This window comes from Pelodiscus sinensis, chromosome 26 (assembly GCF_052426305.1).
Source record: "Pelodiscus sinensis isolate ZL-2025 chromosome 26, ASM5242630v1, whole genome shotgun sequence".
Classification (NCBI taxonomy): domain Eukaryota; kingdom Metazoa; phylum Chordata; order Testudines; family Trionychidae; genus Pelodiscus; species Pelodiscus sinensis.
In genome coordinates, this window is record NC_143077.1 from 5,036,345 (window position 1) to 5,106,957 (window position 70,613).

Genomic DNA, 70,613 nt, shown 5'->3' on the forward strand with positions numbered 1-70,613 from the left:
GAGGCAGAGCGGGCACGAGGGCATCAGCAGGGCAGACTTTCTACACCCCTACTGGCTCAGCAGCTCCCGGGCTGAGCCGGGGGCGGGCAATCAATTTTGCATGGGGGCCACTTCATGAAATTTGGTCCCTAGTCCCAGGCTGGTTCCACCCTGGAAGGGGCGGAGCCACAGATGGAAGGGGCGGGGCTTGTGGGGAAGGGGCGGGGCTTGTGGGGAGGAGACGTTGCGTGCTCCGCCCCACCCAGGCCAATCGGCTGTTCAAAGCAGCTGGCAGCTCCCTCCTGGCCCGTCCTGACACTCCTCTGGGTCTCGGTTGGCCTGGGGGCGGGGGAGCGTCAGAGTGGGCCGCAGGCCGGGTCAAAGGGCTTGGCAGGCCAAATCTGGCCGTAGCTCGTCCACCCCGGGCTAAGCTGATGGTCTCTCTCTCTTCTGAGAGCATGGGCCCACGCCTACTACCAGTCTTTGCAGCTTCAAAGGGCGAGGCCAGCCCTGGTGGGGGCGGTGCCTCCTGGCGACGGAGCAGCCCGGCAGACCCTGCGAGCACCGGCTACGTCAGTCGGCTGCCATCTCCCTGTTACCTCGGCCCTCTGGCTTTTTCCATCAGCGGTCCGAGGACAGAGAGCCGCCAACCCTGCAGCGGGAGGAACGTCCCCCTGTCTCCAGGGGGCTGCATGGGACGTCGGCTTTTCCCCCACCTTCACTCTGCCCCTTCTTGCCTGCAGACCTGGACGGGCGTGTGATCGATGGCAGCGCTGCCGCTGTCAGGAGCTGTGCGCTTCGGCTGAGTAACGCTGGTCCCTGCTGATCTCCGGAGACCTGGGCCAGGAGCAGTGATGAGGAAGCAGGGAGTTCGGCCTGGGTAGTTCCAGCCAAGGAGCCATCTGGCTCCCGGCCTGCTGTAAGACACTCACCAGATCCCAGGCTGGCAGGCATTCTGGAGCGAGAGTTGCGCTGGAGGTTCCTGGGACAGTGTCAGGCAGGGCTCCGTGGCCATGCTGAGGGATGCCCCCAGGGACGTGGTCTGTTGTTCCACATAGCTGCTGCTACAGCTGGATCGAGCCTGCGTGGAACCAGCCCAGCTCCTTGGCCCCGTAAGGTGGGTGATGAGTTTAGGGCCTGAGTCTCCACTTCTTTGCGCCCCACGGAGCCACTGACCGCTGGGGCCGAGCGCAGGCACAATTCACGTGCGCACAAGGGCGAGGCCCCTCTGGCACCCTGGTTGGGTCCCAGTGTCGGTCCTCAGGAAACGCGCTGCTTGTCGTTACAGCCGCACCCAGACTCTCTGTGACGGGGCGTCACTTGCATCACATGAGCGCCCCCCCTTTATTGGCCGAGTGCCTGCGCCTACACTCCCTGCTCGGGCAGCCCTCCTGCCAGCCAGCTCTCCAGGCTGGTCTGAGCCTCTTCAGCTCCAAGGGGAAACTGCCTCACTCTGGCCCAACAGCTTCCTTTTAACTGGCTTGCTGAGCCCTGATTGGGCACATCCTTTGCGCCACTCTGTCTTTCCTGGAGGACTTCTCTATGGTTTTCTGGGCAGGGTGTGGCAAGGCTGCAAGCTTCCAACAGGGGGCTTTGGGGCATGGTCCACCCCATCATGCACTCACACCAAGATTGGGGTCCATTGTGCTAGGTGCTGTCCGGACAACCCCTGCCCCCCAGAACGTTTACTGGTGAGACGGGCCCGGTAGATGCAGACTGGGGTGTGTCCTGACTCCCAGTTCACTGTTCAGGCCACTGGGTCACACTGCCCCCTTGTTAGGCTGCCTTTGGACTACATCAGGGATGGGGAATCTTTTTGGTGAGGGGCTATTGACCTGCAATAAAATCAGTCGGGGACCACACACAAGCCAAACAAGAAAAAAAGAAACCTCGCTCAACACCTGTAGTCAGGGCTGGATTAAGTCTTCTGGGGACCGAGGGCTTTGAGATTTTTGTGGGCCCCCCTGTGCTCTGGGGTGGGGCCAAAACGGAGGGGTTCAGATAGCAGGAGGGAGCTGCAGGTTGAGGCAGGAGGGTGGGAGCGGAAGGGCTCTGACTGGGGAGTGTGGGCTCTGGGGTGGAGTAGGGGATTAGGGGGTTGAGGTGCAGGAGGGAGCTTCAGGCTGGGGCCAAGGAGTCTGGAGTATGGGAGGGGGCTCAGGGCAGAAAGCTGGGGTGGGAGGCAGAGTCTGGGTGGGAGTTTGGATGCAGGAGGGGACTCAAGGCTGTGGGAGGCGGTTGGGGTGTGGGGCATTTGGGGCAGCTCCCCTTTTGGTGTGTGTGTGGGGGGAAGCAGGTGACTCAGTGCAGCCTCTGCTGGCCCCACCCTCGCAGTTCCCATTGGCGACAATTCCTGGCCAATGGAGCTGTGGGGGCGGAGCCTGCAGGTGAGGGCGGAGCTTGCAGGCAAGCTTCTGGCACTTTCCTCCTCCGCCAGGCAGGGCTGAATAACACACAGGGATTCTAGTGGCTGCAGTCCGGGGCCTTGCAAAAATACCTGCACTTTTGGCAACCTGGAGATCTTTATGCGGGCTCCCTTAGCCTGAGGCCCTGGGGTGCAACTTTTTAATCTGATCCTGTCTATAATGGGAGCAGGCTTGGGGCACTCACACTCCAGCCCCAAGCAGGCATGCCGAGGCTCAGAGCTTCTGGCCTGCGGCACGGACCCTTGCAATGGGCCTGATCAAACGAAGCAGGAGGCCAGACCTGGCCTGCAGGCCGGAGGTTCCCTGCTCTTGGACTACATGGGACAGACTGTGTCATCTTCTGCATTGGAGACACCTTTTTATTTCAGAAGGTTGAAAAAGCTACCAGAGAGAAAGCTGTTCTAGATTTGATCCTAACAAATAGGGAGGAACTGGTTGAGAATTTGAAAGTGGAAGGCAGCTTGGGTGAAAGTGATCATGAAATCATAGAGTTCACAATTCTAAGGAAGGGTAGAAGGGAGAACAGCAAAATAGAGACAATGGATTTCGGGAAGGCGGATTTTGGTAAGCTCAGAGAGCTGATAGGTAAGGTCCCATGGGAATCGAGACTGGGAGGAAAAACAACTGAGGAGAGTTGGCAGTTTTTCAAAGGGACATTGTTAAGGGCCCAAAAGCAAGCTATTCCGATGTGTCGGAAAGATAGAAAATACGGCAAAAGACCGCCTTGGCTTAACCACGAGATCTTGAATGATCTAAAAATAAAAAAGGAGTCATATAAAAAATGGAAAGTAGGACAAATTACAAAGGATGAATACAGGCAAACAGCACAGGAATGCAGGGGCAAGATTAGAAAGGCACAGAATGAGCTCAAACTAGCTTCGGGAATAAAAGGAAACAAGAAGACATTTTATAAATACATTAGAAGCAAGAGGAAGACCAAGGAGAGGGTAGGTCCACTGGTCAGTGAAGAGGGAGAAACAGTAACAGGAAACTTGGAAATGGCAGAGATGCTCAATGACTTCTTTGTTTCGGTCTTCACCGAGAAGTCTGTTAGGAATGCCTAACATAGTGAATGCTAGTGAAAAGGGGTAATTTTAGAAGGTAAAATAAAAAAAGAACAAGTTAAAAATCACCTAGAAAAGTTAGATGCCTGCAAGTCACCAGGGCCTGATGAAATGCATCCTAGAATACTCAAGGAGCTGATAGAGGAGGTATCTGAGCCTCTAGCGATCATCTTTGGAAAATCATGGGAGACAGGAGAGATTCCAGAGGACTGGAAAAGGGCAAATATAGTGCCCATCTATAAAAAGGGAAATAAGAACAACCCAGGAAACTCCAGACCAGTTAGTTTAACTTCTGTGCCAGGGAAGATAATGGAGCAAGTAATTAAGGAAATCATCTGTAAACGCTTGGAAAGTGGCAAGGTGATAGGGAACAGCCAGCATGGATTTGTAAAGAACAAATCATGTCAAACCAATCTGATAGCTTTCTTTAATAGGATAACGAGTCTTGTGGATGTGGTATACCTAGACTTTAGTAAGGCGTTTGATACGGTCTCGCATGATATTCTTATCAATAAACTAGGTAAAAACAACTTAGATGGGGCTACTATAAGGTGGGTGCATAACCGGCTGGATAACCGTACTCAGAGAGTAATTATTAATGGTTCACAATCCTGCTGGAAAGGCATAACAAGTGGGGTTCTGCAGGGGTCTGTTTTGGGACTGGGTCTGTTCAATATCTTCATCAACGATTTAGATATTGGCATAGAGAGTACGCTTATTACGTTTGCAGATGATACCAAGCTGGGAGAGGCTGCGACTAATCTGGAGGATAGGGTCATAATTCAAAATGACCTCGACAAATAGGAGAAATGGTCTGAGATAAATAGGATGAAGTTTAATAAAGACAAATGCAAAGTGCTCCACTTAGGAAGGAACAGTTTCACACATACAGAATGGGAAGCGATGGTCTGGGAAGGAGCACGGCAGAAAGGGATCTAGGGGTTATAGTGGACCACAACTTGAATATGAGTCAGCAGTGTGATGCTGTTGCAAAGAAAGCAAGCATGATTCTGGGATGTATTAACAGGTGTGTTGTGAGCAAGACACGAGGAGTCATTCTTCCGCTCTACTCTGCGCTGGTTGGGCCTCAATTGGAGTATTGTGTCCAGTTCTGGGCACCGCATTTCAAGAAAGATGTGGAGAAATTGGAGAGGGTCCAGAGAAGAGCAACAAGAATGATTAAAGATCTGGAGAACATGAGCTATGAAGAAAGGCTGAAGGAATTGGGTTTGTTTAGTTTAGAAAAGAGAAGATTGAGGGGGGACACGAGAGCAGTTTTCAGGTATCTACATGGGTGTCATAAGGAGGAGGGAGAAAACTTGTTCATCTTGGCCTCTGAGGATAGAACAAGAAGCAATGGGCTCAAACTGCAGCAAGGGAGGTTTAGGTTGGACATTAGGAAAAAGTTCCTACCTGTCAGGGTGGTGAAACACTGGAATAAGTTGCCCAGGGAGGTTGTGGAATCCCCATCACTGGAGATATTTAAGAGCAGGTGAGATAAATGTCTATCAGGGATGGTCTAGACAGGATTTGGTCCTGCCATGAGGGCAGGGGACTGGACTCGATGACTCTCGAGGTCCTTCCAGTCCTAGTATTCTATGATTCTATGATTTGTGCAGTGTTTGGCTGGGTTCCCTGGGAGCTCCCACAATGCAAACAAATAGCAACAGTCACAAGAAGAATCAACAGACCCGAAAAGTGATCCCAGGTGGCAGAGACTCCATCCCGCCCCCTTGCGGGAGGAGTGAGATTTCGGGCGTGCATCTCCACCACCGACTGAAACATCATTAACAAAAATTCATCGTCCTTAAACATGCAAATAAAATGGGAGGCTGAGCGTCTGTAATTGCAAAATTCCTAGACTCAATCAGCCAGAGATAAACGGTGTTATTTAGGAACAATTTGAAAGCCAGCAAATTGAAAACAATGACCGGATTCTGCTCTCGGGGGCATGAGTCTGAATCCACAATTACTTCACCAAATCCGCGCGGCTGCTCTGGGTAGTCACTTGCCACACGGCATCCGGATCAGGCCTGGTTGATTTTTCAAATGCACAGCATGCAAGATGTCCGGTCTCTCCTTGCTGATGCCTGCCAGCCCTTCTGTTTGCTCAGAGCCTGGCTCCTGTTTACACCATCAGTCCCTCTGTTCACTACAGGGGAGTTACTCCTGATTCACAACTGGTGTAACTGGGCAGAGTCAGTCCCGGCGAGCCCTTTTTTTCCTGAATGCTTTCAGAAGCCAGAAGTTCAGAGAATTTCCCCTTCGTGCGCTGGTTAAAACGGTGAATCCTCCCAAGTGCTATAAGAATCACCCCACCGTTAGGTGTTCGGCAGGGCCAAATGCCCGGAACTAGTCGCTAAACACGGTTACAGAGCTGGCGTTCTCGGCGGAGCCTGCGCGGCCCATTCTGTGCTGAGCCACTAGGGGGCGCTGCATGGGACGGGGAGCAAATGCAGCTTCGCACCTTCCTTGCGTCTCCTGGGCTGGACCAGCCCTCAGGGTACCTCAGAGCACGCTGCCCAGGGGCTCTCATTTGCAGTAGGCGGGCTGTGGGCTGTGAGCCTGCCTGGTGCACCTCTGACCCTGGGACGTCCCTGGGCGTTGCTGGAGTGGAGAACCAGTAGCCCCAGCTCTTGTACTTGCCCTGTGAAACTGCTGGGACCCAAAAGGTTCCCTCTAAGCTGCCTGTTGCCTAATAAGCCCTTCACCCAGGGGGGGTCAGGGCTGCCGCAGCCACGGGAGAGGCAGCCCCCCCTTAGCCCAGGGTCCCAGTCGACAAAGAAAGCCTTTTCCGACCGATCCGTTATGCCTCGTGCAACAAGGTTTACAGGATCAGTCGGAAAAGGCTTTCCTTGTCGACCGATCCCCGTCTAGACTGCCGCTTTTTGCCGGCAAAGTGCCGCGTTGTCAAAAAGTGGTAGCCATTTTTATTCTAATGAAGCGCGGGATATTTAAATCCCCGCTTCATTAGCAATTTCGGTATGTCTAATTTACATCCCTCTGGCGACAGGGGGTGTGTCTAGACTACATGCCTCCTTCGACGGAGGCATGTAGATTAGCCAGATCGGAAGAGGGAAATGAAGCCGCGATTAAAATAATCGCGGCTTCATTTAAATTTAAATGGCTGCCCCGATCTGCCGATCAGCTGTTTGTCGGCAGATCGGGGGAGTCTGGACGCGATGCCCCGACAAAGAAGCCTTTCTTCATCGACACAGGTAAGCCTCGTGAAACCAGGCTTACCTGTGTCGATGAAGAAAGGCTTCTTTGTCGGGGCATCGCGTCCAGACTCCCCCGATCTGCCGACAAACAGCTGATCGGCAGATCGGGGCAGCCATTTAAATTTAAATGAAGCCGCGATTATTTTAATCGCGGCTTCATTTCCCTCTTCCGATCTGGCTAATCTACATGCCTCCGTCGACATGTAGTCTAGACACACCCAGAGGGATGTAGTCTAGACATACCCTCAGACGCTGGATTGAAAAGGAAAAGCTTTGGTCCTAGACGCAACCATCTTTTCCTGGCCTTCTCAGGAGCCCCCTTTTGGCTCCTTCCAGGAAGCAGGATTGAGCCGGAGCCTGGTTAATTAAAATCCAGAAGGCGCCCGCGCTTGACGTGACAGGAACGGGAGCTGCTGGAACTCGGCCGGAGCGCCTTCGCATTACCCGGCAGGGTCTAATTGGCAATCGGTGTGTGTCTGTGCTCACTGCAGGCCGCAGAACCTCCACGCCGCGGCTCTCCTCAGCATGCCGGCCGCGTCCTGTGGAGAGGTGAGGGCAGGCTTCTCCGTCCTATTCCTGTCCAAAAGGCGCAGGGAAAGTGGGGGAGGGAGGGACTGAGGAACCAGCAGGAGAAAACACTGAAGAAAAGCTCCAGAGAGGGAGATGAGCGTGACTAGCAGAATGCAGAAAAGGGGTGTTGCCTCCCCAAAACAGCAAGCCTCGGGCAGGCGCTGAATTTGCTCCCGCAGGCCTATGAACCTGACTGGAGCTGCCCCCCCAGATATAGAAATCACACTACGCCTATCACTGGAAGAGAGCGCCTCTCCTTCCCTCTAGTGGTGGGTCCATTGGAGGATAACAGACTACTACTGCTACCAGCTAATAGATTGTTCTTTTAGCCCGTGTGGCAGGGATCTAGCCGGTACTCTGCAGGGTCTTGGGTTCCGATAGTTGAATCATTATAAATACCCAGAGATTTTAGTCTTCAAAGAGCGCTGCAAGTGCCAACCAATCAACCCCTTTTAAGGGGAAAGTCCTGATCTCTCCCCCCTGCATTTGCAGGTGGCGTTGGGGACGCTCAGAGAGATTAAGGGATACACCCGGGGTTGCAGAGGAAGTGAGAATCCAGCAGCTTCTGCCTCCCAGGCCTGAGTTCATCTGGGACAAGCGAGGCCTTGTTGCATTTGATAGCTCTGATCAAAGCCCTGCCTCCGGCAGGCACTTCCCTGATTCATTTAGGGATCTCTTCCCTTTGGCTCTGGGGTCACTGCTCAGATCTGTCAGCTGTCCCGGCCGTCCCGATTTTATTTTTGCGGAAGCAGGCGAGTTGGCGAAAGCAAACAGGACAAATGCCCACTTTTGGCAAAAAGGAGAGAGAGAGGGAGTGTGTGTGTGTGTGTGTGTGTGTGTGGGTGTGTGTGTATGCCAGCCCTGTGCGGGGCGGGGTGTGTGTGTGTGTGTGTGGATGCCAGCACGGGGCGTGTGCGTGTGCGTGTGTGTGTGTGTGTGTAGATGCCAGACCGGGGCAGGGTGTGTGTGTAGATGCCAGCTGTGTGCATGCGTGTGTGTGTGTGTGTGTGTGTGTGTGTGTGTGTGTGTGTGGATGCCAGCCCGGGGCGGGGTGTGTGTGTAGATGCCAGGGCGGGGTGTGTGTGTGTGTGTGTATGCCAGCCCTGTGCGGAGCGGGGTGTGTGTGTGTGTGTGTGTGTGTGTGGATGCCAGCACGGGGCGTGTGCGTGTGCGTGTGTGTGTGTAGATGCCAGCCCTGTGTGTGTGTGTGTGTAGATGCCAGCCGTGTGTGTGTGTGTGTGTGGATGCCAGCCCTGTGTGGGGCGGGGGAAAGGTTTGGAGGGGACTCAGGGAGTAAGCAAGCAGTGATGCCAGCCCTGCACGGAGAAGGGAGACAGGGCTTGGGCAAGCGATTTGGGCTAGCCCTGTGTGGGGGAGGGCTTGGGTTAGCTCCACACTGTGTCCTGTTTTCGCTTTGGGAAATATGTTCATCCTCGTCCGTGCCCCCCACCGGTTGATCTACATTTCTAGGCTCCCGCCCCCCAACCCTGGTGAGGGTTCACTTTTCGCACAAACTGGGAAGTTATTTTGCGTGGCCATTGCTGGATCTGAGCACGGAGGCACAGGAATCAACCTTTGCTCAGGCCCTGAGAGAGTGACAATTGGCATGTGACGGCCAGTTCCGCAGTCTCTCTCTCTCTCTAGTTGTGTTTTGAAATTCCTTTCTAGAAGAATGGCAACGTTTAAATCCAGGACGGAGTGCCCAGGTCCATGGAAATGTTCCCCTGTGTGTTACCAGTTAGCCTTTGTCGCAGAGACTGTCCGGTTGGGCCAGTATCCCTGGAGGGCCATGGCTGGCACTTGCTGGCATAGCTCACAGTAGCGGATGTGCAGTTGCATGAGCCTCTAATGCGGTGGCTGATGTGGGGAGGTCCTGTCGCTTGTAGAGATGCCTGGACCGAGCTGGCAGTGGGGTTTGCTGCAGAGGAAGGTTCCTGGGCGGGTGTGGCTGAGGTGTGACGTGTGGCTGAGGTGTGACGTGTGGCTGAGGTGTGACGTGTGGCTGCGGGAAAGAAATTGCTTCAGGTTCGGGGGATCTCCGTAGGGGAGCACTGGCCTGGGATGGTTTCCCAGGGGAGGTGGTAGATGGTTAATGATGCGCTGGGGGGGTTACGCTGGGGGCTGTAAGTGGTGACTAGGGGTGTCTTATTTTCCTTGCTGGACGTATCTTGAAGAAGCAGATTCCTGGATACACTGGAAGGAGCCCCGAAAGTCTGAGCCGTGTGGGGGACACCCCGCTCTGAATCTTTCCCCTCTGCTCTGCACAGCAGGGGTCTCCACACATCCCCCACCCCCCGACCTCCCCAAGTCCAGGGCGCCTTGTTAAAGCTGGGATGGATTTTCCGAAGCGCCGGATTCCTTTGGCTGGTCCAAGTCCTGTCCCAGAGCTCAGCGTGGACATGCCCTGCCCTCTCCTCAGCGAATGGTTCCAGACCGAGACGATTTAGCAGCGTAGTGCAAGACGTGGAAGAATGTAGAGACGGGAGGGTGAAAACCGCCACTGGCAGTGGATAGTTCCTGGCTGTCTAGAAGCAGAGAGCTAACAACTTCTCAGGGGAATTTTCTTGGCTTCAGATAAATCATGAGGAGAGCAGCCGCGGCCTTCTTCCCCCTCTGCTAGGGCTCTGTGCCAACCATCACCTCCAAGTCCCTAGAAGAGAAGTTCTGTCACGGTCTTGCCTCTTCCCCGCACCTTGTCCTGCTCGGTTTTCCAGAGCATGCCGTTTTGATGCTATCGGCCGCGTGACAGTGCAGATTTTACACTGTTCTGCCTATAAATATATGTATTCTCGCCTCTGCTCCCTGGAAACTGGACGTTTTGACTGGTTTGCCTCGGCTTGAATGACAATAAATCAGACAAGAGCAGCATCCTCCCTGAATGTTGAAATCCAGCCGGCGTTGCTAGAGTCCTGCATGCTTCAGCCTCCCGGCGCAGAATTTAGGGGATCCTGGGAGCTAAGCCAGCCCTTGCCAATCCACAAAGGTGGCGGTTGGCGTCCCTCCTCCGACATACGAGACGGATTATTCAGAGTCGCTTGCCTGCGCCCAGGGCTGGCCCAGCAACACCCAAATCGTAGGATCCTGGGATTTTGGAAACACCCCCACATCAGATGCCATCGGGAGCTGTGCTGCTTTGGAGACCACGGAAGGCCTTAACCGACTCCTTACCAGCCAGTAGCCCGTGGACTGAGTGGCCTTTCTCTGCTAAGCGGCCTATGTCATCTCTGGCTGCAAGGAGTGGGCATCCCAGTAGCCGAAGTGTGGCATGGTCGCGTGGGCTAATCCCTGCTCTCCCATTGGAGGCCTTAGTCAAATCACACAGGCCAAAAGGGTTGACATTTAAATGCCAGATAATTAAGCAGTGAAGTGCAGAGGTGCCGATCCCCTGGGCTTCGAACACTGGGTCCTGCACGAAAGCATTGCTGGCTCCGATCGGCGGCTGGGGAGGTCTTCCCCTGAGTTCCGCGTGTGGTCCAGTGAAGGGAGATTGGAGCCCACAAGTTACAGGTGCCTCATTGGTCTCCCTGGTTTGGACTCCGTGTCCATCTTTCCCTGCCCACTGTTTGGAGGAACTGGTGTGAACGAAGGAGGAGGACTGTAAGCGGGGTACGCCCCCGTGTGGTCAGTGGGCGGCCACTCTGACACACGACACGCTGTGTCGGCGGTTGGGGAATTGGCGGTGGATGAGCTGCAACCAAGAGTCCAGAGCCCGGTCATAGTCCAGGGTGGGCGGCAAATAAACAGTCCGAAAGCCCGGCCTTAGATCGGGGCAGGCGGTAACTACCAGTTCAATGGCCCGGCCTCAGATCGGGGCAGGCGGTAACTACCAGTTCAATGGCCCGGCCTCAGATCGGGGCAGGCGGTAAATACCAGTTCCACGGCCTGGCCTGAGATCGGGGCAGGCGGTAAATACCAGTTCCACGGCCCGGCCTGAGATCGGGGCAGGCGGTAGCAGGCGAACAAAGAGTTCAGAGCCAGCCCCTTGCTCCAGGCGTGGCAGCCGTGGGTATAGGCTGCAATCCAGGCACAGCCAAGGGGGGAGACTTCCCCCCACAAGTGGGGTGGCAGGGGGGATGCAGCCTCCCAGGGCCCTGGCAGCTGCAGGCCAATCTGCTTCGGGGTCCGTGGGAATCCGCCCCTGCAACGCTGACCTAGCTCTGGCTAAGCCAACAGGCGACCGGCTTTCCCTGGTCTCCTTCCAAACTCCCCTGGGGCTGTACCTGGGTTCCGGGCCGGTCCTCGGAGCTCCATCGCTTTGGCAACTTGGGCCAGGTAAATAGTTCGGCCAAGTCGTCGGGGAGCGGTGCGCCCGGCGACCCAGCTCAGTTTTCTGCTTCTCCTGGGTCCAGCTCCTCCAGCGAGCTCAGGGATGGGGGAGGCTTCTGGCCGGCCTTTTGTATCTCTGGCCCCTCCCCTTGGTGTCTTGTCAGGGCCAGCTGCTGCCCACCAAGGCTTTGGAAGGGGCGGCTCCCTGTCGTGGTGAGTGGGCGGTCACTCTGACCCACTCCAGGACACATCACCGGGAAAGAGTGGAAGACAGCCCCCAAATTGCATCTGATATATCCATCAGCTCAGACCTGATCTTCCTCCAGGGTGCCCATGTCCCAGACCTTGCTGATTAGGACGACTGTAAGCGGCACCTTGAAGTCTCACTGCAGAGAATGATGGGGACCGATATGCAAATTGCCATCTGGCCAAAGGAGCAGAATTCATAGCTGGCACCTTCTGATACAGCTAACTCAGAAACTCGTGGCTTGTGCTTCTGACACCATTCCGGTTGCTTAGCTTTACCCATGGTGCTTTGTCCTGTGATTTTTGCATATGAAAGGAACCGCTGCTAATCCTTGTGCCAGCGTAGAGGTCACCCTTCGCTAATTAGGGGACAGCATTTATTGGCTTATAAATCCCCTGTAATGTGAATCAAAGGTCTGTCTTCGCCCCAAAGACATTAGGATCAAGACTTAACAGGTTATTCCTCTTGGTATTTTCCAAAGTGGTTCAGGGCAGCACTGAGCTAAGGATGCCAAGGAAAATGTGAGAACAAAAAGGTAATTGAGAACACAGAAGTAATTATTTTTAAACAATTGCATTACCCTTTCCGTACAGACCTACAAGAATGTAAACAAGATACCCTTTAAACACATGCTTCCCTGCCATCTATCATCGGACCCAGGCTGCATTATATTCCACACTATATGTTATAAATTACACTTTAATGATACGTCCTGCTCTCCTAATGCACACCCCGGTCTCCCAATGTCGTTAAAACAATAACAGATTTGTAGAAAGCGAAGTGGGGAAATGCATATTTATGAGGGTTCGAAAAAGGCAATTGTGATCCAGAATCTTTGGATTTATGAATCGCTTCCTGTGAAGAAGCGTGCGCGTGTCTTGTCACGCTTGAAATGTCAAGTCATTAACGCGGAGGCAGGCGGGCAAAGAGGAGACAGAATAATCGAATGGACCCTCTTCGGTGGGACGGGGTGCTCCAGCCTCTGCACCATGTGCCAGAAATGAGCATCCCCGAAAGTCGGGTGGCTCCAAGAACAGAGCTGAACTGCATTCCCTGGCCAGCGGTTCCCAACCTTTTCCAGATGGGGACCCATTTTGACAATGCAGGAAGACTTGGTGACCCAAGGCAATTCAAAAACGGGGGCAGGAGGGAAGGCGGAGACACTTGGCGACCCTTTTGAAATATAATGGTGAGCCATAGGTTGGGAAACCCTGCCTGGGACAGACACCGTGAGGGGGAGAACTCGGCAGATTGGGATTGTCTCTCCGCTGGGGCCAACAGATGCTTTTGCATCTCTCCTCTGATGTCCCGCTGCGCTAGGAGAGAGCATTTGCCACTGGGAAATTCTGGGTGCCTCAGAGATCAGATCTGGGGTGTTTTAGAAGCATGCGCCTTGAGTCCAAGGGCCACATCGACCCGGAGAAGTGGGCGTGTTTGGCTTCAAGAGTCCATTCCACCAGGAGACCTCGGCACAACCACGGGTCTGTTGAATGTAAGCTCTTTGGGGCAGGCACTGGCTCCGGCGCAGCGTGTGGTCCCGTGGGTCCCCTCAGGGCCCCACTAACAGTGGAGTGTTACTAGCAGTAGAGAATGGGCTGCTAGCCGTCCCCTTCCCCCTAGGGCGAGGTCTTCTCATTTCCAGGGCGGCAGGCCGAGAGCCAAAGGGAAAGTCCCCTCCGAGACTCTCCGCTGGGTCCCTCAGAGGGGTGCCCCCTTTGCAATCCATCAGCAGCCCTGGCTGGCCTCCCCCAGCCTCACCGCTCTCTCTCTTCAATGGCATTGTTGTGCATTTACCTGTGATCAGCGCATGAATAATTGCTGTGATTAGCCAACCGCGCCTGCCACCCGCTGGTGACAACCGCCATGCGTGGCGGCTGCTCCAGTTCAGTCCGGGTTCTCCACCCTCCCGTCTAAACCTGAAGATTCACCAGCCGACATGGGCTTTGGCACGTTGACTTGCCCTTCCTCGCGTCTGCCCTGAGCGATTCCTCTCCTCTCCTCCTCGTTCTCTCAGGCGATGGCTACACAGCAACATTATTTCAAAATAACACAGTCCACGTCGACACAGCCGGCAGTTATTTCGAAAGAATGTCGAAATCTTGTCAAACTGGAGGACTTTTGACTCCGACTCCTGTACCCCTCATTGGACGAGGAGGAAGGGAAGTCGGGGGACGAGTGCGCCGTTTTGAAATAAGTGCCGTGTCGACGCTCCCCATTTCGAAATAAGCGATTTCAAAATCCGCTCTGCAATTGACATAACTCGGTGTGCGTAGCTTATTTTGAGTTAAGCCCTGCTGTGTAGACACACCATGGCTGTGTCTAGACTGGCCAGTTTTTCCAGAAAATCAGCCGCTTTTCCGGAAAAACTTGCCAGCTGTCTACACTGGCCGCTTGAATTTCCGCAAGAACACTGACGATCTACTGTAAGGAATCAGTGCTTTTTGCGGAAATGCTATGCTGCTCCCGTTTGGGCAAAAGTCCCTTTTGCGCAAAACTTTTGCACAAAAAGGCCAGTGTAGACAGCTCAGATTTGTTTTGCGCAAAAAAGCCCTGATTGTGAAAATGGCGATCGGGGCTTTTTTGCGCAAAAGCGCGTCTAGATTGGCCACGGACGCTTTTCCACAAAAAGCGCTTTTGCGGAAAAGCATCCGAGCCAATCTAGACGCTCTTTTCTGAAAATGCTTTTAATGGAAACCTTTTCCGTTAAAAGCATTTCCGGAAAATTATGCCAGTCTAGACGTAGCGTGTGTGTGTGTGTGTGTGTGTGTGTGTGTGTGTGTGTGTGTGTGTGGAGAGAGAGAAAGAAACATTCACTCTGCTTCTTCTGCCTAAATTTACCGTCCCCGTGAAGGATGGAAGACGTAACTGCACTTTGATCAGAAGCTGTTTTTCCCCCTTTCCTTTCCTCAGCCCCAGGCTCATTAAACAGGTTGAAAGAGGGACATTTCCAAAGCAGCCTTGGCGTGAGAGCTGACGGGAGAAGCTGCCTAATTGATAACGGCTGCAGTCTGGTTAAACTTGGGCCGATAATGAAACCCCCACGAGCTTTCAGAGCTGCCTCACTCTGAGGATAAGAAACTGACATTGTGCTAAAGGACGCAGGCAGCTCTGTGCGTTCAGAAAAGGCCAGGCGGCGTGTGGCAAGGCAGTTGTCAGCAATGTTCCTGCTAATCTTTTCCACCCGTGTGCGGAATAAGTTTTTTATGTGCACAGAGGAATGTGCACCACCAGCAGAAACAAAGAACGGAGTTGTGGGCGCTCTGCTAATCAGCGGAGCGGCCTTGGAATCTCTCCTGAGTAGCTGCCCAAGGGCTCAGCTTGCAGGGAAACATTAGTTGTCACAGAGCAGAATGTAGTTGGGGGTGTGTGTGGGATGTGCCCCCCCCCCCACCCCGTGCTGGTTCTGAAGGAGTTGCATGGAGCTGGAAAGCTCACGGAGGGCACCTGGTTGCAGCTGGAGGCCATGCCCAGCTAAAGATGAGTCCCAGCGGGGGGAAGAGCTAATTGGGGCTTGATAGCGAGCAGGCCCAGCGTGGAAGGGGGCCTGACGGGAAGAACGTTGCAGCTCCAATTTGGGCAGTAGCGAGACCTGTGGGGGTTGACGCAGAGGTCGGGGAGTGTAGCCTCTACGGCTAACCTGCTTGCTGGTGATGCTAAATAATATCTAAATGTATTGTTTCCCTTATGGTTTTGATGATATCTTTATTATAAGAAGCTATGGCAGGTTTATATTGGCAGTTTGGCTGTCACACAAGAGACTTACAGGCCATGTCCTATATGCTGCACTAAGGCAAAGTTAGTATTTTTCTCTGGGATCTTTCCCCCGGACAGCACAGTTAGCTCACATCTGTTTGGGACCTTTCACCTCCAGACATGGTGGTAAGGCAGAGGGACTTTCTGCGGTACAGGCGCTCCCAAGAATACCCGCACACTTAGCAGGTACAACATTGCTTAGAAACACCCGAAATAACCAGTAGAGACCCGATTGAATAACCGGGCAGGACAGAAATAACAAATGTGAGAGACAACCCCCAATAGCCAATGGTAGCGAATTGATGCATATGATAAGAACATAAGAACGGCCGTACTGGGTCAGACCAAAGGTCCATCCAGCCAATACCAGATGGCCCAGAGGGAGGGAACACAACAGGTAATCATCACGTGATCCCTCCTGTCTCCCACTTGCAGAGAAACAGAGGCTAGGGACACCATTCCTACCCATCCTGGCTAATAGCCATTGATGGACCTAACCTCCGTGACTCTATCTAGCTCTTTTTGGAACCCTGTTAAAGTTCTAGCCTTCACCGCATCCTCTGGCAAGGAGTTCCACAGGTTGACTGTGCGCTGAGTGAAGAAAAACTTCCTTTGGTTTATTTTAAGCCTGCTGCCTATTCATTTCATTTGGTGACCCCCTAGTTCTTATATTATGGGACTAAGGAAATCACTTTTCCTTATTCACTTTTCCCACACCACTCATGATTTTATAGACCTCTATCCTTTCCCCCCCTTAGTCTCCTCTTTTCTAAGCTGAAAAGTCCAAGTCTTTTTAATCTCTCCTCAGATGGGACCCGTTCCAAACCCCTCGTTGTTTTTGTTCAGCTCAATGATAAACTGACCTATTGGAAAAAGACACTTCCAGATTAGTAAGGAGAGGAAATACAAATAAGGAGAAAGGGAAACACCCCCTACTGAACACGCATCCAACATGACAAGGTCAGCGGGATGGAGAAGTGGCAGCCCAGCCGAGGAGCGGGAGGAGGAAGGGATGTCGTCCCCAGGAGGTGCCAGAACGAGGCCCCTGGCGATGATGAGGAAGGTGCAGGGGACGAGGAAGAGGATGGCTAACACCTCGGGTTGTTCAGGTGTGTGTGCGCACTATGGGAATGCAGACAAACATTCCCGGGATTTGAAATCGGGGTGTTTGTGACTGTGCTAAGTGTATGAATAAACCACAAGAGTTCCTATAGAGCGAGGGCTGCTTCTGTGCGCATCCGGATTCCCAACCGTAAAATAGTCGAATATGGGGCCTGATCCTGACCCTGTCGACCCTAACGGTGGTAACTGGACAGTCCTAAGCAATCTTCGATCAGGCAACAGGAGGGAGCAGAACTCGGCGTCCTCTCCTAAACAGAGACCGCGGGGAGGGAATGATGTGACACAGCCAGGGTGGAGGGAACAGCATCGGAGCAGGCCCTGGCCTTCCGGGCACTGGGGCCTGGAAAGTGTTTGGCTGAAGAACGGAGGGGGAGAAAGCTGAGGGATCAAAGGTCGGGCCCGAGGAAGATGGACCTCGGGGTGCTTTTGTATTTCCTGTTGGAGTTTGTTGGGAGGACGCCAGGGGGATCCTGTGGGCCCGAGCCTGGAGCGCAGTGGACCTGGAGGGGGATGCTGGTGCTGTGGGAAGGAGTCTGGGGGTGGGGGCGGGGGCGGAATAGCCAGGCCTTGCTTGTTCATTCAAGACCCAGCGCTGAAACCTAAGGGAGAAGAGGGCCGGGATCCCCTACGGCCGCCGGGGACCGTGGCGTGAAACGTCTAGGGACGCTGGAGAGCCCTGAGCTGAGGGTGTCGGGCCGTGGGGTGGAAGGACTTTGAACTATTCTGGGTTGGACTCTGCACTGCCTCAGAAGGGAGGTGCCCAGGCAAGGCGGGCGGGGCTGCATCGTGAGGAGAGGCAGACTATGGTCGTGCTGTGGGCCAGGCTCGTCTGGTGAGCGGAGCGTGCGACACGGCAGGAGGGGAGCTGGCTCTTCAACTGGTTGTTGCCGACAGACCCTCCGAAGGAGACCCTCCGTGTGCCAGGGGCTCTGAGGATGGGGTGGGGGGCTGGGAATATGGGGAGGAAGCCTGGGAGGTTCTGCCTTGCACTTGTCTAGCAGCTTCCCGGGGAGGGTCTCAAGCACTCCACAGCCGTTACTGCGCTCAGCCTCCGTGCCCTGAGCCAGGCACGCAGTGCTGGGCAGCCGGGGCGAGGCCGGCCAAGGACGGGAAATGACTTAGCTGCCCGAAGTCCAGGGCGGAGCCTGTGTCAGAGCTGGGGAAAAAGTCCAGGTCTCCTCATTCCTTCCCCTGGGCTCTTGTTAGAGTTTGGTGTGGGAGCGTTTGCCTGCACTGGCTCTGCCCGGCCAGAGCGCCCGTCATCGGGTGAATCTCCAGGTGCTTGTAGATGAGGTGGGCTCCACCCAGCTGCCAGGGGCCTTTTGTTGGAGAAGGAAAGTGAGAGCCAGGCCGCCTGGGTTCTCTCTCCAGGGCTGCCTTTGCTTCTCTGTGTGACTGTCGGGAAGTCCCTGAGCCCTTCCGTGCCTCAGTTTCCCAGCATGCAACAGTGTTCCCAGGAAGCCAAGCGCTGGGAGGGCCACCCAGGAGAGATTCAGGTGCTGCCCAATGGATTAGCAGAGCGCCCACAGCCGGTAGCATGTATTTGTACTAGTGGTGCCCATCCGGCCATGCCTTGGTGCGCATGGCAAAATTTATTCCACACACAGATGGGAAAAATTAGAGGGAACTTTGCAGTGCGGCTTGCTCAATGGCTGAGCCTGTAACCCCGAGAATTTAGGGACTAACCAGAAAGTTCAAGGATTGTCTGGAAAAAGTCCTCTGCAAAGGACTGCCGTGCTCTTAGAGGAAAAGGGCCATGTCTGGGCAAGGTGTGCGTGTGCTTACGGTCCGACCCACCTGCCCAGCCATGGCAGGAGTGGGCTAGCCAGCAACATGGTGAGTTTCACGCACGCCAGGACGACTGCAAACGAAAAGCCCTTGCTGGGAGGCGGCAAGTTAAAATCTCTGATGTGCAAATTGCTGATGAAATATACATGGCAGCGTACGCAGCCCCGAGTGCTAAATGCAGGGCTACTCTGCTGGTGTCATGTAATAACCAGTTACCTCAAGGATGGGAAAACATCCCCCCTGCATAATTCAGAGAACAGAGGCGGGAAGGGAAAAAAAAAATCCCAAAGAGGTTAATTTAACCCTGCCATGGTGTAACATGGCGGTAATTAGGCTTGGAGCTGCAATGGTGTCAGGCCGCGTTAGCAACGGTAGCTAATTACCAGGTGGCGCGTACATCCCCATGCGAGGCGCTGCCAAACGGGGCGCCCCATGCAGGTGTGAGAGAACCCAAGGCTGTAATTTGAGGATCTCGTGGGGGAGGGGAGTATTGGAAAGGCAGCCCCGAAAATAGGTACCAGCGTGGAGGGGGTGGGCTGCCTGTCGGAGCACAGCCAGGGAGAGGCGCCCCAGGGAGCGAGTGAGTCATGGAAGAGACAGTTTAATATCTGATTTCAACAGAAGCCTGCTCCTCCCCCAGCCTCTTTGTCTTTCTCTGCCGCTTGCGCTCTCTCTCTAGCCCTCTGGGGCATGGATCAGTCAGGATCGGGGCCCTGTTGCGCCAGGCGCTGTCCAAAATGTACAACCTAGAGGGGGACTGCGGCTGCTGTTCTGTTTGGGTAGAGCCGTGCGCTGTTCGGCTGGGCAGTGAACGCCCAACCTGAATTGGAGGAGCTAATGTGCAGAGGGGGCTACCCAAGAGAGACTATTCCTGTAGGGGGCGCTCTGGATGGGCGAGGCGTTCCTCACCGCTTGGCTAGATGCCGCCAACCGGCTGTCGTCTTGCTGCATCTGTGAGCTGCGTGGGAGGGAGGGAAAATCCGAGAGGGAGACGAGGCGGCTTGATTCGGCCTTTCCAGCCCCAGCTGTGTGCGGAGACCCAGCTCTCTGGGGAGATGTGGGAGGAAAAGGCCACTTCCAATGGAATCTGCATCCAAATGTTGTTCCACTTAGAAGTCAGATTCCATTGGAAGTGGCCTTTTCCTCCCACATCTCCCCAGAGAGATGGGTCTCCGCACACAGCTGGGGCTGGAAAGGCCGAATCAAGCCGCCTCGTCTCCCTCTCGGATTTTCCCTCCCTCCCACGCAGCTCACAGATGCAGCAAGAGGACAGCCGGTTGGCGGCATCTAGCCAAGCAGTGAGGAACGCCTCGCCCATCCAGAGCGCCCCTACAGGAATATTCTCTCTTGGGTAGCCAGAGGGCTCTCAGCTATGGCTATAGAGCAGCCTCCTTCTCTCTCTCAAACTTTTTAAGACCGAGGAACACCCAACAATAATTATTTTTTATGAGGAACACCAAGAATTTTTTATTTGGGGGGGGGGGGGGGGAAGTCGCCTGCCCCTTTAAGGGCGGCCATTTTGAATTCTGCTGTTCTCTTCTGCTGTTCTCCGTGGCACACCAGTAAGTGGTCTAAATGGGACAGTGCACCACACTCAGCAGGTGTGTGGATTACACAGGCTGCTTACTACCGCCATCCCTGGGGGTGAAGGTCACTGAATTCAGCCCTGAGTGAAGGAGCCAGCTGTAAGGCCCCTGCTGGTGGCGTAAGTGGGATCTAGGCTTGGGGCGGGATTTCAGCCCTGGGGTGCCTTGTGCCAGGGTGTGGCTGGCCCCTGATTGAGTCACTGTAATTTTTCCTGCAGCAGGCAGGGGTGGGGTGACTGGTGCACTGTGCGGGGTGACTCTTTGCACTAATGGACATTAGAGTGAAAATCTCGATGCTCTGCGGACTTATGAACGTCTTCACTTATGGCCTCCGCTGAATCCTTGTGATCACGGGCCGACACGGCCAGCCGAACTCGGGCGCTTCAGTCCACGAAGCCGTGCTGGGGCAGGAGGCTCCCCGCGCTGAGCATGGACACGTTCAAAGGCTGGCGGCGGGGCTGGCTGGGGCAGAGATGGGCTGCTGGATGTGTGAGTGAGTCTCAGGGTGTAGAGATGGGGGGGCGGGGCCTTTGGCTCTGGGTCCCCTTCTCCCCAAGATGGATTGTGCTGTTCCTGGGTTCTGTGCTGTGTCCCTATGGATTAATAAACCTGCTCTCCTGCCGGCTGAGAGGCACATCTGGCTGCAGATGGGGTGCAGGGCCAGGTGGGTCCCCCCACACCTCTGCTGAGAGCTGGGGTTCATTTGTGCACCACCTTGTAGACACCCCGAAGGCCAACACATGCCCATAGAGGCCTCAATCGCAGCTTACAAGAGTGGGAGGGGAGACCCTTGCGCAGAGAGGGGAAGTGACGTACCCACAAAAACGCGGCAGCTGAATGGTAAGGCCAGGAGCTAAACCCAACTCTACTAGGTCCAGTACCTGATGCTCTGGCCATGCTGTCCCCCTGGGTAGCATCCCTACAGTGCAGGGCAGGAGTCACTGCACAAAGAGATGAAGGATGGGGATCACACCCCCATCCTCGGGGATCACACCCCCATCCTCGGGGATCACACCCCATCCTCTAGCATCGGGGGAGAAAACAAGCCGTCGGTCGGTTCTAGAGGGGCAGCTCTTAAAATCCCTCTGCCCCTGGGAATGTTCCCAAACTCCTTGGAAAGGTTGGATGTGTCCGCGTGTGTTGGGGGCAGGAGGGGGGGATAACCAGGGAAGTTGATGACCGTTTGATTCCATCCTCTGCTTTGTCCGTGTGAACACTCCCCCCCGGGTGGGGGAAAAGGGGAGAATAACAAGATCAAACGGATCCAGGGGAAAGGGGGGGGGACCCTGCGTCAGCGGGGAAGCGTTCTCGCCACGTTTGCGAGGGGCGGTACGAGCAGAGGGGCACGGGGATCAGCCCTTTGGCTCTGCTCGAAAGCGCGGCTCTGATTGAGACCTGACGTCCTTGGAGCAGGGGAGCCCTGGACTGCCCCCTCCACGCTCTCTGATGCTGCTGGGCGACGGAGGGCGGGACGCCGGGCATTGAGCTGCATGGGGTGTCCTCCGGCAGCTGGAGAAGGCTCTAGGATGGCCACGGGCCACGGCGGCTTGATGTGCGGCCCGTGAGGATTTTATTAGCGTTGCCCATGCACCGGGTTGCCTGATTCCGCTGGCTTCCATCCCCGTAGTTGTTCCCTGCCGGTGTCACTGAAGTAGGGATGTTCAGTATCGATTAATTGACCAGCTGAGTAACCTCATGAATTCTTATTGGTTAGTCGACTAGTCTATAGTTCCCTGGGGGTGGGGCTGGCAGCCAGTGCGCTTCCCGAATTGCCAACGTGCCCTGGATGCCCAGGAAGGCTGGGGCCACGGCACAGCAGCCCGGCTCCACCGGCCACTGGGGAGAGTTGGAGCCGGGGCCTGGGCTGCTATGCTGCGGCCGGGCCTGCCACCTGGCCAGGAAAGATTGTCAGGAGTGGGCGGGGCTTGACTCAGTGGGCGGGGCTTGACTCCAGGGGCGGGGCTGGGGCTTGCCTTCCTCTGTTAGGCTTTCACCTGCCCCCCCATGGCTGCCAGGGGAGATTTTCTTTTTGGGAAGCAGAGGCTGATGCTGGTGACAGGCGGGTGAGGGCAGCGGACGGACGGCTGGGGCCTATTTCACTCTGGACAGTGAGGAGAAGGAGGCACTGCCTGTTTAAACTGCCAGCTCTTTGTTCGGGGGGGGGTGTCAGCATCCAGTCCATGACGGAGACACCTAGGCACCCTGGCTGTACAGATCATGCAGGGCAAGCCTGAACCTGCCCCAGCAGGGCCATAATCTCAGCTGGAGCCTTGAGGAGCGACTGTGAACCCCATGAGGGTAATGGTTGATCTGCCCTGAGACCCAAAGAACCGCCCCCCCCCCCCGAGGTGAAGTGCATTTCCCAAGGTCACAGTGAGTCAGTGGCGAGGTTGGGAATAAACCCCAGGTTTCCGGCTTGTCTCTTGCTGCATCAAGGAAGGAGGTGACACGGCCTCCTTCTATGGAGTAGAAAGAAACACGGTGGCAGCATGTTCATGGCTAGAAACATTTCCCCTCCCTCCTCCCGCACGTGCCGGAGCAGAGGTAAAAGCCAAGGACTTGAGAGAGGCCAGGAAAACCATTTTCTTTTATGTGTCCCTGGAAACAAACTAATCGGGAAGATTAGTTTCCAAAAAGCCAAGACGTTAATGACTTTCAGGCTGGGTTTTCTTGGCACGAGAGAGTTCTAAGCTGCCCCCCCTCCTTCCACGCCCACGAAGCGGGAGTTAATATTTCAAATGCAGACGGACTTTTCGCTATGGTGGTGCGGGATTGGTGGAGAATCCCCAGCCAAAACGAACTCACTGCTGGAATAAATTAACTCGCGCTGCGCGTGGCAGGCCTGTGCTCCTTGAGCGAGCCTGGTCGTTTGTAAACGGGAGGCGGATCAAAGCGATGCCAAGTGCTAAGTGACTAATGACAGGTACTTCTAACAGGCCAAGGGCTTCCCGGAAGGCTGGGATCTGTATTACTTCAGATGGGCTCATTCATGCTCTTGTGTCTCTCTTGTTTTCTCTCGCTCTTTTTTTTTTTTTCTTTAATTTCGGTTCCAACGTCTCCAAGCGCCTGTGACAAGCGGCACCTGGGGAGGTGCGAAGAAAACGAGCGGCGCCTTCCCTCCACGCGCCTTTCTCACGCTGGGCAGCACGTCAATGTTTTCCTTGGCAGTTTGGAAAGCAGAAGGTGAAATTGCTCTCCTTGCTTTCACCTCTCGCTGCCTTTCAATTTTCCCCTCCTTCCCTGCTGGCTGTGACTGCACCTGTCAGAGGCACAGAAGGCTATCTTTCATCCTGCGCTGCTGTTCCCGCTGGCTTGCTTTTTTTTTCTTTCTTCTCCTGTCCCTGCTCCATCTTGCTCAGTGGGGTGCGCAGCGGCTCTTGGGAAAAGCCACGTGGCCCCCGGAGCAGGCGGATGGTTACAATGCAGCCCCGTTTACCAGCCTTTTTTTGATGTGGAGTTATCTCTGGCTGGTGAAACGCGACACCTGGGAGGCTAAATTTGGGAGGAACGTAGGGGGCATGCTTAAGCATGAAAGGCAAGTGAATTTTCAGAGCTTTCTCTTCTCCGTGCTGCACAGAGACGGAGCGTGGCGGACTCCATTTGGAGAGGCTTTCTCTGTTTCCCTGCGCACGCCCCCTCGCTTCCAGAACGTGGGGGCCCAGGTCAGCCATCGTCCAGCAACGTTCTGGCGCGGAGGACCCAGCCGGAGGGCGTGTGTTTTGCACACATCCATCTGCGTGCATAGGATGTGCGGGTAGCCGTGCCTTCGGGTGCAAGTTCACAAGTCCGTGGGTTGGCTTCTTTCCAGACCAGCTGGGGTCCAGTCCACGGCCCAGCCTAGCCGATGGGAGGTTTGCCAGCACTTTCAACAGACTTTACATCAGGCCTGTCGTGGGCAGCGGGTAATGCAGGCAAGGGAAGGCATTGCCTTTCCAAAACTTTACCTTGCCCAGCCGCCCCCGAGGGGCTACGGCCACGCCACGTGGCAGCCTGGCTTCCTGGTGGCTGCGGAAGCCTGGGGCAGCTGGGGTTGGGCACGGTTTGGCTTGGGGGGTAGGGAGAAAGGTTGCAAAGGGACATGGTCTTGGGGAAGGGGTGTGGTTTTGAGTAGAAGGGGCGGGGCTTTGGCTGCCGTCCCCAGCTGGGCCTTCACCCATGAGGTCTGCGGTGAGTGTTTTTTTGCTGCTTCGCTGGGCAGGTATTCCCCGGACGTGCAAAACCCGAGCCATCCTCATGCTAATGTGGGACTTTCCGGGTGCCGGGAGCTGGAGCGCTCGCTACCCCGATGCTCCTCTCTTCGGGTCCCGCGGCGGAACGCTCTTTATCCGTCTCCGCCGTTCTTGGCAGCGCGGCCGGCAGCGCTGGTCACACTCCTCTCCTCTCAATAGAGGCCTTTGTTCTCCTGTGCCGGGGAAGGTGAATTCTCATTCCCTCCATTAGCATAAAAGGACAAAAGAAGGTGCCGGGAGAAAAATTGCTCCTGTCCCTTAATTCCCCTGGTCTCTGAAGCAAGGAATGATGGGGGCCGGTGTGGGGAGCAGGGAGGCAGAATGAGCCAGAAGTTTGCTGGTGCTTTGTTCAGCAGGTGCTTGGATCCTGCAGCTGCCCACGGTCAGGATCGGGCCTGCGGCCAGGTACAGACCGGGGGTGGGTTGGAGTTGGGGGGGGACCACAGCGCGTGAGATCCCAGCAGGGTTAGGGGACTCGAGGGAGCCCTCGGGAGGGGCACTGCCTGTGTTCCCCCACCAAAATCTGTACTGCTCAAAGGGGTCCCCCGCGTGTACTCCCTTCCCCTGCAGGTGTAACTGCCACCAAGCAGATTTGAACCCGGGACTTCTGCAGCTGAGTCTAGGAGCCTCTACCCCAGGGGTCTCCAATCTTTTGAAGCACGAGATCACTCTTTGAATTTAAGTGCAAGCCAAGATCTACCTCAAATATAAATACCCTTGCCCAACCGCCCTCCCACCCCTTCTCCAAGGCCCCGCCAGGCTCGCTCCATCCTCCCTCTCTCGCCTAGCCTCACTCAGTTTCATCAGGCTGGGGCAGAGGGTTGGGGTGCAGGCTCTAGTCTTGGGCTAAGGGGTCTGGAGTGTGAGAAGGGCTCTAAACTGCTCTTAGGGCAGGCCGCTGGGATGGAGAAGGCGGTTCTAGGTGCAGGCTCTGTGATGGCGTTTGGATGCAGGGATGCTCGGGGCTTGGGTGCAGGAGGGAGTTCATGACGGGGGTAGGCGTTTGGGAAGTAGGCTCCAGCTGGGCCCTAGTTACATCCGGTGGCTCCTGGGTGAAGGTGCAGTGGAGCTAATAGGGTGGCCGGGTGGCCGGTTTTGAACCAGACAGTCCAGTATTTGAGCTTTGAGTTCGGGAAACGAATTGAGAAAATAGCAGTGTCGGGTGTTTTCTAACTAAGATGTCATGTCGATTGTGACATCACGTCAAGTGTGGCCGGTATTTTTGGTGAAGCCATCTGGCAACCCTAGGAGGTAAGGCAGGCTCATCCCTGGACCACTCCCTAAAGCAGCCAGCAAACTCCATCCTAAGTCCTGTTGTGCCCCCTCTCTGCTCTGTGGAGACAGGATACAGCATGGGGGGGGGGCACCTTGACATCAGGGTCCCTCATCTCCGCCCCCCCCCGCACAGAAAGCAGGAGGCTCCCCAGCGGGAGGGCCAGTTCCAAGGCAAAGGGCAGGAGATGAGCAGCAGTGTGGGGGAGGAGCAGCTGAAGTGCTGTGCTAGATAGCGTCTTGGCCAAAGCAGTCAGGATCCCCTGTCGGACGCTCCAAGATCGACCAGTCGATCCCGATCAACAGGTTGGTGACCACTGCTCCACCCTCTGAGCTAAAAGCCAGCTGGCTCCCAGCCCATGCTGTAGAGATCTCTTGGTCTTAACTGTGGCTATGGTCTTGGTACCACTTGCATTGCGCAGTAACCACACTAGGGCTGTGTCTACACTGGCGAGTTGTTGCGCCAGAAGTATGCAAATGAGGCTAAGCGTGGAATATCGCCGAGCCTCATTTGCATACCTAATGAGCCGCCATTTTGGCAGAAGAGGCTCTTGCACTAGAAGGAGCTGTCTACGCCGCCCCTTCTTGCACAGGAAAAACCCTCTTGCGCAATGCCCTTATTCCTGAAAATAATCAGCGTAGCGGCATTGCGCAAGAGGGCTTTTCTTGCGCAAGAAGGGGCAGTGTAGACAGCTCCTTCTAGCTCAAGAGCCTCTTCTGCCAAAATGGAGGCTCATTAGGTATGCAAATGAGGCTCGGCAATATTCCACGCGTAGCCTCATTTGCATATTTCTGGCACAATAACCCGCCAGTGTAGACATAGCCTAGGTGTGTGGGTTACACAGGCACAGTAGCCGATTTTGGCAGGGCTGCTCATCCCGGCGGCGGGACTGACCACCCCAGCAGGGAGAGAGAAGTCGGTGCAGGGAGGTAACTGCATTGACTGGCAAGCAGAGCCCTGTGCCCGGGGAGGGGGTTATAACTGCAGGGGGTCCTGTCCCCACGATGGGCCCCTGCCTGTCCGTGCAGACACCACAACGGGGCCCCTGTGGGTCCCACCCTGTCCCCTCTCCGCTCCCACGGAAGCTGGACCCAACCCCGGAGTTCGCCATTAGCGTGTCTGTAATTAGCCAATGCGGCGCCCCCAACAGGCCGATGTACCTGACTTGTGGGGCAGGGGCTTCGAAAAAGGCCTGGAGCCTGGATCTAAGTGGGGTGGCTCCGGCCCAGCTTCGCTGCCCCCCCTGCTGGCGTTGGGAGCTGGGGCAAATTCAGAGTCGGGGGGGCCTCGTCTCGGACTGATGAATACTTGGTTGCCTCTTCTGCCCCCTGCTGGCCCGTTTCTCTCCTTCCTCTCTTGAGCTTCATCCCAGGCAGCTGCCCTATCTCCAGCAATCAGCTGGGCCTCACGTGTGCCTCCATCACATCCCCCCCAGGCCTCTCCTACTGCCCCGGGCGCTTGCTCCTGCCCTAACCCAGCCTGTCTGGCCTGGACGAGCCCACGCCCACTGCTTCCCGTGGACGCTGCATGGGGGTGAAATCAACCCTGTGCGGAGGAGCCAGCAAAAGGGACTTTTGCCAACTCTTGCGTGGCGCCGGTGGCGCGTTTCTCCCCGAGCCCCAGCAGGAGCGCTGTATAATCAGCCCCGTGGCGTTGGAGGAAGCCGGACGCTCAAGTCCCAGGAGGGCGAGATCGGCACGTAGCAGCCCATCCCCCTCCGAACCCCCTAGGCCGCTGTCTGGAGCTGAGACACATGCAACCAACCAAAGATAATTGGGCTGGGCTCCCGCCGGGTGCTGTCCACCCAGCAAGGCACTTGGCAGCCAGCCCTGCTGCTGCTGCCTGTCTTGTCTCTCCCCGAGATGATGCCGCTTCCCCCGAGCCGGCTTCCTCCCCGGAGCCTTGGCCTGGGATGTGACGGGAGCGGCCTGCCGGGATGCGGCGGAGAGGGCACCGCTGGCAGGAAACCACAGCGCACGTGGTGCAGGGATCCCCGGGGAACGCGGGTCTGGCTGGCGTGTCGCAGCGTCAGCAGGTCCTAGCTCCTCGAGCCACTTGGGGCTTGTGGGGCTCAGCTAACTGAGTAATTGACCTGCCTTGGCTGCTGCGCTGTTTCGGGGGCGCGGGCAGGCTGTCGGAGAGCAGAGGCTGCTCCCATTCCTGTCCCCCAGGATACAGCTGGATCGCGGAGCAGAGATAGCAGTGGGAGAGGCAGGGCCAGCCTGTGGTGGGCCAGACGCAGGCCTTCAGAGCGAGCTGTGACCGGATTAATTGGCGCTCATGACAGGGGGTTACCAGGCGGCTGCACTACAGTGGCAGCGAGTCCCTACACGAGGCTCCAAAGCCATGGGCGCTTCGCACCTCCAGGACTGGTGCCTGAAGAGAAGCAAGGGGGCTCATTAGCAGCAGCTTTAGACCCAGGAGCTGCTGGGTTCTGGTCCCAGCCGTGCCAGACGCTTGCTTTTCCGCCAGAGGCAGCTTTCCGTGCCTCAGTTTCCCCACATGCATAACATTGGAGGATCTGCCGTGGCTGACGAGGGCCGTGAGGTGCTCGAAGGGGCACAATCAGTGCAGGGTATTGTTAAAAAGTGGCTTCAAAGCCACCTGATTTACGAAAGCATTTCCCTGGTAGCTTTGCCCTACTCCCACTGCCCTCTCTCAAATCTTCTGTCTGCAGTGGTCAACTGGCTGGCACTGTGCTGGGAAACAGCCATGTGTGCCAAGTTGTGCCACCCCCCTCTCGCAAAACACAACCCGCTGCATGACCCATGGATCCAGGCCTGCTGATTTTTCACGTATTCGGTTGGGAAATAGAACGGCCAGGGAACGTCGTGGTAAAACCAACACCGCCTGAGAGGAGAGGAGAGGGCCTGGCTTGTGGCCAATGCACAAAGAGGATGCCCAAGTCCTATTTCTAAGGTGGAAGGTGACTCTGGGAAACTGTCCACCCTCCCCCCGGCTGCCCGTTCCTGGGCCTCAGTTTCTCCAGCTGTAAAATGGGGATTGTGAGACTGAGAGGTCTGATATGAGCGGCGCTGCGGCAGCTACTGATTTTTGCCTGCTTGTAGATCTCTCCTTGGATGGAAGATACTTGAGAAGGGCAGCTTGTTGCTATTTTTCTGGGTGGCCTTCAGCCCCCGGGCCCGAGCCCCGTGCAAAACCTTGGCACCTGATGGAATTTAAGTGGCACATATGCCTTGAACCGGCCCCTCTGCAGATGGGTGGCTATCGGTGAGGGGGACCCCAGAACAGTGCCTTTTTGTAGCTCAGGGTTTGCAGTGAAGGGCTCGTCCCTCCCGGATAATGTCTGGTGGGAATTTGCCCGGCTGTTTGGGAATGAAGAGAAGCCACGCAGGGCGTCGATATGGCTCTGGCGATATTGGTATCGCTGGTTTAATGCTCCTGTGCGGACGAGCCCATTGCCTCGTTAGTCTCTAGCCTGGGAGCAGAGAGCAAGGCGGCTGCTGTGCCGGTTTTGGCAGGGAGATGGTGCACATCTTTGCCCCGGCAGGGAGTTGCAGTTGGCGACCTGGTGCCTGGGCTTGAAATCAAGCCCTACAAGCAGCAACTCCATGGTCGGTGATTGCTCCCAGCAGGTCCCCTTGTTTCTCAGGCGTGAGCTACAAGGCCAGGCCCATCTGTGGCCCAGCTGCAGTGTCGCAGGCCAGTGGCTCAGTCTCAAAAACATTCTGGAGGGCGAGGATGGCCAGCAAACGGTTCAGGGACACCGGCAGAGCTGGAGGATGCTCAGCGCCCCACACGGTCCGATGCTGAGCTGCCTTGCACCGGCACACGGCGAGGCCAGACGTACGCCTCCCAAGCCAGCCTGGGGAGACTTTTAACGGGAGCAAGTGGAGACCAGGCGGAGCCCAGGGCTTCTGGCAATACAGCAGGATGTGCCGTGGGCCAATATGCTGATGCCCCGCCCCCCACGCTGCTGGCAGCCCCATGGGAAAAGTTTGCAGGGCATTGTGGGAAGCCTGCTGGGGAATTCGGGGAGGAAGAGGGCAAAGGCAGAGAATTGTCTCTTCGTTCCTTACTTGCCCATCCCCGCACCTAAACTGCTCGTTCTCAGAGAGGGAACTGCAGCTTAAGAGTGAGGGGCCCTGTCGAGTGAGGGGCCCACTCTCCTTTTTTTGGTTGAGTGACCTCACACCCACTGAGTCTATTTACAGCACGTCCCAATGGCCTCAGTCAATACATGTGCCCCTGTATTCAGGGTATTACGGCCTTATGGCCTCAGTCATTGTACATGCCCCTGTGTCTGAGGTAATACGGCCCAGTGGCCTCAGTCCACACACACACTAGTGCTCCCCTCTTCAGGGTAATACAGCCCAGAGGCCTTAGTCCATATACACACGTGCTCCCTCTTTAGGGTAATACGGCCCAGCGGCCTCAGTTCACATACACAAGTGCCCCCTTTTTCAGGGTAATATGGTCCAGCGGCCTCAGTCCACATACACAAGTGCCCCCTTTTTCAGGGTAATACGGCCCAGCGGCCTCAGTCCATGTAGAAGCCCCTCCAGTCAGGGTACTACGGCCCTGCAGCCTAGGTCCATACAGCAGTCCCCCTAATCAGGGCATTACGGCCCGGCGGCCTTAGTCAATGCAGCGTTGGTAACGCTCTCCCCCACCCATGTGGGGGTACGTATGGAGGGGATGGGGGACCTGGGCTCTCCTCCTCCACTGGGTCCCAGCCAGGGCCCCGTTGGCAGGGGCTTGGTCCACAGCTCGCTCCGCGGGGAATCCTGCTGCAAGATGCTGAGAGTCGGGGAGCAATTCCCTGCCCTGGGCTCCTTCCTACCGGGACCTGGCAGGCGTCCTCTCCGTGTGCTCGCTCTCGGTCCATAGCTAGCTCGGCTCCGTGGTCCGGCGGCGCTTCCTCCCCGGGAGCTCCCTCCGCGCCTCCTTCCCCTTCAGCAGCCAGTCCTGACTGAGCCGCGCCAGAGGCTTTTATAGTCCGTCTCCAGTTGGAGCATGCCCAGAAGAGCTGTGGGGGTGGGGCTCTCTCAGCCAGCTGGGCCCATGTGACTCCAGCAGGCTCAGTGCCAGGGCCTCTGAAGTCAATGGGAAGATGCCCAGAGATTGCCGTGGGCTTTGGATCAGTCTCCGTGCCAGGATTTCTAGAGGCTAGAGTCGTCTTCACTGCCATTCAGCATCCCGCAGCTCTGCTGTCACCTCGGCGGGATGCGCAGCTGGCGAACGTGCAGGCACCGCGCAGCTACGGCGGGTGCTCTTGGTCGGGGTGCTAAATATAAACAGCTGATTAAGTGCAATGAAAACTGTGTCAGTTTCTTGTCACAGAAGAGAATGCATCAGGTCTGAGGATTAGAGCCAGACTGACAGCTGAGGATTGCAGGGAGACAGCCGATCAATCACGCGCAGAGATGGGAGAGCAGAAAGCTGCTCTTATCAGAGCCTGCCGTTTCTACCAGGAGCAACACCACAAAATACACAGAGAGCCAAGAGACCCAGGTGCTTGAAGCCAAGTGTGTAAACAAAGAGAGGTGGGAAGATCATCCAGGGAAGGCCAAAACAAAGCCAGGGAATAGGGTGATTTACAGGTGGAGAAACTGAGGCATACCAAGAGGATGTGCTTTTGCAAGGTCACACACGGCATGTCAGCAACAGCTCTCGGTGACAGAGTACAGGGAGGATGTTTTCAAAAGGGACTAGAGATTTTCAATGCTTTTTTTTTTCCAGTTGTGCAAATTTAAGTGTGGAACTCCTTGCCAGAGGATGTTGGGAAGGCCAGGACATTACCAGGGTTCAAAAAAGAGCTGGATAAATTCATGGAGGATAGGTCAATCCATGGCTATAAACCAGGATGGGTAGGAATGGTGTCTTCAGCCTCCGTTTGTCAGAAGCCAGGAAGAGGCGACGGGAGGAATCACTGGATGGTTCCCTGTTCTTTTCACTCACTTTGGAGCACTTGGCATTGGCTACTGTCGTCTGACAGGACACTGGGCTAGATGGACCTTTGGCTGGACCGAGTGTGGCCGTTCTTATGTTCTTATATTGTGAGAGCCATGCACTCCCTCTGCATTCAATCAAACTGCTAATGTGGTTCAGTCGACACAGCCCACAAATTCTAGGTGTGGAAGTGCAGTGAGCAAAACAGCCCTCTCCTGGGAGACCATATCGGTTACAACAATCTTGCGGCCCGCTGGGATGACGGAGGGCCACTCATGTGACCCACTCCCTAACTGAGGTTCCCCCTCGCTGACTTATCTAGTTATTTTTTTGAACCTTGCTATAGTCTTGGCCTTCACAACATCCTCTGGCAAGGAGTTCCACAGGTTGATTGTGCGTTGTGTGAAGAAGTACTGCTTTCCATTCATTTTAATCCTGCTACCTATTCATTTCATGATAGCTGTTTTCAAGTATCTAAAAGGGTGTTACAAAGAGGAAGGAGAGAAATTGTTCTCCTCAGGGCTTGCCTTACCGTGAGGCGAACTGAGGCAGCCGCCTACGGTGCCAAACAGTGGGGAGGGGGGTGCCTCTAGGACCCAGAGTGTAGAAAATTGTCTGCTGCTGGCCCAAGCAAGGGGGCATGGGGGCGTCATTTGAACTTCCCACCTCAGGTGCCAAAATGGTGTGGGCTGGCCCTGGACCTCTGAGGACAGGACAAGCAGCAATGGGCTTAAATTGCAGCAAGGGAGGTTTAGGTTGGACATTCGAAAAAGCTTTTTAGCTGTCACAGTGGTGAAACACTGGACTAAATTGCCTAGGGAGGTTGTGGAATCTCCCTCATTGGAGATATTTAAGAGCAGGTTGGACAGACACCTGTCAGGGGTGATCTAGATGGTGCTTGGTCCTGATGCGAAGGCAGAGACTGGACGTGATGACCTCTCGAGGTCCTTCCCAGTTCTAGTGTTCTGTGATTCTATGATTCATTGGTGACCCCCTAGCTCATGCGATACGAGAAGGAGTAAACAACACGTCCTCATTTACTTTTTCCACCCCAGTCATGATTTTATCAACCTCTGGCGAGTCCTCCCACCGTCGTCTCTTTTTCAGTCTGAAAAGTCCCAGTCTCGTTCCTCTCTTCTCATATGGAAGCTGTTCCATATCACAGTTGCCCTTTTCCAAACCGTCTTCCATTCCAAGAAATCTTTTTTGAAGATGCGGTGGTGACCCCATCTGCATGTGCTATTCAAGATGTGAGGCTACCATGGATTAATACAGAGGCAACACGATATTTTCTCTCTTATTATTTATCCCTTTCTTAATCATTCCCAATATTCTGGGGTCTTTTTTGACTGCCGCTGCACGTTGTGTGGATGTTTTCAGAGAACTCTCCACAATGACTCCGAGAACTTTCTTTTCTTCCATAGGTAACTGGATTAGCCACATCACTGGCTTGATCCAATATGGAAATTTCTCCCTGTAAGGCCCTGTGACGGGGCGGCGAACCCCCTGCCACTGGGGCTTGCCAGCTCTTGCACTCAACCCCAGGGAGCGGAAGCCCTCGCCAGCGAGAGAGCCGCCCTGGGGCCGTGACGATGGGGAGCCTGCTCGGGCGCGGCGCATACGCACGGCCCGCACCGACGGCTACGTGCACTGGCGTGAAGGGAGGCGCTGGGGGCAGAGGAAGGGTGGAGCCAGGGGAGCGCGGGACTTCAAAGGGCGAGACGCCAAACTTCGGGGAGGACGGGGAAGGACGGCAGAGCAGCGCGGCCGAAGAGGAGGCTGAAGACCCAAAAAGGGGACGGACAGACTAGAGGAAGAAGCCCAGGACGGGGTATTCGGAGCCCGTGGGTTGGTGAGTTAAGGGGACCACCAACCCACCAACTGGACAGGAACGAGGGGTCCTATCCTTAGGGTCCTGGGCTGGGAGCCTGGAGAGAGGGCGGCCCCAGGCCCCCTCCATCCTGCCAGGAGAGGCGCTAGTTACGGCTGACTGCCGCGGGTGATGCAGGCAAGTTAAAGACTGATCAGAGGTTCGGGGGAAGAGGACTCCGGTGAAAGACACGGGGAGGACGGGTGTTGGGGCAGATAAGAGGTATAAGGGCGCAGGGGATTGAGCCTGATGCTGACATCCTCCGGGGATGGAGGGCATTACCCCTGTCCAGGGCCACATAGTTTCTTGTTTCTGCTAAGTGTGTGTATATATTCTATTCGACTTAAGAAAACCTGGCAATACCATTGGGTCTAATCCTAATTCATTTTCATCAAGGCCCCTGCATGCAATATTCAAGATGTGGGCATCCCATGAATTTATATAGAGGCAATGTGATATTTTCTGTCATATTATCGAACCCTTCCTAACGATTCCCAACATTCGATTAGCTTTTTGGACTGCCGCTGCACGTGGAATGGATGTTTTTGGAGAAATGATAGTGCATTTAAAGGACATAATTCAATATGATACAGAGAAAAGGTCGGAAATAAATAGGATGAAATTCAATAAGGACCAACGCAAAGCACTCCACTGAGGAAGGAACAATCAACTGCTCACATATAAAATGGGACGTGACTACCTAGGAAGGAGTACTGTGGAAAAAGGTTTGGATCAAAAGTGAAAGAAGAGTCAACAGTGCAACGCTATTGGGAAAACAAAGCAAACAACATTCTGCGGGATGGGAGGGGGAGAGGTGTGTATTAGCAGGAGTGTTGCAAACAAGGCACAAAAAACCAACAAGGAGTCCAGTGGATTAAAGACCGACAATTTTATTATGGCATGAGCTTTTGGGAGTTGTGATCCACTTCACCAGCTGCATGAAGAGAAAGAAAAAGAAACAGATAGTAGGAGTGCAGGGATGGGAGGGTTACATCAGAGCTAATGGGTCACTCATTACAATAAGTAATTTTCCACTTTAGGTATTTTCACCACATTCACCCTGATCGAATTAGCTCTGATGTGACATTCCCATCTCTGTATCCCTACTTTCTTTCCTTCCCTTCACGCATCTGATACAAGTAAGTTGCTACTCACGAAAACTCACACCGTAATACAATTGTTAGTTTTTCAGGTGCTACCAGACTCCTTGTAATTTTTGCTGAAACCGACTAACACAGCTACTTATGAAACAAGACCCAAAAAGTAATTCTTCCACTCTACTCGGCACTTATTAGCCCTCAGCTGAAGTATTGTGTCCAGGTCTGCTTGCCACATTTTGGGAAAGAGGTGGATGAACTAGAGAGTCCAGAGAAAAGCAACAGAAGATTAAAGATCTAGAAAACAGAACCTATGAGGGAAAATTGGGTTTTTCAGCCTGGAGATGAAAAGGTTGAGAAGGTGACATGACAAGTTTTCAAGCACATAAAAGGTTGTCACAAGGAGGAGGGAGAAAAATTGGTCTTATTAACGTCCGAGGACAAGAAGCAATGGGCTGATATCGCAGCAAGAGTAGTTTAGAGCTGGACATTAGGAAAAACTTCCTAACTGTCAGGGAGGTTAAACACTGCAATAAATCGCCAAGGGAGGCTGTGGAAATGATTTTTAAGATCCGATTAGACAAACACCTGTCAGGAGTGTTCTGGCTAATACTTAGTTCTGCTTTAAGTGCAGGAGATTGGGTTAGATGATCTCTTTAGGTTCCTTCCAGTCCTTCACTTCCATGATTCTGTGCTTCAACAGACATTGTCAAATTGCTAACCCCCCCCAAAATAAAATAAATGATCCCCTATAAGGTAATGGAAAAACCTGTAGGGCATGTCTACAGTGGGTTGCCAGGTATCCAGTATTCACCCGGACAGTCTGGTATTTTCTGCTCCTGTCCGGTAAAAAAAATTCAGAGAATACTGGACACCTGAGATGTCCGGTATTTTCTGATTTTTTCCCCAACCAGGAGGTGAAAATGCCAGGCACCTGGCAACACTACAAACACTCAGCGCCCAGCCTCACTCCCAGTTTCCCTGACCCCAGCCCCCATGCTTACCTGGTTCCCCAAGGCTGCCGGCACAAAATGGCTGCCGGCCAAAGGACCGAGGAAAAGCAATGCTTTCCCCTGGGTCTTAGTCTCAACCTCTCCCCTGTTCCTATCCCTGCAGTTAAAGGGGACATGCTGTTTTAATGCTGTTTTATTTTAAATTTAATAAGTCCTTGGAGTCCTTTTTTTAAAATTTTGCTTAACAACTTTGGTTTCCCTTCCTCGTTTTTTTCCCCCCCCTCAACAGAATTTTTTCCGGGTGCTTTTTCGGGGGGGGGGGGGGTTAGTATTTTTGCTTCAACCATCTGGCAACCTTAGTCTACACTAGGAAATTATTTCAAAATAACTAAATTCGAAATAACGAGTCCTGAAATAACAACATAGAAATAGACTTATTTCCCGAGGAAAGCAGGAGTACAGATTTTGAAATAACCGGCCCGTTATTTTGAAATAACTCCCAAGTATAGACCAGGGTGCAGTTTTTAAAAAAGTTTTCTCCCTGGCTGTGTCTACACTCCATGAATTTCCGGAACTGCTTAAAACGGAATACTATTCCGTTTTCAGTTTTTCTGGAAAAGGGGTGTCTACATTGGCAGGCTGCTTTTCCGGAAAAACCCTTTTCCCGGAAAAGCGTCTGTGCCAATGTAGTCGCGCTTTTCCGAAAAAGAGCCCCGATCGCCATTTCCGCGAACGGGGCTTTTTTCCGGAAAAGACTACTGGGCTGTCTACACTGGCCCTTTTCCGGAACAGTGTTCCGGAATAAGGACTTATGCCCGAGTGGGAGCAGAATAGTTTTTCCGGAATAGCGGCTGATTTTTTACAGTAGAGCGTCGTTACTTTTCCGGAAATTCAAGGGCCAGTGTAGACAGCTCGCAGCTTATTCCGGAAAAGCGGCTGATTTTCCGGAATAAGTGGCCCAGTGTAGACACAGCCCCTGTGTCTAGAAAGTGCATTGTGACAAAGCTCTTCAGAGCAAGTGCTGTCTCTGCCAATGAAACAGGATTGTCAATCCTCAAAGTGGAGGAAGAAAATTATGAGCCAATCGATGAAAAATTATGAGATCTGTGTCAACAGTCATGAGATCAAAAACAGTTGGGTTCATTCTATCTGTGTTTGGGTTTACAATCCTTTGTGATGCTCTCTGGTCACTTATTACTCAGATGGGATGCTCGTTGGGGCAGAAAGCGTCCTTTTGCTCTGTGTTTTGTACAGGGCCTAGCACAATGGATCCAGTCCATGACTGGGGCTACTAGAGGCCAGGGCAATAATAATAAAAGGGCTAGAAATGTACTTTTTTTTTTTTTTTTCTTTTAAAGAGTCTCACTTAATCTCGTGACTCCAGGAGCAGGCACTTAAAAAACCCACATGAACCGTGGGAAGACTGGTTTGAGTGATTACGACACCGGTGTGCATTTTGAATAGCACGGAGCAGGGTGGGATTCCCCATGCTGGCTGGTATGTCTGGTGCTACTTTTACATCCATAATTGATAATAATAATAATTAATAATGCATGATCAGGCTGATGTATTGGAAAAAGAGGGGAAACCAAATGAGGAAGTGAAACTGATCAGCGTGTCCCAGCAGAGTGAAGTGGGGGTGGAAGCAAACGGCACAACGCGTGAAAAGCACGTTCAAATATTAACGTTTGGCGATGAGGCTGGATAAAATAGATCCTCTAGGTCTGGAGGAAACTCTGGGTCTGGATCCAAGCTGGAGGGGGAGTGGAGCTCTCCTGAACATTCTGTTGAAAATGTAGCTCTGTCAGAGGTTCAAGGCGGAGGGTGTTCTGACCTGACCGGGGAGCTAGATCTGGATTTGGACGTGGGCCCCCTTTCTTGGCAAAGGCTGATCACAGGTGTCATTTGTATTTTGATCCCTAGACCAGGCTCTTCAAAACAGGCTGAGCCGGAGCGCCCAGTGCAGCACTCTTAGGGTCTTCTAAAATCCGGGGCTGGTTTTGAAAATGTGTGGCCATGTACTGTTAGTTTGAAGTGATCAATTTCTCTCCCCTGCTCCTGGTACCAACGCCTCTCACTGGAGTGGGCTAGTGTAACCCACACACCAAGTGGGTGGGGTGCATTGTCCCCTGGCGTGGCACGTCGTCCACTTACAGAGAGAGAATGAGTTTGCTTTGCAGCCTTTGCTGCCAGCCAGCTGGCTTGTAGCTCAAGCTGGAGAGGCTCATGCACTAAGCTCCAGTGGTCTCAGGCTCGGGTCTGCCTGGCGGTGTTACACTAGTGCATGGCAAGCCAGGGCGTGACTCTGCAGTGCACGAGCTTCCCTCTCACTAACTTCCCTTGGGGTGTCTGGGACTTCTGGCAGTGCCCACCCAGGAGTTTAGTGCCTGGCTCACGGAGGTGCTGGAAAGTCATCTTTGGGTTTGTTTTGCACTAATTGCCAGGCAGGGACGCCCTCTGTAAACTGATAGCCTTGTGGATGGTGTTTAAACTGTTCTGTGGATGCAAGGCTGGGGATCTCAAAGCGCCAGGAAAAGTGGCGATAGGATGTGAACAAAGGCTATAAATAGGTAACCGGTTACCCAAGAAGCATCATTCCTACCAGGTGGGTACCAGTTAACAGCCACATGGCTGCTCATGCTGTATGGCAGGGTTGGGAGCTGGCAGCCATCTTCACGTGGAGCTGGGAGAGGGAGCCACGCGGGCTGGGGGCTGCTCCAGCCGGGCTGGAATGGTCCCCCACCTGGTGTGAAGGGGCTCGCCCTCTCGTGAGCACCCCCTTGTGGCTGAGGGCGCGTCTGCAACTTCTCCACCTGGCTGTCTGTCTCCAAGAGCTGAGGTGTCCCCGACGGCTTCCTGGTCAGTTGCCTGGGACCAAGTTTCTTCTTTCCCCCTTGTTGTGGCTGCTGGGGATTGGGGAGGGGGGACTCAGGCCCATTCTCCTCTGGGTCCTGGTCTAGGGACCCTGCAAGTCGCAGCTGCCTGCTAACTGTCTCTGCTGTCCGCTGCTACCTTGTTCCCTGGGCCTCTCGCTCAGGGCTTTGAAGTCAGGTTCTCAGCGCACCCGTCGAGCTCGCACTCGGAGCTGTCCGAAGTGCTGCTCTCCTCCCAGTCAGTCCCTAGACCTTACTGGGCGGAGCGCCTGTGAGGAACTGCCAGGCCCTGGCCCAGCAGCTTCTTTTATATCAGCCTACCGGGCCCTGATTGGCTGCCGGAGAAGCAGCCACTCTAGTCCGCTTGGAGGACCTCTTTTCTGTTCTTTTCTGTGGGGCGGGATGTGGCAAGGCCTCCAGCCTCCAACAGGGGGTGTTGGACCTAGTCCACCCATCACAGTAGGTTAACCGACTAAGTATTAGGCTAACTTAATGTTTAACCGATTAACTGATTAATCAGGATTTTACATCCCTAATGTGAAGAGGGAAGCACAGGAGGGCGATGGTAAGACCCAGGGAGGGCTGATCCTGTTGTCCAGCAGCTAAGCTAGCCACTGGGAAAGCTGGGTTTGATCCACCATTCTGCTACAGATTCTATGTGTTCTTGGGCAAGTCCGTTAGCATTTTTATGCCTCCTTTTTCCATCCATGCAATGGGGATTAGCACTGTCTTGCAAGGATCAACATGGTAAGGACTGTGAGATACTAGGGTGAGCAGGCTCATGTAGTGGTAAATACACTGGCAGGGTCTCCTGCAAAACAGTGAAGCCAACGGGAAGACTCCCACTGGATCAGCCCCTTTGAGAAGCCAGCGTTGCCTTATTAACAGCCCCTGTCCACGCACGCTGACTCGGAGATTCCCGTGAGAGCTGCGCTGGGCAGATAGCTGGGTTAATGACCCAAGTACAGAAACAGCAGTCTTCGGAATCAAAATTAATTGGCAGAATTGCTGGGGCTGGCATATTTTTACCTCTGGTATAAATAAATGTAAAATGATTGTGCATTCTTCAGGGACCATCCGGCTTCCCCTTCCTCCCTTGGCTAATTAATTTAATGGTTTTATGATCGCAAAGAGAGAGTGCTCTATCTCCTAGCCACTCGCTCTATAGCCCCCTCTATACCTCTGTACAGACATGTGAGACTTAAAGCAAAAAAAGGGGAGGGGGGACTCTCCTTGAAATATGTACTTTTTGAATCTTTAAAACAAAGGAGCGATCAACTGGCCTTTGATGTAAGGCTAATGGGGGTTTGGATTCCAACTGATTCATTGCAATGCATGAGATAGATGCACAGTAATTTACTCTGGGCAGGAGAGAGGGCAGGGGAAATGGAAGAGGGTGAAAATACAAAGGAAGCACTTGCATTCTAAAGCACGCATAACTCGCGAAAGACGAAAGGAGGGAGCCCATCAAAGGACGGGACTGGCTCTGTGATGAAAACACGAATGGGCCGTAGGAATCTGGCCTGCAGTTGTTATCTCACGGCACTGTCCCCGTTGGGCGGGGTGGCCAGACGGTATAGGAATCCGAGAGCCCCCTCTATGGATGAAGCCCCTATTCTGCCTTGGTTTTCTCTTACCTAACGGGCGGGGGAGAGGCTGGATGCCCAGTGCAAAGAGGTGATGGGGATGGCTTGTTAATTTTGCTGTCGGATGTCCGGGCCGAGCGTGGGAGGGATGTGTGCTCCAGGCCAGTCGTCACGGATTGGTGGAAATTTGTAGGCAAGGGAGAAAATACGCAGAGAGTTAGACTCAAATGGAAATCCAGCTCTTGATGGGGACTTGGGTCCTGCTGGTGCACCCATGTGGGTGCTGGAACACTCATTATCAAAGCCTTTGGTAAGCCCCTGGCTCCGCCTCTTCCACCCAAGGCCCCGCCCCCTTCAGAGCCAAGCCCCACCCCCACCATAGGAGCGCGTGAGCTTCCCCAGCCCCAAAGCATGGGGAGAGCAGGCAGGCCCAGTCTTAGCATGACTGGAGCCCTGGGGAGCCATGCTAAAGAAGGGGGCGGAGCGTGGGCGGGGCCATGCTTGGCAGTTTGGGAAGGCAATGCCTTCCCGGCCTCTTCTACCCTCCACCCACGGCCTTTGGGACTAGGCAGAGCGGTAACGGGATCCCCAAAGGGAAGCCATAGAAAATACATCTGCAGAGAACCGGGTTCCTCTCCACAGCTCCAGTGACGTGGGTGCTCTCAGCCTGGCCTTGAGTGGACATTTAGGAATGTCGTAAAGCTGTCGGCGATTGGGAGACTTGACTGAGGAGCGGTCCAGGGCTGCGCTAGCAGGTCGTGTCTCAAGTGCATTAAGGTGGCTGTCTAGGGCAGTGTTTCTCAACCTTTTTTTATTACGTACCCCCAGTCCCTACAGTTTTCAGACACACACAATTTTTTTCTACCATTGCGACATATTTGTTTAAACAACTTAATCGTAGCCGGGCAGGCGATGACATTTTTGGGTGTGAAAAGTACAAAATAATAAAGTGCAGTAAAACTTAAAACAAAAATTCAGTGTTCTCTAAATTTCAGTGGTATTGATGTACCCCCCAGATGTCTCTCGGGTACTGCTGAGGGTCCTCGTACCGCTGGTTAAGAAGCTTCAGGGGGTAGCCAAGTTAGTCTATACAGAAAAAAACAACAAATGGTCTGATAGCGCTTTATAGACTAACACAACATGTAGATGGTTTTAAGAAACACTCCTCTAGGGGAGTCCAGGAATGAACTCTCAGGGGACTGGTGTGCGTGGGCAGGACCGTGAGTGTGGGGAGCCCCTGTCTGGGGGAGCAGGGAGCCGCAGGTCACATCTGGGGTGCCTCGTGAGAGATGAGGACACTCACTCAACAGCTGTGATCTTTGCCTGCCCCTGGCTGTCCACAGAGCCCGGGAGCCCTCGCCGCCTCGTCGGTGAGTAGCAGATTCCCCTACCGATGTCTCGGCGGAGACCTGTGATTGATTTCTCGGGTGGTTAGGAAGCCGCGCGACAAAATGCCAACAAACAGGCGGTGTGGTCCAGTGCCTTTGTTCAATAGAAATGAATTACTCCAGAAAGTGCAGCTCCCGCTGAGCAAACAACTCTGCATCGCACAGCTCCCCGGGAACCATTAGTTCCAGTTCTGATTCGCCCCCATCACTTCGGCCGCCGGCATGTGCAGCCACAGGAGCTGGCTTGGGTTGGGGGGGGCAGCCCCATCTCAAAGGCACCTCTATTCCCCAGCGGGCTGAATCTCTTCCCAGCTTCCCTAGGCCTTCACCTGCCAAGTGCTCTCCCAGTAATTGACAAAGGGTGGCTCATGGCAAATCACTCAAGCACGCGGCAGCAGGACCGAGGAAAGAGCCCGAGCTGTCAGCCCTCTGTGCCCGCTGCTAGAGCGAGGGACCTCAGAGCTCAGGCGGGCAGCGAGAAACGGGCTCGCAACCCGACGGGGCAGCAGCTGGGTTCTCAGGCCCGTTTTACAGGAGCTGTGGGCGAAGTGGACGTGAGGAGGAGGGCGGCAAAAAGGGCGTCGGATTTGGCCCTGGTGTCTCTTGCTTCTGACTCGACACCCACCAGTGGCGTAGCCAGAAGGGCCAATGGGGGTGGGCCCAGATGTTGGGTGGGGTGGGCAAGAATGGTGGGGGAGTGGAGCGGGACTGGAGGGATATAGGGGGTAAGTGCTGGCCCAGCTCCCTGGCTGGAGTGCTGGGGAGGAGCAGAGTAAGCCCAGGGGGTGGGCCTATATGCAAAGTGGGGGGCCACGGCCCATTCAGGCCCACCCATGACACACTCAATAGGAAGGAACACACACACACACACACACACACACACACACACACACACACACACACACTCAATAGGAAGGAACACACACACACACACACACACACTCAATAGGAAGGAACACACACACACACACACACACACACACACACACACACACACACTGTGGTTGGGCTCAGGCAGCTTCTAATCCATAGCGCATGGTGAGCGGCATTGCAGGCCCCCAAGCACTTTAAAGGGATACTGCCCTGTCTCTACCCCACCCCCCCCGTCCCCAGTCGTACAGGACAGGACGTGTCTCTTCCTCACACCACTGCTTTCCGGGGTCCATGCTGGATGAACCCCAGCGTAAGCACCTACAGAATCAGGCCCCGTGTCCGGGGCTCTAACTTGCCCCTCATCTCCGGGTGACCTGGCTGGCTCCGGCGGGCAGATGAGACCTCGTGCTTCCCCTCGCCGTGCCGGGAAAGGAGCCTGGGGAAAGGCGTTGGCGCAGCAGTGCGGTGCTAAATGTGCGCCCCTGGCCGTGCACCGTGCCCGTTGTGACACCTGTGCCAGCTGGGGGCCACCCAGGGCCCGCACTGCGAGCAGAGGCAGGTGGCGTCGCTTCTCTGAAACACTACACGCTGCCAGCACGGAGCCGAGGTCAGATCTCTCCGAACGAGAACGGGGTCTCAGCAGCCCAGAGAGCCCAGGTCTCGGCTGGGCCCCTGCTGACGAGAGAGGCTCTTTGTCAAAGGCGGACGTAGCCGGAGATCGGCTTGGGAATCCCCTCGCGCTCCCCCCGGCGTAGCGGTGCTCACTGATGGATGTGTGAGCGCGAGAGGGACCAGCCGTGGAGCCCGGATCTGACCAGACCTTTCCCCTGGCTCAGCCCGCACCCGCCAGCCACGAGACTCAGGGAGTTCAGACGGATGCTTTTGCTTTTGGCCCGGCCGTGCTAGCAGCACAGCTGGCTCTGCGGTGAGCTCCGAGTCTCTTCCCTAGCTGCTTTGCTGCTGCGGCTTCCCTTGGGCCGCGCCACAGTGCGAGTTCCTGGGCTAATCTCACCCGCGCGCCGCTGTCGCTGTCGGACACGGCCTCTTGGGGCGCCGGCTTTCATAGGCACGCTCCCCCTGGGCCCCAGCTTCCCTGGGGTGATGGGCCCGGAGAGAGGGGAGAAGGGGACTGTGCCAGCTCGCTCTCCGAGCCAGGACTTCCGTTGGAGAGGGGCTGTGGGCCTGGGGAACCTAGGAGCAGACACGAGGTTGGAAAGTTTAAAGGGCTGGAGGGTTTAAAATGGGTGGACAAAAGGGCCCCTGCAGGCCAGATCTGGGGTGGATCCGGCCCATGGCGGCCCTGCTGCTCCCCTGCTCCCAGGACAATTAGGGCCTGGGGGCGGGGGAGCACGTGAAGCCTCCTCCCACCTTGCCAGGAGCATGTGGCACTTTGAAGCGTGGCATGCTCCTCACAGGGCGGGGAGGGAAGAGGGGAGGAGCCTTTGGGGGTGGGACTGGGGGAGGGGGAACTGCATGAAGCTTCCTTCTCCCTGCCCCGGCCCTGCAAGGAGCCCGTGGCACTTCAAAGCAGCACGTGCTTCCTGCGCTCCCCGCCCCCAAGCCCTGATTAGGAGAGCGTGCCAAGTCTCTTCCAGGGCGTGGGTGCCTAGTGGGAAGGGGGAGCAAAAGGGCTCCTCTACTCCCAGACCAATCATGGTCTGGGGGTGGGGTAGCCCTGCCCTTTCCCATTTAGGCTCCACCCCCTTCCTGTTAGGCCCCGCCCCTTCCGGGGTGGCTGGGGCGACTTCAAACATTTTTGAAGTGTCCCCCGGGCAAAAATTATTGCCCACCCCTGGTTTAACGGCTGGAAAATGAAAGGGTTGGATTGTGGACCATGGAAGCACCAGGCTGCGAAGCTTTTCCTGCCGGTGTTAACCAGCCAGCCCCCAAAGCAGGACCCTGTCCCCAGCCTCCGTTTGTCTGGAGATGGGCGACAGGGGAGGGATCACATGAGGATTACCTGTTGTGATCCCTCCCTCTGGGCACCTGGCCTCGGCCACTGTGGGCAGACAGGACACTGGGCTGGATGGGCCTTTGGTCGGACCCCGTCTGGCCGCTCTTATGTTCTTATGAGATCGGTTCACTTCCCTGAGGCTTGTGCATGGTCAGCGCTTCAGGATCGGGCCCTTGCGTGTGCAAGCCCTGCCCCCATTGACTCACCCCCCCCGCCCCGGCCAGCCCCGAGTGACACGAGTCTGTCTCTATGGCCCTAGCACCTTGGTATCTGTGCCCCAGATTATTTAGGGCCCCAGCTCCCATTGACTTGAGATGGGAGCAGGCCTGGAAGCCCAGGGCCAGGTCGGGGTCTCACGCGTGTGTAAAGCCAGCGTGACTCTCTCGCACTCGGCAGAGCTGGAAAAGATTTACGCTGCCGTGACGGGGAACAGAAGCCGGGACTTTTCCTTTAACCAATCCGTTCGTGCAGACCTAATTAAACCCCCATTGTGGTCTTGTCCTGCAGGGCATACATCATAATACATTATAATTACTGTGCTTAACACTTGACTTCTTCACTATTTTCAGCGCGCGTCAACCGGATATTTGTCTAGGGGCCTGGAGCGCTTTGCTCTCCTGGCATTTGTGGGAGCAATTCTCATCCCGCTGGTGCTGGTGTAAATGGGGAGTCACTCCACCGCAGGGTGGATCCGGGTGGGAGGGAAGCAAGGATGAGTCAGCGGAGACTCAGCTCTGACATTTCCACTGGGGGACAGTGTGTTTCCTACCTTGGTGCCCATTTATATGGTTAAAAAAAAAAGAACCCCGAAAGCCACTCCTAGGATTACTCTGTTGTAGTCTGCGTGGGCTCCTGTACCCCCCGTCCCCCTGTGATGTCAGCCTGCCTCCCAGCAGTGCATAGGGCGAACATCTGTCACAATCTTTTTATTTCCATCCGGTTCCCAAGGCAGGGAAAATGGATGGAGTAAGTGGCGGCTTCCTCCTCCCTTCCTCAGCCCTGCTGTGTGACTCGAACGTGCTCTCTGGATGCTTTTGGAGTTCAAGCCCGGGACAGGGACTGGGGAGATCTGGGTTTAATTTAGGGCTCTGCTACTGGCTCCCCGTGTGACCTGGAGCAAGTCCCTTAATCTTGTTGTCGCTCATTTACTGGTGAGCAAAATGAATATTGCGGCAGACCGGCCCTTGGTCTGGAAAAACTGAAAAACTAGTGAACAGCTTCACAGCACCTTAGAGACGAACAAGGCCGGTTCAAGCCATTCCTGCACCCCGGGCAGTGGGAGCACAACGCATGCGCGGCCCCCGGCCCTGGGTGCACAGCGCCTGATGGCTGCTCTAAGGGGTGCAGCGCGGCCCCGGGCGCACGGTGCCCCTTAGTTGCCATCAGGCGCCCCCCATAGGTTGGCTCCCCGGGCTGCTGCCCAGCTAGCCCCCCGCTTCATCCGGCCCTGGAGACGAACAAAACATGTCGACAGGACCATGAGCATCCATGAGCACAGCCCAGTTCTTCAGATGAATGGAGCCCTTTGCCTGTGTAGCTCGGGAGCAAGGGGGCAGGGCCAGTCTCTTACTATGGCTCTGTACAGCACCCAGCACAGCCAGGTCTCACCATATGTACTGCTATGTCCCAGGCCAAAGTCTGGGATGCAGGTGGGTGTCAACTGCTGGGAATTATTTACGTTCCTAGATGTGCCGGCCTCCGATTCGGGGCCCCGTTGAACCGGCGGTAAGGGAGCAGGGCCGAAGCAGGAAGGGATGTCTTTCATTTTCTCCCCCGTGGCGCTTCCAACCTAAGCGCCGTTGAAACCTGATCCAATTGCACGCCAGAGGGCTGGCCTGCGAAACGTCCTTCGGTTTGGTGCACAGAGAAGAGAGGACGGCAACTGCTCTGTCCTCATTTACCAAGCCCCCTTTCAAGATGCGCTTTACCTCTGGCGCTTGCAGGAAGGCCTGGCTGCTTAGGGCTACACATACTGCAGGGTGTGTGGTCTGCTTCCCTTCACCGGAGCCCCTCAAGCTGACTCTCGGGCAGGGGTGAGCAAGGTACGGCCCGTGGGCCGGATGCAGCCCACCAGGCCATTTGATCCGGCTCTGCACTCCTGCCCCCAGACCAGTAGAGACCCAGGGGAATGTGCAATGTCATTCGCTGTTCAAAGTGGCTGGCAGTTCCCTCTAGGTGCTGTGCACCCCTGGCAGGGCAGATGCGGAGGGCAAGAGACTTCACACGCTCCCCCACCCTGATTGGCCCGGGGGCAGGAGAGCACACAAAGTCTCCTCCCCCTGCCAGGGGTACATGGCACTTCGCTGGAACGGCCCCTTCTATTCTAAGCCCCACCCCCGCCATCATAGGCCCTGCCCCTTCCTTTCTAGGCCCCACCCTTTCTGGGCAGCTGGAGCCAGCCCGTGGCCACTACCAAAATTGGTGAAATGGCCCCCCTGCAAAAATGATTGCCCACCCCCAGCTCTAGAGCAAGAGGGGCAATCTCCAGACTACTAGAAAGAAGAAAAGGGTGCTAAGGAAAGCTCTTTCCTGAGGTTCCTGTTGCCTAGGAAACCGCTTCCCTTTGGTACCCGAGTGCCCCATACGCTTGGCTCCCTTGGACTCACTGGCTGCGGCGAATTGCGATTCATTTGTCATCCTCATTATGTTTCCTGTCCTTTTGCAAAGTGAGCTTGGCCCAGGCCGGACAGGTCACAGTGCTAGCATCTCTCTCCGCGCCCACGCCAGCGCCTGGGGCCGAGGACCCGGCACAAAACGAAACCGTAACGAACGGAGCAGAATCGACTCAGTCAATGGAGCAGGTGATGCAGTCACTGGAGAAAATGCTCTGGGCAGGGTTTCTGGCTGGCTTAGAGGCACATGCTCCTGAGCAGAGGGAATCCTCAGTGTGAGTCAGTGGAGACATCTGGTGCGGTAAGAGGTGGGGAGGAAGGATGTTATTAAGGTACTGACTTCAGTCTCCTGAGTTGCAGGTTTGATTCCTGGCTCTCGGGTACGTCTGTGCTGCCGTAAAACACCCATCAATGGCTTTAAAGCTGCAGTGCAGATGTTTGGGCATGGCCGGGAGGTTGGGCTTTGGGAAGGGGAAGGTCCGTGAGCCAGGAGAACTACTCTGGTGCTTTGTAGCCTCGTCAGCCTGAGCTGGCAGCCGCAGGCCAGCCAGGTGGGTTTTACTGTACCCAACGAGACTTGTCGCGGGGCCTTGCTCTGCCTCAGTTCTCCCTCTGCTCAGCTGGACTAATAAGGTCTCGAGAACATTAGTGTTGCATCTGCCTGGTGGGCACAGCCACACGTGGGCAAAGGCCTGTCTTTGGGGCAAGGGCGTCTCTCTCTCTCTCTCTCTCTGGCTACGTCTAGACTACAAGCCTCTTTCGGAAAAGAGCATCTAGACTAAAACCAGAACTTACAAAAAAGCGAGCTGCTCTTTTGAAAGAGAGCACCCAGGCAGTCTGGATACTCTCTTGCCGAAAAGCACCGTTTGCATTACGTAGAGCCTTTTTTCAAAAGAGCACGTTTGAAAAAGGCGTTCTTCCTCGTAAAACGAGGTTTTCTGCAGTCGAAAAAACTGCTGTGTTCTTTCGATTTACTTTCAAAAGAACGTGGCAGCAGTGTAGACGCAGGGGAAGTTTTTTCGAAGAAAGGCCACACATTTCTTCTTCATTGCAGGGCTGAGCCAGATCTGCCGCAGGCTGCATCCTCTTTATGTCCGGCTGCCGGTGCTGTCAACATTTTTAAGAGGTGGCTTCCAGGCAGACCCTCTTTAAAGGGCTTGCGGCTCGCAGACCTGCTGCTCCCACATTGCCTGGCTGTGCCATGCAACCCAGGGCTGCGGCTGCTACTTAAAAGGCTCCCGGCTCCGGCTGCTGCTGGTGGAGCATCACGACCAGGAGACGCGAGTCCTGTCAACAGGCTCCTCCTGCAAATTTCCCTCCTGGAAATTCGGTGGCCCAGGCAGTAGGACGTAAATAGTAAGCAGCCAGATGCAGTCTGCAGGCCGGGTCAAGATGTTAGAGGGGCTGCATCTGGCCCCCAGGCTGTATCTTGCTCAGCCTTGGTCTGGGCAGTGTCTAGTCTGGCGAGGCCCTGGTCTCAGATGGGACCACTAGGTAATATTGCTTCTAATAGCACAGCCCCCTCTCCTCCAGGCACATGCTGCCAAAAGGTTGCTGGGCAGAGGAGATTCTCCCAGGCCCAATCTCTTCCTTTTTTCCAGTGTTGATACTCCCTTCCCTGGTCCTTTGTCTTTGACCTCTTCTCTCCCCGGTTTCTTCGCTCCGGCCATCACCCTTCTTTCCCCGTCCCTTGCAGGCCCATCGGTGTCTGCTCTGCTCTCTCCCATCGACTGAACCTCCCTTCCCCCCTACACACGCTTGGTCATTTTCACATTTTATTAAATGCTCCCCTTGGTTTTTCTCTCCTCCTGGGCTGGGCTGTTGAATTGGAGTTTGCAATGGGAGCAGCACCCCCTGCTGGTGGCATCTCAATCCCACTCCCAAACCGGCCCAGGAAGGGATGTGCAGACAAGGTCCATCGAGTCGAGGGATGCAAATGTCCAGGCTCATTCTCATTCATGAGGATGATCAAGTCCTAATCATCATTCTACCATACACAGCCCTGGTGGATTGATGGGAGGGATTTTTGCTTGCTTGCTTGTTACTGGCATGGTGGCTCTGAGAATAGAAGGCTACTCATGGCTTTGATGAAAGCAGAGATATCAGCCCCTCCCCCATTCCCAGCCTCCTTGATGTGTGGCAGCATGAGGGGGGATGTGTGGAATTATGGAATCACGGCCATCCTTTAACTGGGATTGTTAAACAAAACATTTCCACACTGGAGAACAAACAGGCTTCCACACAGCTCTCAATCCAACATTGTCTCCCTTGTTTACCACGAGTTGTCTGAGTTGCTGCACAGCATACAGTGACATCTACTGGCCGAAGAGCATTCTACCAGAACATAAGAACGGCCATATTGTTCAGACTAAAGGTCCGTCTAACCTAGTCCTTGTCTTCCCTCAGTGGCCAGTGCCAGATGCCCCAAAGGCAATTAACACAATTATTATTGTCAAAAGCGGTGAGGAGTCCTGTGACACCTTATAGACTAACCGAAGTGTTGGAGCATAAGCTTTCGTGGACAAAGACCCACTTCATCAGATGTATGTAATGGAAATTTCCAGAGGCACGTATAAATATGCAGGCCAGAATCAGGCTACAGATGACGAGGTGGATCCAATCAGGGAGGATGAGGCCCACTTCTAGTAGCTGATCTGGAGGTGTGAATTCCAAGAGAGCAGAAGCTGCTTTTGTAGTTAGCGAGCCATTTACAGTCTTTGTTTACTCCTGAGTTAATTGTGTCAAACTTGAAGATGAACTGTAGCTCAGCAGTTTCTTTGAAGTCTGGTCCTGAAGTTTTTTTGCTGCAGGATGGCTACCTTTAGACCTGCAATTGTGTGTCCAGGGAGATTGAAGTGTTCCCCTACAGGTTTTTGTATGTTGCCATTCCTAATATCAGATTTGTGTCCATTGATTCTTTTACGTAGGGACTGTCCAGTTTGGCCGATGTATATAGCAGAGGGGCATTGTTGGCACATGATGACATATATTACGTTGGTAGATGTGCAGGAGATTGAACCAGTGATGGTATGGCGGATCTGGTTAGGTCCTGTGATGGTGTTGCTGGTGTATATATGTGGGCAGAGTTGGCACCGAGGTTTGTTGCAAGGATTGGTTCCTGAGTTAGAGTTATTATGGTGCGGTGTGTAGTTGCTGGTGAGAATATGCTTCAGGTTGGCGGGTTGTCTGTGGGCAAGGACCGGCCTGCCTCCCAAGGCCTGTGAAAGCGAGGGATCATTGTCCAGGATGGGTTGTAGATCACTAATGATGCGTTGGAGAGGTTTTAGCTGAGGACTGTAGGTGATGGCCAGTGGTGTTCTGTTGGTTTCTTTCTTGGGCTTGTCCCGTAGCAGGAGGCTTCTGGGTACACGTCTGGCTCTGTCAATCTGTCTCCTCACTTCCTCCTGTGGGTATCGTAGTGTACAGAATGCTTGTTGAAGATCTTGTAGGTGTAGGTCTCTGTCTGAGGGGTTGGAGCAAATGCGGTTGTACCTCAGTGCTTGGCTGTAAACAATGGATCGTGTGGTGTGTCTGGGATGGAAGCTGGAGGCATGCAGGTAAGCATAGCGGTCGGTAGGCTTTCGGTATAGGGTGGTGTTTATGTGACCATCACTTATTTGCACCGTGGTGTCCAGGAAATGGACCTCCCGTGTAGATTGGTCCATGCTGAGGTTGATGGTGGGGTGGAAGCTGTTGAAATCGTGGTGAAATTCTTCCAGAGTCTCCTTCCCATGCGTCCAGATGATGATGATGTCATCGATGTGGCGTAGGTAGAGAAGGGGCGTAAGTGGACGAGAGCTGAGGAAGCGTTGTTCCAGGTCAGCCATAAAAATGTTGGCATATTGTGGGGCCATGCGGGTGCCCATAACGGTGCCACCGGTCTGGAGGTATATATCGTCACCAAATCTGAAATAGTTGTGTGTGAGGATAAAGGCACAGAGCTCAGCCACCAGTTGTGCTGTGGCATCATCAGGGATCCATCCCTTTGTTGCCCATTCCCAACTTCTGGCAAACAGAGGGTATGGACACCATCCCTGCCCAGCCTGGTTAATAGCTACCGATGAGAGGTATTCACTGTGAATTTATTTTTGAACCTTGTTATAATTTTGGCCTTCACAACATCCTCTGGCAAGGAGTTCCACAGGTTGTGCGTTGTGTGAAGAAACACCTCTTGTTTGTTTTAAACCTTCTGCTTGTTCATTTCAGTTGCTGACTCCCTAGTTCTTGTGTTCTGGGGAAGGAGTAATAAGGAGATGGAGTTGGAAGGGAAATGCAGAAGGAAAGCAGCAGCCACAGAAACAAGGGGGAAGAGAAATGCAGGGAGGCAGATGAGGAAGAAAGTGAAACACGGGAGAAATAGCAGTGGTCTTAAAGAGGAGCCGGTAGTCCCATAGCCTGTACTCATAGGGTCTTAACAATTAAGTAGGATGATACCTGGAAGCTTAATTGCTACACGCCAACCACATTCTAGCTGTGATCCGTGAGCCTGTGAGTTACGTTGACACCACGGCCGTGGTTGTGGACTAAGGAGTTCTGACTGCTCGCCCTGGCCCACGGACCAGATTTCAGTAATGGAACTGGGCTAGGCCCAAAAGGGAGGTGGACAACTCGAACAAGGTCAAAATTGTCCAGGCTGATGCTGTTCCAACATCTCCCCCCCCCCCCCCAAGCTCTGTTAAATCACAGTCCGATTGCACTCCACATCCCTGACGAGCTCTGCCAGTGCCCCTCTGTTCTAAAAACAGCCCCTTTGTTCTACCCCAGAGCCCTGTAGCCTCATGCCCCTTGTGACCACCCCATCCCAGCCTGCTGCGTTCGGGTTTGAGATGCCGCCTGCAGACTGCAGGGCCTGATCTGACAAGTCGCTTAGCGCTTGCCGAGGTTGCCACCTCCAGCCGGTGTTACAGGCCCTCGGCTCTTCTCAGTCGGCCTGGGTTTTTCAGCTGTGCTCTGCATGAGGATTTGGTGGAACCCAGTGGTCCAGGGTAGAGGAACCCTGCATCTCCAGAGTCCTCTTAGGCTATGTCTACACTGCAGCGCTATTTCGGGATGCCGGAGGTATCTAAAAATCACTATCCTGCATCTTAGCAGCAAGCCCGTTTTTCCGAAATGTAATGGGTGTGCAATTCCGACGTCCCTGTAAACATCATTCCACGAGGCATCGGGGGCGCTTCGGACGAGCGGATGATTTCAAAAGTTGGTGCTGTGTAGACCGTGCCCAGTGATGAAATAAGCTCTTTTGAAATTGACTCGAAATAAGCCCTGCTGTTGGCGTGCCCTATTTCGAGCTGCGGGTGCAGTGTAGACACCCCCTTAGTGGCCCTGATCCCGATTCTGGGGATTCAAAGCTCCACAGCATCTCCTAAAGATGTGAGATCCAGAACTGGGATCAAAAGCGAGCCCTGGAAGAGCGGGCTAATTCATTACACCCGTGGCTAATTAATGCAGCAGCCGCACCCTGGAGCAGGCCTTCGGCCTGATGGCTGACTGCCCCGTTTGCTCAGGGTTGGAGGGGCCATCCGTCTGGGGACCAGGCAGCCAGAGGGGCAGAGCACGCCCAGTGTGTTCGGAAGGCTGGAGTAGCAGCGCATGCCATTAAGGCTTATATCACTATCGCGTTAGAGTCCCCGGGGGCAGCGAGCCGCAGATTGACTGTGACAAACACGGCACAGAAATTGCATCTCGGTGAATGTAAATTATTCAGCCGCTTCCAGGGGGAAACGCGCCCCAACAAAGCGCTGGGAGCGATGTCTCCTAACACCCTGTCGCATCCTGCCGCCGCCACGCCGGAAAGACCCACGCCCAGCTCCCACTCCCCCCCGACAATGTCAGTGCACGTGTGGCAGGGCATGTGCGTGTCCCTGCACGTGTGCGGCACGGCGTGTAGGGGGGGGTACCTGCGGCACATACGTGTGGATGGTAGTATGATGAGGTGTAGGTTGGACGTTAGGAGGAAAAACTTCCTACCTGTCGGGGTGGTTAAACACCGGAATAACTTGCCTAGGGAGGTTGTGGAATCTCCATCCCTGGAGATAGTTAAGAGCAGGTTGGGCAGACACCTGTCAGGGATGCTCTAGATGGTGCTTGGTCCTGCCGTGAGGGCAGCGGACTGGACTCAATGGCCTGGCAAGGTCCCTCCCAGCTCTAGTGTTCTCTGTATATGTGCATGTCAATGCAGTGTGTCGGGCAGGGCCCCTGTGCACGCCGAACAAGGAGGTGAGGAGGGCGCACAGAACTTCCTCGCTGTCTCTTGTTGGGTCGCTAAGGGGAGGCCAGCAAGAAAGCCCAATGGTCACAGCTGTTTCCCTTGTCAGCTGGCATGCCGCCGCGGGGGAGAGGATCCACCTGCGCCACTGCCATCAGGTTCGCCCTCCGTTCACTTTGTCAGCCTGGGTATTTTGTCTGTTTCCCAACAGTGGGGCGGGGCTGGGGAGAGGCGGGGCCGGGCCGGGGAGAGGTGGGGCCGGGCCGGGGAGAGGTGGGGCCGGGCCGGGGAGAGGGGGCAATTCAACAGAAAGGAGCGCAGATCACATGGGGGTCATTGAGGTGGCCGAGCTTGTGTCTGGTGGCGGAGTGCTGCACAGAGCCGCAGTGGATTTTTTGTATACTGATCCGGAGGGGGCACCTCGTCCCTGCCTACGGTGCTAAACATGCGACTGGTCCCTGGACGGAGTATGTAGGGCTAGTGCGCACAATACCCATTTTCAGCACCCAGAGGGGCTGGGTTGCTCCTTGCCCTGCGCCGCTTCCGTGGAATTGGGCCTGTCAGTCACTCTTTTGGGAGAATCCTGTTTGAGAACTGTGATGGCGTGTCGGGGGCCCCCACCCTGCACCCCCTGCCGCAGCCAGATGTGACTCTCCATCAGCCAGTTGTGTAAAAATGGGTTTATTGCTTCTCCAAGATACAGCCCAGCATAGGCTCAATGTAGGCATAAGAGGATAGGCCGACAGCCCTAGTTCCCTTGCGGGGAAGGGGGTTCACAGACCCCCTGATCCCCCATACTGGTTTTAGTCTGTTTCCTCCATGCTTCCCCACACTCAGCCTGCCCCTTCTCAAAACCACAGAGCACTCATCCCCTCAGGTAGCCACCCCCTTCCCCTGGCCAGGTGTGAAGTTGCTTGTCATGGTCTACGTGCACTGCCCCCAGGGACCACCCCCACACTGGCCAGCAGGGGTCACCCACAGCCCAACACAGCAACTAGTGACTGCCCAACCAGAGTGGACTCAGGGCCACAAGAGTGTACAGCCCCTTCCCCCCCACGTCAGGAACATCCCCCATTATTGCAGCAAACATTGTTCTTTAAATCGTCTCTCTTCGTTTAGTCTTAAAAATCTTCCATGTTGGGCTAGCCCTGGAGTTAGGGTTGGGATTGGCCTGTGGGTTAAGGTTCGAGTGGTAACAATGAGAATTGTTTGGAAATAAAAACTATGGTTACCCAGGGGTTAGGGTGAAAATTGTCCGGGGAGTTAAGAGGAAATTGCTTGAGGATTTGGAACAACGGTGGGAGATGCTCGTGCTGTGTTTACCAAATCCTGGTTATCATCTGACCAGATAGGCAGTTATGTCTTGGAGAAATGCCTGTTGTCCGCTGGGGTGCAGTTCTTTTCAGAAAACAATCAGTATCAGCAGGAAAGTTTTTCTCTCTGAATTATTTCTTTGGGGGTATGTCTATACAACAGAGGTTTTTTTCCCAAAAAAATGGCCGTTTTTCCAAAAAAAAATCCTTCACTTCTGTCCACACTGCAGTCATGTTCTTCCGACAGAGAATTGAAAGAACAGAGGGGTTTTTCCTACATTGGTACATAAGAACGGCCAGACTGGGTCAGACCAAAGGTCCATCTAGCCCAGTGTCCTGTCTGCCGACAGTGGCCAGCACCAGGTGCCCCAGAAGGGGTGGACCGAAGACAATGATCAAGTGATTTGTCTCCTGCCATCCCTCTCCAGCCTCTGACAAACAGAGGCCAGGGACACCATTTTATCCCCTGGCTAATAGCCTTTTATGGACCTAACCTCCATGGTAGGTCTCTTTCTACAAGGAAGAAGCCTTTTTTCGAAAGAGCTCTTTTGGAAAAAGGTGTGTGTGGACGGGGAAGAGGGAGTTTTGCAAGAAGAGGAAAGAGGAAAAAAGACAGGTGCTCTGGAGGCCACTCTGTCCATAGTAATCACAGCTGAAATGCGAGAGAGCGTCCATTCACTGTGGATGCTCTCTTTCGAAAAAGCAGATTGCATTTTTGCTGTGCAGACGCTCTCTTTCAGAAGAAGTTTTTCCGGCAGATCTTTTCCGGGAAAGCTTCTTCCGAAAGAAGCCTGCAGGCTGGTCGTAGCCAGTGGCTGGGCTGCTGCACACTGGTTAAACCCATGTAGACAAGCGTGTCCAGTTGTTGTAGGATTCGGGTTAGCCAGGAAACTCATTGTGAAGCAAGCCGAGGGCCGGACTCCACCCTGTTACTCTGTGTAAACGCAGGGAGCTCTGCTCACATCATGAGTAACCGGATGGGCCGAGTGGAGGGGCCTTGTGGGGAGTGAATGCTGTCTTCTTCCAAAGCCATAGAGTGTGAGGCCAGAAGCACAGACCAGCTCTCCTCACCTCCAGCATAGCACAGGCCACCAAGAATGCCTAGCTACTTGCGCACTGAACCCATCAACCGGCGTCAGGATCAAAGCATCACAGCCCTCCGGAGACTCAGCTTTTCTGAGCCACCAGCAGAGACTAGCAAGGACCGAGATGCACCAAAGCCTGCAGCCACTGCAGTGGCAGGGAACTGATCAACGGAGATACACCCAGTTTGTTGGCTGGGAAGGGTGCTGCGGAGTCATAGAATCACAGAACATTAGACCTGGAAGGGACCTTGAGAGGTCATCAAGTCCAGTCCCCTGCCCTCACGGCAGGACCAAGCACCATCTAGACCATCCCTGACAGGTGTCTGTCCAACCTGCTCTTCAATATCTCCAATGATGGAGATTCCACAACCCCCCTAAGCAATTTATTCCCGTGTTTCACTACCCCAACAGGCAGGAAGTTTTTCCTAATGTCCAACCTCAACCTCCCTTGCTGCTATTTAAGCCCATTGCTTCTTGTCCTGTCCTCACAGGCCAAGGAGAACAATTGCCCCCCCCCTCCTTGTACCCCCTTTTAGGTCCTTGAGAAGTGCCATCATGTCCTCTCTCAGGCTAAAAGGAGCCAATCAGCCGCATCCCCTCACAGCATTTTCCATCCTCTGCTTGTGAGGTCGGCGGGTTTGACCCCACGGTCTGGGTGTTTCACCAACGACCAAGATCAGACCGGAGTAGCCCTAAGACAGGGCCATGCAAAGGGCTGGTGTTTGGAGCCAGTCCCTTCTGGAAGTCGCTTGAGCAGGATGTGCTAGAAATGAGGCTATGGAAACGAGGCCTCGCCTGCTTCTCCTCCCGCCTAACGCCGGTGCCCATGGAGATCTTCATAAAACAACAGTCCCTGGCTGCTGACCCAGATCCGGCTAGTTGCATAAATGCTATCGAGGTGGCAGGAACGGCTTTCAAGGCTCATTAGAGTCCTGACAGGATCACGGAGGGGTTGGGGCTCTGGCAGGTTGTTTTCCTTCCACACAAGAGGAAGCAGGTGCGGAGAGGGTGTGTGTATAGAGAGCCCCTTTCTCAGGGCACAGCAGAGGCCTCGCACAGCCTGGTTGCATGCCCTGGAATAGCTTCACTAGGCCGAGAGGGGCGTCCGACGCCGAGCCTGGAACATCCGAGGGGCGGGGGGGATGGCTCCATGCTCTAAATCATTTCTGGAGCGGAGTAATTATGTGTGTGATTTTTCTCCCATCCAGACTGTGCTGGGAGTTCTCCGGTCCCAGCCCCTCATCACGGGTCGGCTGCCTAACCAGAAGCCCATTTGTCACTCCTACAAAGTCATTTTTTAATGAACCGAGGGGGGGGGGGGGGAAGTTCCTCCGACAGCTTGGACAGACTTCTTCCTCGGAATGATGGTTTGGATTGTGATTGTCAATGAATCATCGGGCCACGCTCCCTCCCCCATGGCCCCTGGCGGGTGGTTGTTAATTATCGACTGGGAGCCATTTGCCATTAGAGTCACTGGAATCACGATGGGGCATTGTGCCCCCCCTGTGCTACGGGTCTTGCTACCAGGAGGGAAAGAGATTGGCTGGCCTGAGGAACCGGGGCAATGGCTCTTGCTCCCGAAGCCAAACTGGGCTAGTGGGTGGCCAGGGAATTATTGTCACACTCTCGTTTAGGTTCACTTTGTGCTCTTTTGCCTCCCGTTGGAGGGCACCTTAGGCTGGCGGAGGCTGGCGGGTAAGGTGCTGTCCATCGTGAGTAAGAGTAGCAGGATCTGGGTGAGCACGCGATTAGAGGATTGGCCGAGGACCTGACAGATCTGCATTCAGTTCCCTACTCTGTCCGTTAGCCTCCCTGTGACTCAGTTCCCTATCGGTGCAAGGGGTGATGGGCCGAGCGAGGGGCGGAGCAGGAGGCGGGGCTATGCACATGAGTGCCAGCCTGCCAGCTGAGCCAGGCCACCAGGGTGAGCGGGCGGGTGTGGGGCACTGAAGGCGTGGGGCCCAAGGCAACCGCCTTGGTCGCATTGCCCTAAGGCCGGGCTTGCTCATAACTTCAAGTACAAAAATCCTACCTGTATCTGAATAGTATAAACAGAATCAGCGAATCATAAACTTTCTGTAGACCTCTCACTTGGCCCACTTGGCCCAAGATTTGGTGCGAGCATGGAATGGTGGTTGCAACAATATTTTGCATGTTCATACCAGACTCCAGTAAATTCCCAGCTATGGATGTGATCTAACTGAGCTGGTTCATGCAAGGCAGGGCTACTCAACTGTGGAATCCCCTGGGGCCCACAATGATACTCACAGCACATGCTGAGGGCCACAACTTAAGTGTGGTTGCATAGACATGCAAATATATGCAAATGTGGGAGCCAGTCAGCACCTCTCAGGCTCTGCCCACAAGGGTAAGCAGCCAGCACTTCCCACAATGCCCCGGGGCTCCCATCACCTCCTCCTTGGGGGCTAGAAACGCCGACACCCTGTACCCATTTGTTGCAGCCAGTCGGTGCTCTGGAGTCTTCCAGTGCTTCCTGTATTTCATATTTGCTGCTTTGGGTCACTTCAGAGACCTCAGAGGAAAAGCCAGCGAGGGCTTAATGACCCATCAGCAAGGATAATGGACTGTGAATAGGTTTGGCCTTCCTGGGGATGTTCTGTAATCCTGCGACGGAGTCAGGTGACCTGGTCACCTGATACTAACCAACTCCGTGGGCTGCTGAACTGTTCCACGTTGAGTGGGGAGATCACACGGACAGGGGAAGAAAACAAGGAGGGGTCTTCAGGCTGCTTCACCTCTGCCTCCCCACCCCAAAGGGAGACCTGCAAACACCTGGAAGCAAAAGGCCTGCAACGGAAGGTGGTGGGGGGGAGGGATGTTAAATTGCATTTAATCAACTAATGGAGCAGTCCGTGGAAATTCCATCGACTACTCGATTCGTCGGTAAGGGGGGAACTGCAGAGCCGCAACGGGGTTAGCTGGGGCCCCGGGACCTAACCCCGCTGTGGCTCTGCCTTTTAAATGTATTGAGAGCCGTCAGAGGTGTTATTACATTTAAAAAGCAGAGGTGCAGTGTCTAGGACTGAGTGTGAGCCAGGAATCAGCCTCCTCGCGGACCCGGCTTTTAAGCTGGCTCCCCCCAGCACCGGCTCCTGCTTCCCCGCCTTGCTGCCTCTCTCCAATAGAGGCAGCGAGCAGGGAGGGGAAAGCGGCTAGTCGAGTAGTGACTCTACCCGATAAGCATATGCTTATGTTCTTAGTAATCTGCTTTGTTCCGTTGGCTGCCTCTTTAACCAATTACCGTACACCTCGTCCCAGTTAATACGCTTATTTCTGGTGTATTTCTCGCCCTTCACCCTTCTAACAAGAACGGCCTTCCCTTAAATCTTCTGGCTCGCCCCGGCGCACACCGCGTCTCCTGCCAGTTCCCTCCAATACCACGTCATATTTTTCTTCCCGGGGCTGTGGCACTAACATTGATCTATCACCGGCGTGTAGATATCACTGGCGTTTCCATGCCGCTGCTGCACTCGGCTGAAGTAGATAAATGCAGATGATCCGGGTGCGTAGATACTTCGCTTGTTGCCACAAAGGCACCTGGGGGTGCGCTTTGCCTCAAGATCACGCGAAATTCTCGCCTGCCTTGGCTTCGTCTGGTGGCTTGGTCGAGGGGACGGGGCCTTTGTCCCGTTCTGGCCCTACAAGGGTTAAAGCCAGTATGGGGGGCTGAGTGGTTGGTAGCCACTGGTGGGGCTGTGTAAACAGGGCCCCTGGGGAGGAGGGAAACAGACTCGCTGGAGCAGGAGCGACCTGGCTGCCTGGGATGCTCCAGAGGGGACCTGAGACAGAGCAGAGCTGGGGAAAGGGAGGCAGAGTTGGGGAGCTCAGGACTGACGCGGCTCCCAGGCTGCAGGGACTGAGACAAGGGCTGCAGGGAGAGAGCTGGGGCGGGAGAAGGTCCCCACATGAGTGGCCATGTCAGACTGCAGCCTGAGACGGGGCTCGCTGGTGACTGGCAGCGGGTCACTGAGGCAGGGGGGGCGTAGGGGAGTGGAGGTGTCCTGAGGGGGAGGACCCAGATGTTGGGTGGGGGGGGGGAGCCTGTGGCAGGGCAGTCGAGGGGGGGTGTGCCTGGAGCACACAGCACTGCAGCAGTGGTCGAAAGGGTGGGCAGCTGGGAACTCCGGGCCCTTTCGTATTGCCTGGGCCCTGGGGTAAATTCCTCCTTTGGCCTGCCCACCAGGAAGCCTGCACAGAGCATATCTATCTGTCCGTCTGTCTGTCTGTCTGTCTAAGCACCGCTAGACAATGATCCTTCCGTTTCCAGCAGAAGCCAACCCGTCTCCATCCCGTGTGTTTGGGCTCCTGCCAGCTGGGAAGGGATCCGAGGCGGGGTAAATACCTATCAAAGGAAATTTGCTTCAGACACGCGAGTTTCTCCAGGCAGAGCGGTGGAGCCGAAGGCAGCTGCTGAGAGCTGTCTTGGAAGGATTAATTTGGTTTCCTTTTGGTCCTGTGGCTGCCGCTCCGTGCTGCTTTCCATCTGCTGTATTATTCCAGCATTTAATTATTTACTAAGGTCTGTGTGGGCGGCTCCAGAGAGGCAGTTACTGCTTAATTGAGCTACTTGACACCCGCGCTGCCAAAATAATAAAAAATAAAACCTCCGCCGACTCCTGCCCTGGGCCGAGCGTGTCCCAGCCGGCCTGCTCCTGGGGCGAGGCAAGGAACGGGCTGCGGATGGATTCTCCGGGTGCCTGCCTGCGGCTGCAAGTCTGGGGTGGGGGACGAGATGGCCGAGGGGAGGGGAGAAGCGCCTGACACCAGAGAGCCTGATCCAGCACAGGGGTCCTCGTGAGTAACAGCAGACAGATGAGGGCATGGGGGCCGCGGGGGGAAGGGGGAGCAGTAGAGGGGCCGCATGATGAGAAAAGGGACAGAGGCTTTGGGCAAGTCAAAGCCCTGCCAGCTTCTGCAACGCAGCTCCACCGGAGGGGTGGGGTACGGGGGCACTCTGCAGCACCCCCTGCTGTTCGCCCTGGATCCTCACCCCCAGCGCCTTTTGGGGTTCCTCAGCACAATGCTCTGCTCATGCCCCCCCACCTACAGCCCCCCTGCTCATCTAGTCCTCAGAAAGGCCGCCCGTCACACGACACAGACAAACCAAACCGCTCCTGGGGATTAGGCCGAGGCGCTCAAACTCGTTTCACTTGTGAGCCAGCTGGCCAGATCTCCAGGACCCTCTGAGCAGAGGAATTCCTGCCTCGATACCTGGCCCCTGGGCGTTGTTCCCTCGTGGCCACTGACCCCAGTTAGCGGGCGACCCCGGGGCTTTGGTGGGTTCTTTGCAGAGGGGGAAGGAAGCAGGGGCGCCGGGGGGCATGGCTCCGGCAAGAGCCGGCTGACCTCTGGCAAAAGCCAGCGGGGAGCTAGTGAAGGAGCCGGCAGGGACCCGGGCTGCAGGAGGACAGGACTGTCCGAAATGGAAAGTTACTTTCACCGCTGGGTCTTTCCTTCCGGCACCAAGGGGTTCTCAGAGATCTGCACGAGACAGTCACCGACCCTGCTTGCCGGCTGCCGGGGAGACGTGCCGGGAGCCAGGCCCAGGCAGCGCGTAGCCGTATCCTACCAAATCAACCCACTGCTAAGACTGTTACATACACGTGGCTATTGGATGCCTCCTCCCTGCCTCCTCGGCCTGGCGCAGCAAAGCAGGCCTCGGCAATTGGTCGCAGGCGGGGGAGGAAGGGGATGTGCGGCCCCAGGCTGCTAGGGCGAGCTGGGTAGCCTCTGTGGGTTCTTCCCCAGCGGCCTGTGTCCGACAGTGTGTAGCAGGGCGTCAGAGACCCACGCGGAACACGGCAGCTGTGGAGCAATTCACCCCTGTCTTCCACGCCTGCCCTGGGCCATCCGAGGGGTCAGACCAAGGGGTGGCAGAAAACTGCCCCTCTACCCCCACCCAAAGTCCCCTCCCCCGACCTGCCAGAGGCTTTGGGAGTGAGGCTGGTTGGGGGAGGGGTTCAGACTCTGGGAGGGAGTTTGGGTGCAGGCTCTGGGCTGGGACAGGATTGGGGTGTAGGAGGGGGTGCAGGCTCTGGGAAGGAATGTGGGTGCAGGAGGAGGCAAGGGGTTGGGCTCTGGAAGGGAATGCAGGTGTGGGAGAAGGTTGAGGTGCAGGCTCTTGGCTGGGGCAAAGAGCGGGATGTAGGAGGGGGCGAGGGGTGCAGGCTGTGGGAGGGGGTTTGGGTGTGGGGGGTGCAGGTTCTGGGCTGGGGCAGAGGGTGGGGGTGTAGGAGGGGATGAGGGGTGCAGGCTGTGGGAGGAGTTTGGGAACTGAAGAGGGTGCAGGGAAAGGGGGTACAGGAGGGAGTTTTGGGGTGAGGGGGGATGTAGGCTCTGGGAGGAAGTAGGGTGTGGGAGGCCTTGGGGGTACGGCGCTTGCTGGGGGCACCCACGCTGGCAGCGGCTCTTAGGTGTGTGGGGCTCTTCCCACACTGTTGCCCACAGGCAGCACCCCCACAGTGTTTGGGACAGAGGCAGCACACAGACACCCCCCCACCAGCTGCGGGGATGCACACGTCCGCAGCCACACAAGGCAAGCAGCCGGAAGCTGCTCTACCCCCGCTGCACTGCCGGGGGGGCGTCGGGGTGCCCTGGGCTGTTTGAAATCGCTCGAGGGCAGCAGGCGGACTTTGGGGGAGCCCCGGGTCAGGAATATTCTTGGTGCTCGGGCACCACAGGCCCAGAGATCTCACTGCATCTCGCCTCCATGAACTCACCCAGTTCCGTACTGTCGGCCCTCCCCACGTCCCATGGCGACGAGCGTCACAGGTGAGCTGGGCGCTGCATGGAGAAGCGTTTCCGTTTGTTCTGTGACACCCGGCCGGGCCTGTTCACAACCAGAGTTTGAGAAATAATCAGACAGGTGGAACCTCTCTAATCCGGCACCCTTGGGACCTGACCGGTGTCAAACCAGAGAATTTGCCGGACCATGGGAGGTCGATATTGTCTAGCAACGTTACCCACGCTTCCACTGCTGGCTGGGTTCTTAGAAGACACTGAGGGGTCAATCCGAGCTAAATCACAGCACCGAACACCATGAGTCAGGACTGGGGGCTGTACACAGACTTTCTGAGACCGCAAGAAACGGCCATACCTATGGTAAGCGGACCTCTGGCTACTAAAACCATCCAGACCGAGGAGGTTTCCAGACCAGAGGGTGCTGAACTAGAGAGGTTCAACCTGTAGAATAATGATACTATTAATTACTGGCGCTCTCCATCAGCCATCTCATTTACATATATGCCCTCTAGTTATCTGTCATCTCCTTTGACTGACTATGGCATTCATTTGGCACCAGGCACTGCATAGCCGATTCATTATTATGTAATTGTTCTGCATCATAATGAGGGATCAAACCATCAACCCGACTGGTCCTAATTGATCTCTTGCCTTGAGGATCCCCTCCATGATTTTTCCGGGGACTGAGGTGAGGCTGACTGGTCTGTAATTCCCCTGATTGCCCTCCTTCCCATTTTTAAAGATGGGCCCTACATTTGCCTTTTTGCAGTCATCCAAGACCTCTCCCGATCTCCATGAGTTTTCAAAGATAATGGCCAAAGGCTCCTCAATGACATCTGCCAACTCCCTCAGTACCTTCGGATGCATTAAATCTGGCCCCATGGATTTGTGTGTGTGTAGCTTTTCTAAATAGTTCTTAACCTGTTCTTTCTCCACCGAGGGCTGCCCACCTCTTCCCTATACTGCGTTGCTTAGTGCAGTAGTCTGGGAACTGCATGCTTGTGTGGCATGCTTGTGGCAGACCTAGTGTGTTTAGGTGAGTGATGTGTGTGGGTTGTGTCTGTATGTGTGTGAGTGGGAGCGGGGAGAGGACGCATGCTTGTGTGTCTCTGGCAGACCTAGTGTGTTTAGGTGAGTGATGTGTGTGCGTTGTGTGTGCGGGGAGAGGACGCATGCTTGTGTGTCTCTGGCAGACCTAGTGTGTTTAGGTGAGTGATGTGTGTGTGTTGTGTGTGCGGGGAGAGGACGCATGCTTGTGTGTCTCTGGCAGACCTAGTGCTGCGTCAACACTGGCAAGATTTTGCACAAAAGCGGCTGCCTGTCTACACTGGCCGCGAGTATTTGTGCAAGAACACTGACGTTGTAATGTACAAAATCAGTGGTTCTTGCGCAAATACTCTGGGAATAAGCCCTCTTGCACAAGTATTCTTGCGCAAGAGGCCAGTGTAGACAGCAACGTTAATTTCTTGCACAAGAAAGCATCTACACTGGCACGGATGCTTTTGCGCAAAAGCACGTGCCAGTGTAGACGCTTACTTGCGCAAATACTTTTAACGGAAAAACTTTTCCATTAAAAGTATTTGCGCAAAATCATGCCAGTGTAGACGCAGCCAGTGTGTTTAGGTGAGTGATGTGTGTGTGTTGTGTGTGTGCGCGGGGAGAAAACGCATGCTTGTGTGTCTCTGGCAGACCTACTGTGTTTAGATGAGTGATGTGTGTGTGTGTGTGTGTGTGTGTGTGTGTGTGTGAGAGAGAGAGAGTAGGGAGAGGATGCATGCTTGTGTGTCTGACAGATCTACTATGTTTATGTGAGTGATGTGTGTGTGTTGTGTCTGTATGTGTGTGTGCAGGGAGAGGACACATGCTTGTGTATCTCTGGCAGACCTAGTGTGGTTAGGTGAGTGATTTGTGTGGTGTATGTGTGTGTGTGTGTGTGAGAGAGAGAGCCAGGAGAGGACACATGCTTGTGTGTCTCTGGCAGACCTAGTGTGGTTAGGTGAGTGATGTGTGTGTGTTAGCGGGGAGAGGACACATGCTTGTGTGTCTCTGGCAGACCTATTGTGGTTAAGTGAGTGATTTGTATGTTGTGTGTGCTGCGCTGCTCAGCGTGTGCGGCGTGTGTTCCCAGTCGGAGGGGAGAGGAAGATGGTCGGTCCCAGCTGTCTGTAACGTGTCACTCTTGGAAGCAGCTGATTTATCAGACTGTTAAACTGGCCTGCACTGATTGTGCCTTTAGGTAACAGCTTCTGGTGTGCAAAGAACGGCGCCGTAAATAAACTCCACGAGACTCATCTCCACTGGGAAGAGATGACCCGGGGACCTTTGTCTTTATTCCTCCCATCAATCACGGGACCCCGCAAGCCAGCCTTGGGATCCTTCCCTCCCTCGGGCTCGTGGCGGGAGCCGGGCTCGGCCAATGCTTGGTCAAGGCTTGATGCTCGTTATTCTTTCTGGCTGTGCTGTACAACACCTGGTGCCAGTCCGAGCTGCCCCCCTCCGCCTGTGTGTGAAGAGCGATGGGGGTGCACACTGGGATGGCAAAGCTGTGACGCCCAGAAGGGCGATCACAGCCCCGCCCTGGACAGACAAACAGCACTCCCTGCAGGGTGTTGTGTGCTGCTCTTGTACCCCGGTGGTTTTCAAAAGACAGGTCACGGCTAAGAATTGGGTTCTGGAGTGGCAGGTCCTGGGCAGTGTTCCCTCTGATTTTTTCCATCCATGTGCAGAATAAATTTTGTTCAGTGCACTGCAGCATGTGTGGGCGTGCACCACCAGGAGACATACAGGCTGCCGGCTGTGGGTGCTCTGCTAATCAGCCAGGCGGCATTTGACTCTCTGGGTGGCCACCCAAGTGCGCAGCTTACAGGGAACCCTGTTCTTGGGTCACCTTGCTGTATGGTAACCAGGTGACCAGCAGCGGTGTTTAGGCTGGCCTTCCGCCTGTCCTGACCAATGGGAACTGGGGGCGGAGCCTGCAGATAAGAGCAGCAGGCGGAACCACTTGTGTGCCTCGATCTAGAAGCCAGACCTGTTGCTCGCTGCTTCTGGGGTGCATCATGGTCCACAGTGCCAGGACAGGCACACAGCCTGAGTTAGCACCCCCGCTGTGCTCCTAACCAGTGCTGCAGGTAAGCCTGCACCCAGTCTTCTGCCCTGATCCTTCCCCCGCCCAGAGCCCCCTCCTGCGGTCCAAACCTCTCATCCCCGGCTCCACCTAGGAGCCGGCACGCCAGTCAAAAGACATCATTATGTTGGGTCATGAGAAAAAAAGTTTGAAACCCACCGTTTTCATCTGTGTCCTGCCTTCTTGGGGGAGGCATGAAAGATCCCACTGCTGCTGCCGTCAGAACAGCTCTGGGGCCAAGTTGTGCATTGCGGCATGGCAGGGTGGGTGTTGTCCAACTGATTGCTGCTTGCCCCACCCCAGAGGTGGCTGCATTCCCGCAGCCAGGCAGTTCTAATAGGTAGAGAAGGTAGCTTGCAAAGCATGCTGGGCTGCGTCTGGATGCAAGGTGCTGTAGGAATGCCATGCCTCCAAAGTGGAGGGGCATTCACAGAGCTGCTCTCAGTCCTGCATGCAACAGGTGTAATGGAGTGTGCGCATCTCCAGTGAGGGGCAATCTGCTTGTGCCTCTCTGTGACAGCTCACACAGGTGGAAGGATTGTGCGGACAAGTCCGGTGGGCAAGTGTGCACGCATTCATGGGCATGCAGTGTGCATGCATTTGTGTGTGAGAGGAGTCGTGCATGCATTCATGGATGTGCGGCACGCATGCATCCGTGGGCATGTGGTGTGCACGCATTTGTGGGTGTCCAGCATGCACGTATTCATGTGTGTGAGGCATGCATGCATTCGTGGACGTGCAGCGCGCATGCATTCATGGGTGTGCAGTGCGCACACATTCATGAGCATGCACTGTGCACACATTCATGGGTGTGCACTGTACACACATTTGTGGTCATGCAGCGGGCATGTATTTGTGTGCAGAAGTGTGCACGTATTCGTGTGCAGAGGTGTGCTCGCATTCGTGGACATGCAGTGTGCACGCATTTGTGGACATGCAATTTGCACGCATTTGTGGGTGTCCAGCATGCACGTATTCATGTGTGTGAGGCATGCATGCATTCGTGGACGTGCGGCGCGCATGCATTCATGGGCATGCACTGTGCACACATTCATGGGCATGCAGCGGGCACGTATTTTGTGTGCAGAAGTGTGCACGTATTCGTGTGCAGAGGTGTGCACGCATTCATGTGCGTGAGGTGTGCACGCATTCGTGGACATGCGGTGTGCCTGCATTCGTGGGCGTGCAATTTGCACGCATTTGTGGGTGTGCAGCGTGCACGCATTCGTGGGCGTGCAGTGTTCTGAAACCTTGCCCCAGGACTCCCAACAGTGAAAGACACATGCAGCAGCCTTGAAATGGGAGGAAGCGTTCACCAGAACTGCAATCCTTAGGCAGGCAAAGCATCTCCTCGCAGCCGAGTAACACCTGCAGGGTGGGTTACCATGGAGCTCCGTTGGAGCGATGCTCGGATCACATCCAAGCCCCATACCTCTTGCTGGCTCCTAATCTGGAGTGAAGAACCACTGTGTAAATGCTCATCAGGCCAGGGCTCTTGCTTCCAACTGCCCTTCTCCAGAAAAACGCCAGTTGCAAAGGAGTTCCCTTTTTTCCTGCTGAAGTAATCGCTGCATTTCTTGCTCAGCGGTGCCATATGCTGCAGAGCTGCGGGGCAGAACACAGCCTCCTGTTTCGGTCCTCCCCCTCTCCTCCCCATGCCAGGTGCACGAAGGCAGGACGAAGAAGGCCCGGCTGACTCAGCACCAGCCCACACCAGGTAATTAACCAGGCTGTCGAATTCTCTGCTGGATGGTTGGCTTTACGGTTGTTGGGCTTTTTCTCCTGAAAACCGTGGCTGGGTGGGGAGGGTAGAGAGGATCTGGGGGGTCTCCAGGCTGATTCCTTTGAGACGGCTCCACTCTCCGTCCCTGCCAGATCCAGGAATCATTTTGCTCCTGCGGGTGGGGGCGCCTGAGGTTTTGAGACCGCCATGGGGCGTCTGTGACTGGCATCAATGTATTCAGTGGTCTCTGCTAAAGCGGGGGACCTGCATTGTGGGTGCTCCATGCAGGGGCCGCAGAACCTGGTGTTTGGAAGAGCCGAGCACCCAAAATTCCATTGCCTGGCCAGAGGAGCGGAGGGTGCTCTGGAAACTAGGGTCAAGTTGTCTGCAACACCTCGGACAGCAGGCTGCTGGTGCACGGAGACCACCCTACGGACCCGGCCTGAGTCCGTCGCTTGTTTCTTGTCTTCTCCTGAAGTTGTCGACTCTTTGAGGTGTTGATTTGCTCGGGGTCCGTACAGCGCCTAGCGCAATAGGATCCAGGAGGAGGTGCTACAGGTTGAACCTCTCTAGTCCAGAACTCTCTGGTCTGGCAACCTCCGTGGTCCGGCATGATTTTAGTTAGCCAGATATCCACTCTTCATGGATGTGGCCACGTTTTCCGTGGTCCCATAAAGTGTGTTTACAGCCACTGGTCCTAGCTCGCAGTGTGCTGTGCTGTTATTTAGCTCTAATTTACTCCTAAATGTCTTCTCAGAGCCCAGGAAGTGGCGGAAGCAGTGCTAATGCTGCTAGACAATATCGACCTTCTGTCGTCTGGAAAATTCTCTGGTTCAGAATCGGTCAGGTGCCGGACTAGGGAGTTTCCGCCTGTACTGCCGTACGATAACAGTAATTAATCAATTATATCAGCAGAAAGGAGCGATCGGGGGCTCGGCGTGGGGAGCGGAGATATGCAGAGCTTTGCGCATGAGGAGCCGGGCAGTTGGGAAGGGAGCTGGCCGGCTGGAGAGATGATGTGTCTAGGGAAGAGAAACTCCAGGAGGAGGAAGAATTGAGGCGGCCGTACCGGGGGGCGGAGGCTGAGGCAGGAAGGCAAATTGGCTCCGCACAGCGTTCCAAGCCGCCCTCCTCACCCATCCCGCAAGAGGCACTTTCCAGCTGCAGCAAGGCAGCAAACTGCACTTGGAAATGAAGTTTGTCATTCAGTTTGGCATTTCCGAGGCTCCTGCTGTCAGCGGCGACCGTCTGGCTCGTGTGATTGGGACGGCTGGAGAAATCATATAATTTATTGATGCCTTTTATTTCCCTGCTGGGGTGGCATAAATATAAGTCTCCAGGCCTCTCGCTGAAGTGCTCCCCTCCAGTCCCGCCCCTTCCCACGCCGATCGGGTGTGCTGTATCGTCATAGGTTTGATAGACTCAAGCCTACCGATTGGAGGGACCTGGAGCAATCGGTAATGCTGCCGGCTCTTTGTAACGCCATCTATTTGGGGAGGGAAAAGGGGAAGGATGGGGAAAATAGACAGCGCGTCCCAGAAGAGCCAGGCTTCCATGATGGGGATGTGTAATAACGTCCGGAGCATCTGGAGAGATGTCGATGCAATCCTCTGCTGTTCTGGCTTCTATTTCACATCTGCCGTGGTGTCTGAACCCCTCAGGCACCCGCGTAAGGAAGGGCTGGGAGTTTGCAGCCTGAGGGTCTCTGGCCAGTGGTTTATGTATGGGAGGAAAGCCAGGACCATCGCTGCTCCTTGGCTCTCAGTGCTCAGTCATTCCTGGCCCAGGGAATGTGTTTTCCCAGTTGCAACCTCCAGCCACTGGTGTGAGGTCTCCCTGGCGTCTGAGCTCAGAGCCTCCCTGGCAGATCCCTAGCGGTGCTGGCGGGCATGCGGAAGCAGGGGCTTTGGAGGAAAAGGGGAGTGAATCTGGGGAGGCGTTGCCCACCCTGTGCAAACACAGAGAGGAGGGGGAGAGAAGGCAGAAGACGGAGACTTGGGAAGAGCCAGTAGTGCGCCGAGCAGATGGCCGGGAAGGGACGGGGGCAGGGTCTGTTGGCTGTCTAGGGGGGCTGAGAATCAAAATGCTGGAGATCCATCCATTGCTGTTGGAGCTGATGCAGTCTAGTAGCCAGAGTGTAGGACTGTGAGCCACGACTCCTAGGTCCTATACCTTTGAGATGGGAGGTGTTTTTAGGGGGCCTTTATTTTTGCGGGGAGTCAGGGCTTGTGAGTTACTTTCCTGGCACTAAAAGGGAGAGTGGTCCAAATCAACTTCTGAACATCCATCCATCTATCGGTCAACATCCCCCTTTCTCTATCTATCTATCTATCTATCTATCTATCTATCTATCTATCTATCTATCTATCTATCTATCTATCTATCTATCTATCTATCATTGTGGGGTCTCGGGTCTCTAGGAATTCTCCCTTTGCCAAGAGTTTCCTTTGCATTTGATGCCACAACCACATGTTGAGGGCGAGTCCAGGTCTGCTCGGCCTTTGTCAAGGACACCGCGATGGAAGCGAGCGGCTTTGCTTTCCCAAGGGCCGGTGTCTTACGGGCGTGGCTCTGTCGCCGAGCCCTGCTGCCTCTCCCCGGAGAAGGGGGCCTCCCTTTTCTGGCGGGATGCACATTTCTAGTTCCTAACCCGGCATTACAGGAATGGCAAATGGGAACCTGCTGGGAGGAGGGTCCTGCTGCTGGGTCACTCGGGTCTCTCAGATTGGGGGGAGGAGGGGTGGGATCAGCGAGAAGCCAAAGCAAGATCCCTCCATCCAGCAGGCTGGCAGGTCCTGGGGGTGAAGCGAGTTCCTGTGGGGAGCCGTGACCCCAGGGCGAGGCAGCCCGAGAAGAGACACAGACGCTCTGTATGTCCACGCTGCCGTGTCAGCCTAAGCTCAGCCAGCATCCTCCTCCCATCCACCCACAAATCCGTCCGACCGGGATAGGGGCTGAGCCAGAGTCCCACTGTGATTCGGATCCGAGCCCTGGCCTGGTGTACAGTGGGGACCACTCATGCTGCAGGCCTGCATCAGAAGGACTGAATGGTGTACGGTGGATGCATTAGCAAACCCTAAGGGGGGGCATAGAATAATAGAGCTGGAAGGGACCCTGAGAGGTCAGCTAGTCTGGCCCCCTGCCCTTGCGGCAGGACCAAGCCCTATCTAGAGCATCCCGGACAGGAGTTTGTCTAAACAGCTCTTAAAAATCGGCAGTGACAGAGATTCTACAACCTCCCCAGGCAATTTATTCCAGTGTTTCCCAACGTCCAACCTAACCCTCCCTTGCTGCAATTTAGGCCCATTGCTTCTTGTCCTGGCCTAGAGTTTCAGGAGAGCAATTTTTCTCCCTTTGCCTTGTAACGCCCTTTTAGGTGCTTGAAAACAGGTGTCATGATAACATGATAAAAATCTTCAAATCCATAAAGGGCTGTTAGAAAGAGGAGGCTGATAGATTGCCCTCTCCACCTGCTGAAGGCAGGACAAGAAGCAAGAGGCTTAAATTGCATCAAGGGAGCTTTCGGTTAGACATTAGGAAAAACTTCCTGTCAGGGTGGTGAAGCATCGGAGCAAACTCCCTACGGAGGGTAGGGAGCCTCCATTGCAGGTTTTGAAGAACAAATTGGACGCCGAATAGGCAGCTGCGTAGGGCACCCAAAAATTTGGGACACCCGTGGTTCATAATGTCCGCCCGTCCTCCTCCTCCTCTCTTCTGTGGCTCAGTTTCCTCTAGTCACTGTACAAGGGACACAGCCT